The sequence below is a fragment of the Rutidosis leptorrhynchoides genome, chromosome 2 (assembly GCF_046630445.1).
Source record: "Rutidosis leptorrhynchoides isolate AG116_Rl617_1_P2 chromosome 2, CSIRO_AGI_Rlap_v1, whole genome shotgun sequence".
In the NCBI taxonomy this organism is placed as follows: domain Eukaryota; kingdom Viridiplantae; phylum Streptophyta; class Magnoliopsida; order Asterales; family Asteraceae; genus Rutidosis; species Rutidosis leptorrhynchoides.
In genome coordinates, this window is record NC_092334.1 from 432,280,458 (window position 1) to 432,352,546 (window position 72,089).

Here is a 72,089-nt window from a genome sequence, read left to right on the forward strand (position 1 = left end):
CAACTCGTTGATGGGTTTACATCATCTTTGCCAAGTTTTGACCATCATAACCCAAGTGCAAGTCTAAGACATGAAGCACAACTCAATCAAGTGTTGCAAGTGTTTTGATGAACCAAAGTTACATCAAAGTCTTAGATTTAACACATACATGAATATAAAAGAAATGTAAAACTTCAAACTTGAAAATAAACTAACTAATCAAGATCTTAAGATGTAGAACATAGTTCTTAGTTTGATCTTGAAGATCCAAGACTCAAAAGTCTAGATCTAACATAAGTGTACAAAGTTATAATTAAAGAAAGCTTACTTACATGTTCTTGAACTCTTAAAGTTAACTTTAGTTCAAGATTAATGAGATCAAAGTTAGCTAGTAACATTTGACCAATATTAACTAACAAAAATGAATTTAAAGTGCATAATATGAAGTAATAAACTAAGTAAACAAGTAACTAGTTCATGAGTTGTTCATACTTTAAAGATTTAAACCAAAGTTTGATCTTTAAGAAAGTAAACTTGAAGTTTACAACATGAATCACAAGTATTCTTTTCAACACATGAACTTACAATCTTTTGAAACAAGTATTAAGTGTAGATCATAAACTAGAAAGTTTATGTCTTGTATGTCTTGTAAGAACAAGATGATATGAAAAATCAAACTAACAAGTTTGATTCTTGAAACATGTAAGTAATTAGCAACAACAAAGTTCAAGTAACTAATCAACAATAAGAACAAGTAATTTAAACAAACAAAGAATGATGATGATGAAGGGTATATGTTACGGTTTTACAAGGAGAAGAAGAGAAGAAAATGTTCATAATACTTACAAGTATTTGAGAGAAAAAGAGAGAAAACGTAGAGAGAAAATGTAAGTAATTTGTGTGTGTGTTTTGGAATGAGAGAAATGTAAGTAAGAAGTGATACAAAAATTGAAACCAAAAACACTCCCATGATGCTTATGGCCAACGGCCATCAAGGGAAAGGGAGGAAGGGAAAGAACCACTAGATCATGCATGTTAAAGCCTTAAAAGTTGGTTACAAGGTGGTTGTTTATGGGAATGGTGTGTAACTAGATTCTTTGTGCACAAAACTAACTTAAGTCATCTAGTTATGTTTGAAAGTATTACTTGCATAAAGAAATGGGCTAAATAGTCCATTAAAGAAGTAGGGTGGGCTCCTTAAGTCCATTAACACTAATAAAGGCCCAAGTTCAAGTACTTAACAAGTTAATCTAATAAAAGCCCAAGTAATTAACTAATAACCTTAGTTAATTAAAAATGATTAATAAAACTTAATCATGAATGTAAATAATATTCTTAAAAATATTATTCATGTTATGTACGTGTTACAAAGACGTTTCGGGCATTCAAAGTTAATCACGGTAACAAGTAAATGTATGTAAACAATACATTAATTAAAACACAAGTATTAATAAAAATAATTATTAATTAAACGTTGGAAAATCCAGGTTCGTTACATTACCCACCTGTTAAAGAAAATTTTGTCCCGAAATTTTAAGGAGTGACCAAACAATGGTACCGTATTCAAATAAGAAGGGCGTATCAAAGTTCCGTGAGACTCGTGGGCTCAGAAGTAAGTTATCTACCTTTGAAGGTACTTCGGCATATGAAAGTGAGAATAGGTATATGCCGTTAATTAAGCCTCTTGTCCTAAGAGGTCAATAAATTGATTTCGTTTCTGATTAACATGAGTATGTCATCTGAATGTAAATCCACAAAGGAAAGATGGTGTGTTTAGCCTTACAGGCATCTTCAGTGAGCTGGATGCATGAAATGCATCATGAATGTTTCCTAACTCATTTAAAACATCGAGCGTTTATGTCGTAATATAAAGCTGATAGGTAGAATGGAAAACATGGTGATCACAACCATGCGCTTTGATGTCTGGATAGTCTTACAAAACTCCTTGATTTCGGAAGGAGGCCATAGGCATAAGGAACCCGATATTTAAGAACGTTTTATTTGAACAAATGAGTTGAAATTTTAGCTGAAAGTGACCAATCGGACTTGCGAGCCATAACTATTTATAGTGTCTTTAGGACGGTCTGAACGAAAAATGAAAGGTATCACCCATCTTACCACACTGTAGGTGAACTTATCCTTAGATGAAATGAAAGCACAGTTATGTAATGTAACTTCATCCTTTCAGTTACATGCTGAAGTTAGGGTTGACGTTAGCTAAAGCAACATGAAAGGAATGTGTAGAGTAACCACATCAGTGTCGTAGATGTTTTAAGCAGTCCCCTTCCAAGAGGATAATAAGTTTTCATAGGTTTTCAAAGTATCTTATATTACATTTCTGAAAGAGAGTCGCACGAAAGGTGTGGTCTTTGAACGAGAGTGAACTCTTCGAGCGGTTCGTTCTGAATTTATTCGTGTACTTAAGGGGATGAGCGGATGAGAAGATACGTGAACTCTTGTGAAATGTCCCGTTCTTATTGATTAAAAACGTTCCATATTAATTGATTTCGTTGCGAGGTTTTGACCTCTATATGAGACGTGTTTCAAAGACTGCATTCATTTTTAAAACAAACCATAACCTTTATGTCATAAATAAAGGTTTAAAAAGCTTTACGTAGATTATCAAATAATGATAATCTAAAATATCCTGTTTACACACGACCAATACATAATGGTTTACAATACAAATATGTTACATCGAAATCAGTTTCTTGAATGCAGTTTTTACACAATATCATACAAACATGGACTCCAAATCTTGTCCTTATTTTAGTATGAAACAGCGGAAGCTCTTAATATTCACCTGAGAATAAACATGCTTTAAACGTCAACAAAAATGTTGGTGAGTTATAGGTTTAACCTATATATATCAAATCGTAACAATAGACCACAAGATTTCATATTTCAATACACATCTCATACATAGAGATAAAAATCATTCATATGGTGAACACCTGGTAACCGACAATAACAAGATGCATATATAAGAATATCCCCATCATTCCGGGACACCCTTCGGATATGATATAAATTTCGAAGTACTAAAGCATCCGGTACTTTGGATGGGGTTTGTTAGGCCCAATAGATCTATCTTTAGGATTCGCGTCAATTAGGGTGTCTGTTCCCTAATTCTTAGATTACCAGACTTAATAAAAAGGGGAATATTCGATTTCGATAATTCAACCATAGAATGTAGTTTCACATACTTGTGTCTATTTTGTAAATCATTTATAAAACCTGCATGTATTCTCATCCCAAAAATATTAGATTTTAAAAGTGGGACTATAACTCACTTTCACAGATTTTTACTTCGTCGGGAAGTAAGACTTGGCCACTGGTTGATTCACGAACCTATAACAATATATACATATATATCAAAGTATGTTCAAAATATATTTACAACACTTTTAATATATTTTGATGTTTTAAGTTTATTAAGTCAGCTGTCCTCGTTAGTAACCTACAACTAGTTGTCCACAATTAGATGTACAGAAATAAATCGATAAATATTATCTTGAATCAATCCACGACCCAGTGTATACGTATCTCAGTATTGATCACAACTCAAACTATATATATTTTGGAATCAACCTCAACCCTGTATAGCTAACTCCAACATTCACATATAGAGTGTCTATGGTTGTTCCGAAATATATATAGATGTGTCGACATGATAGGTCGAAACATTGTATACGTGTCTATGGTATCTCAAGATTACATAATATACAATACAAGTTGATTAAGTTATGGTTGGAATAGATTTGTTACCAATTTTCACGTAGCTAAAATGAGAAAAATTATCCAATCTTGTTTTACCCATAACTTCTTCATTTTAAATCCGTTTTGAGTGAATCAAATTGCTATGGTTTCATATTGAACTCTATTTTATGAATCTAAACAGAAAAAGTATAGGTTTATAGTCGGAAAAATAAGTTACAAGTCGTTTTTGTAAAGGTAGTCATTTCAGTCGAAAGAACGACGTCTAGATGACCATTTTAGAAAACATACTTCCACTTTGAGTTTAACCATAATTTTTGGATATAGTTTCATGCTCATAATAAAAATCATTTTCTCAGAATAACAACTTTTAAATCAAAGTTTATCATAGTTTTTAATTAACTAACCCAAAACAGCCCGCGGTGTTACTACGACGGCGTAAATCCGGTTTTACGGTGTTTTTCGTGTTTCCGGGTTTTAAATCATTAAGTTAGCATATCATATAGATATAGAACATGTGTTTAGTTGATTTTAAAAGTCAAGTTAGAAGGATTAACTTTTGTTTGCGAACAAGTTTAGAATTAACTAAACTATGTTCTAATGATTACAAGTTTAAACCTTCGAATAAGATAGCTTTATATGTATGAATCGAATGATGTTATGAACATCATTACTACCTTAAGTTCCTTGGATAAACCTACTGGAAAATAGAAAAATGGATCTAGCTTCAATGGATCCTTGGATGGCTCGAAGTTCTTGAAGCAGAATCATGACACGAAAACAAGTTCAAGTAAGATCATCACTTGAAATAAGATTGTTATAGTTATAGAAATTGAACCAAAGTTTGAATATGATTATTACCTTGTATTAGAATGATAACCTACTGTAAGAAACAAAGATTTCTTGAGGTTGGATGATCACCTTACAAGATTGGAAGTGAGCTAGCAAACTTGAAAGTATTCTTGATTTTATGAAACTAGAACTTTTGGAATTTATGAAGAACACTTAGAACTTGAAGATAGAACTTGAGAGAGATCAATTAGATGAAGAAAATTGAAGAATGAAAGTGTTTGTAGGTGTTTTTGGTCGTTGGTGTATGGATTAGATATAAAGGATATGTAATTTTGTTTTCATGTAAATAAGTCATGAATGATTACTCATATTTTTGTAATTTTATGAGATATTTCATGCTAGTTGCCAAATGATGGTTCCCACATGTGTTAGGTGACTCACATGGGCTGCTAAGAGCTGATCATTGGAGTGTATATACCAATAGTACATACATCTAAAAGCTGTGTATTGTACGAGTACGAATACGGGTGCATACGAGTAGAATTGTTGATGAAACTGAACGAGGATGTAATTGTAAGCATTTTTGTTAAGTAGAAGTATTTTGATAAGTGTATTGAAGTCTTTCAAAAGTGTATAAATACATATTAAAACACTACATGTATATACATTTTAACTGAGTCGTTAAGTCATCGTTAGTCGTTACATGTAAGTGTTGTTTTGAAACCTTTAGGTTAACGATCTTGTTAAATGTTGTTAACCCAATGTTTATAATATCAAATGAGATTTTAAATTATTATATTATCATGATATTATCATGTATGAATATCTCTTAATATGATATATATACATTAAATGTCTTTACAACGATAATCGTTACATATATGTCTCGTTTAAAAATCATTAAGTTAGTAGTCTTGTTTTTACATATGTAGTTCATTGTTAATATACTTAATGATATGTTTACTTATCATAGTATCATGTTAACTATATATATATCCATATATATGTCATCATATAGTTTTTACAAGTTTTAACGTTCGTGAATCACCGGTCAACTTGGGTGGTCAATTGTCTATATGAAACATATTTCAATTAATCAAGTCTTAACAAGTTTGATTGCTTAACATGTTGGAAACATTTAATCATGTAAATATCAATCTCAATTAATATATATAAACATGGAAAAGTTCGGGTCACTACATCTTGGTCCTAAAGAATGGTTTATTCCGAGTGAAAAGAATCTCCAAAATGATTCTTGTATCTCAACATACTGATTTATAGAGATGATGTTTACGAGGGTGTTGCGTTTAGCCGTGAAATTTTGAGAGTAGGAACTCACCTAGTGCCTGTCCTACGATGGGGTGACTACTGAGTGTACCCTGGAAAACTGATTTATCGGCCCGCGTTTTTATCATGTCTAACTTTAAAAAGAACATTTTATGGGTGCAGAGATTTTTCTAACAAATTTTATAAAACCGCCATCCAAAGTGGCTCAAGAGTTTTTAACAAAGATGTTAATAGTAAGTTTCATCTCTAACAGGGGGCGAGAAAAGTGTGATCCATACATGGTGTAGTCTAATACAAAAACCTTTAATAAAATCAACCAAGGGAGTGTTGAAAATCAAACCTTTGAACGCTTGTTGTGATAACGTAAACGGAACAAAGTTCCTAGTAACTTTAGAAGTAGGTACAACGTGTACCATTTTGCTCAAAACTATTTGACTTAAGTTGAATAACTCGGTAAAGGAGCGGTTTTTAAATAATTTGAAGATATAACTTAGTATCAAAATAAGTAAGTATAAATTTATACATATATGATTTTATAAATCGTTTAACTGACCGAAAAGTTTCTAGTACTTTCATTGTCTGTAAATCTTGTGAGGACTGCACAAATAAACAACGTGTAATTTTTTTTTGATAAACATAGTTTTTCGTATTTCAAAGGTTACGAGTTGAAAAGATTGAGTAAAAAAGCTTGGAATCCTTGGGTGACCAGTTACTAGGTAATGAAAACTAATGACATAAATGCAGTTTTGGTAATTATCGGGACACAAGTCTTTAGGCCAAAAATATTTACGTGCGAAGCCGTTGCTAAAAGTGGGGTACGAAGGATAAAGCACGAGGATGAGAAGTTAATTGCTTCTTGAATTTGCAAAGTGCCAAACAGGTTATGACTAGTATTAAAGTCGGAATAATGATGGTATTAATACCACTAAATGAGGATCCCTTGAAATAAGTCAGGACTTAGAGTTATGTAAGAAAGAGCATTGTTCCAACAGGCGTGGCAAATAAGGTTCTTGGGGGTAACGCAATGATTTTTAAATGGTTTAAGTGTCAGTGGATACCCAAAGGCTCTGAATGACATGGTAGAAGTGTCTTCGACACATACACACATGAATCTCTCGATTTTGACGGTTGTAAAGTCTTCACGATGACTTAGATACGAATAACATGAAAAGTTTTATATAATAAGCAATGAAAGTTTTATAGAAATTGTTTATGGTGACAATGTAAGAGAAGAAACGAAGTTCTTAGTAAATTAGGGTTATGTACAACACGTACCGTTCAAAGTATAATATCTTTTGAATGAAAAATTTGATTTGTAAAAGTGAAAGTAAAATTTTACATGTATTTGTCAAAGATAAGTAATCATTTACTTTTTTTATATAACGTATATGATTTCAAAATTTGCGCGAATGGCGAACAAAATATATTTATTTTTATAAAGCTTTGAGAGGATATCACAGTAAAATAATGTGTGTAAGATTTTGGCAAACAAAATTTTCATATTTCGGAGGTTACAAGTTGGAAAAGATTGATGAGAATCGAGTAAAAGACTTTTGAAAATTTCGAGTGATATTTGAGGTAATAAAAACCATTAAATTTATATGTGATTGACGACTATTAGTAGGGCATAAGTCCTTTGACCAAAAACGCTTAAGTGTGAAGTTGTTGCTTATAAGTGAGATACGAATGGGAGAGTATGAGGATGAGAATGAACCACCCATTGATTTTTGGAAAATTTCGAACTGTTATGACTAATATTGAAGTAAAAAAAAGGATGGTGGTGTGGTTATCATCGAATAAGAAATTCCTCGTAATAAGTTAGGATTTAGAGTTGCGTAAGAATGAGTATCAAATGAGATTCTTGGGTAATCCTCAATATAGAATTTGAATTGCTGAAGTGACGGGATACAATTTCCTTTAAGTATCGTTGTGCAAGTTTGTCCATTGTATCGGTTTCTTTCATGGCTAGAAAGTGAGCAGTTTTGGCGAGATTGTCAATAATAACCCAGATGATGCAAGTTGTTGAGGTAACTCTAGTCGGTAAGCTACTGGTCCGACACGATCAATAATCTTGAATGGTCCAATATACCTTGGATTTAATTTCCCTCGTTTACCAAATCGAACAACGCCTTTCCAAGGTGCAACTTTAAGCATGACCATCTCTCCAATTTCAAATTCTATATCTTTTCTTTTAATGTCAGCGTAGCTCTTTTGTCGACTTTGGGCGGTTTTCAACCGTTGTTGAATTTGGATGATCTTCTCGGTAGTTTCTTGTATAATCTCCGGACCCGTAATCTGTCTATCCCCCACTTCACTCCAACAAATCGGAGACCTGCACTTTCTACCATAAAGTGCTTCAAACGGCGCCATCTCAATGCTTGAATGGTAGCTGTTGTTGTAGGAAAATTCTGCTAACGGTAGATGTCGATCCCAACTGTTTCCGAAATCAATAACACATGCTCGTAGCATGTCTTCAAGCGTTTGTATCGTCCTTTCGCTCTGCCCATCAGTTTGTGGATGATAGGCAGTACTCATGTCTAGACGAGTTCCTAATGCTTGCTGTAATGTCTGCCAGAATCTTGAAATAAATCTGCCATCCCTATCAGAGATATAGAGATTGGTATTCCATGTCTGGAGACGACTTCCTTCAAATACAGTCGTGCTAACTTCTCCATCTTGTCATCTTCTCTTATTGGTAGGAAGTGTGCCGATTTGGTGAGACGATCAACTATTACCCAAATAGTATCAAAACCACTTGCAGTCCTTGGCAATTTAGTGATGAAATCCATGGTAATGTTTTCCCATTTCCATTCCGGGATTTCGGGTTGTTGAAGTAGACCTGATGGTTTCTGATGCTCAGCTTTGACCTTAGAACACGTCAAACATTCTCCTACGTATTTAGCAACATCGGCTTTCATACCCGGCCACCAAAAATGTTTCTTGAGATCCTTGTACATCTTCCCCGTTCCAGGATGTATTGAGTATCTGGTTTTATGAGCTTCTCTAAGTACCATTTCTCTCATATCTCCAAATTTTGGTACCCAAATCCTTTCAGCCCTATACCGGGTTCCGTCTTCCCGAATATTAAGATGCTTCTCTGATCCTTTGGGTATTTCATCCTTTAAATTTCCCTCTTTTAAAACTCCTTGTTGCGCCTCCTTTATTTGAGTAGTAATGTTATTATGAATCATTATATTCATAGATTTTACTCGAATGGGTTCTCTGTCCTTCCTGCTCAAGGCATCGGCTACCACATTTGCCTTCCCCGGGTGGTAACGAATCTCAAAGTCGTAATCATTCAATAATTCAATCCACCTACGCTGCCTCATATTCAGTTGTTTCTGATTAAATATGTGTTGAAGACTTTTGTGGTCGGTATATATAATACTTTTGACCCCATATAAGTAGTGCCTCCAAGTCTTTAATGCAAAAACAACCGCGCCTAATTCCAAATCATGCGTCGTATAATTTTGTTCGTGAATCTTCAATTGTCTAGACGCATAAGCAATCACCTTCGTTCGTTGCATTAATACACAACCGAGACCTTGCTTTGATGCATCACAATAAATCACAAAATCATCATTCCCTTCAGGCAATGACAATATAGGTGCCGTAGTTAGCTTTTTCTTCAATAACTGAAACGCTTTCTCTTGTTCATCATTCCATTCAAATTTCTTCCCTTTATGCGTTAATGCAGTCAAGGGTTTTGCTATTCTGGAAAAGTCTTGGATGAACCTTCTGTAGTAACCAGCTAGTCCTAAAAACTGGCGTATGTGTTTCGGAGTTTTCGGGGTTTCCCACTTTTCAACAGTTTCTATCTTTGCCGGATCCACCTTAATACCTTCTTTGTTCACTATGTGACCGAGGAATTGAACTTCTTCCAACCAAAATGCACACTTTGAAAACTTAGCGTACAATTCTTCCTACCTCAATACTTCTAACACCTTTCTCAAATGTTCACCGTGTTCTTGGTCATTCTTTGAGTAAATAAGTATGTCATCAATGAAAACAATGACAAACTTGTCAAGGTATGGTCCACACACTCGGTTCATAAGGTCCATGAACACAGCTGGTGCATTAGTTAAACCAAACGGCATGACCATAAACTCGTAATGACCGTAACGTGTTCTGAAAGCAGTCTTTGGAATATCATCTTCTTTCACCCGCATTTGATGATACCCGGAACGTAAGTCAATCTTTGAATAAACAGACGAGCCTTGTAGTTGATCAAATAAGTCGTCGATTCTCGGTAGTGGGTAGCGGTTCTTGATGGTAAGTTTGTTCAACTCTCGGTAGTCGATACACAACCTGAATGTACCATCTTTCTTCTTGACAAACAAAACAGGAGCTCCCCACGGTGATGTGCTTGGTCGAATGAAACCACGCTCTAAAAGTTCTTGTAATTGGCTTTGCAGTTCTTTCATCTCGCTGGGTGTGAGTCTGTAAGGAGCACGAGCTATTGGTGCAGCTCCTGGTACAAGATCTATTTGAAATTCAACGGATCGATGTGGGGGTAATCCCGGTAATTCTTTCGGAAATACATCGGGAAATTCTTTTGCAATGGGAACATCATTGATACTCTTTTCTTCAGTTTGTACTTTCTCGACGTGTGCTAGAACAGCATAGCAACCTTTTCTTATTAGTTTTTGTGCCTTCAAATTACTAATAAGATGTAGCTTCGTGTTGCCCTTTTCTCCGTACACCATTAAGGGTTTTTCTTTTTCTCGTATAATGCGAATTGCATTTTTGTAACAAACGATCTCCGCTTTCACTTCTTTCAACCAGTCCATACCGATTATCACATCAAAACTCCCTAACTCTACTGGTATCAAATCAATCTTAAATATTTCGCTAACCAGTTTAATTTCTCGATTCCGACATATATTATCTGCTGAAATTAATTTACCATTTGCTAATTCGAGTAAAAATTTACTATCCAAAGGCGTCAATGGACAACTTAATTTAGCACAAAAATCTCTACTCATATAGCTTCTATCCGCACCCGAATCAAATAAAACGTAAGCAGATTTATTGTCAATAAGAAACGTACCCGTAACAAGCTCCGGGTCTTCCTGTGCCTCTACCGCATTAATATTGAAAACTCTTCCACGGCCTTGTCCATTCGTGTTCTCCTGGTTCGGGCAATTTCTAATAATGTGGCCTGGTTTTCCACATTTATAACAAACTACATTGGCATAACTTGCTCCGACACTACTTGCTCCGCCATTACTCGTTCCGACACCATTTGTTCCTTTCGTTCTATTAACCCCTGGTCCGTAGACCTCACACTTCGCCGCGCTATGACCATTTCTTTTACACTTGTTGCAAAATTTGGTGCAGAACCCCGAGTGATTCTTTTCACACCTTTGGCATAGCTGCTTCTGATTGTTGTTGTTGTTGCGGTTATTATTGTTGTTGGGATAATTGTTGTAGTTGCTGTTGTTGTTGTTGTTGTTGTTGTTGGGCCGTTTGTTGTAGTTGCGATTGATGTTGCGATTGTTGGGATAATTGTTGCGATTATTGTTGTAATTGCTGTTGTTGTTGTATTGGTGATTCTTATCACCGTTTTCCTCCCACTTTCTTTTGACTTGCTTCACATTGGCCTCTTCAGCAGTCTGTTCTTTAATTCTTTCTTCAATCTGGTTCACTAGTTTGTGAGCCATTCTACATGCCTGTTGTATGGAGGCGGGCTCGTGTGAACTTATATCTTCTTGGATTCTTTCAGGTAATCCTTTCACAAACGCGTCGATCTTCTCTTCCTCATCTTCGAATGCTCCCGGACACAATAGGCACAATTCTGTGAATCGTCTTTCGTACGTGGTAATATCAAATCCTTGGGTTCGTAACCCTCTAAGTTCTGTCTTGAGCTTATTGACCTCGGTTCTGGGACGGTACTTCTCGTTCATCAAGTGCTTGAATGCTGACCACGGTAGTGCGTACGCATCATCTTGTCCCACTTGCTCTAGATAGGTATTCCACCATGTTAACGCAGAACCTGTGAAGGTATGCGTAGCGTACTTCACTTTGTCCTCTTCAGTACACTTACTTATGGCAAACACCGATTCAACCTTCTCGGTCCACTGTTTCAATCCGATCGGTCCTTCGGTTCCATCAAATTCCAAAGGTTTGCAGGCAGTGAATTCTTTGTAGGTGCATCCTACACGATTTCCTGTACTGCTAGATCCAAGGTTATTGTTGGTATGTAGCGCAGCCTGTACTGCGGCTATGTTTGAAGCTAGAAAAGTACGGAATTCCTCTTCATTCATATTCACGGTGTGTCGAGTAGTCGGTGCCATTTCCTTCAAAATAGTTAAATGGAACAAGTTAATCATACAGAATATTAAGAGTAGTTAATAGTATTTCGTAGCATAATATGAACTCATTTATAAAAGCTTTTTCTTCATATTAGCATTTTATAAGTTTAAATTCGGGTAGTACCTACCCGTTAAGTTCATACTTAGTAGCTAATATACAATTCAACTACTACAATTCTATATGAAAAACTGATTGTAATAATATTTCGCGTTCAAACTTTTATACAATATTTTACAAACTTACAATACCGCTTATTTTACATAAAGCATGAAATATAGCACACAATAACTTTGATACAAGATAGTGGTGAAGACAATTCTAGCTAGTACACAAGTCGTTCGGCAAAGGCAATAAAGACACGTAATTCATACGTCCAGAAACAAGTCATGCATTCTGGTTTTACTAGGACTACTTCCCATCCTTGGTCTTGTGCAACATAACCGTTATGGCCGTTGATAAGACAGCGTGTTGTAACGTCATCAAAGGGACGAGGGTTACGTAATGTCCAACAGTCCCGTAATAATCTAAAAACCTCATTTCTTACCCCAATTACCGACTCCGTCACTTGTGGAAACGTTTTGTTTAATAGTTGTAGCCCGATGTTCTTGTTCTCACTTTGGTGAGAAGCGAACATTACTAATCCGTAAGCATAACATGCTTCTTTATGTTGCATGTTAGCCGCTTTTTCTAAATCACGAAGTCCAATATTCGGATATATTGAGTCAAAATAATTTCTTAACCCGTTGCGTAAAATAGCATTTGGGTTCCTCGCAATATATGCGTCAAAGTAAACACATCGTAACTTATGGGTTTCCCAATGTGATATCCCCCATCTTTCAAACGAAAGTCTCTTATAAACCAAGACATTCTTGGAACGTTCTTCGAATGTCTTACAAACTGATCTCGCCTTAAATAGTTGTGCCGAAGAATTCTGGCCGACTCTAGACAAGATTTCATCAATCATGTCTCCGGGTAGGTCTCTTAAAATATTGGGTTGTCTATCCATTTTGTGTTTTTAAACAGTAAAATAGACAAGAGTTAGTTTCATAAAAAAAATACTTATTAATACAAGCAATTTTTACATATATCATAAAGCATAAGAACACTATATTACATATATTACACCACACGAATACAACTATCTTATTCCGACTCGCTCGTTTCTTCTTCTTCGGTTTTGGTTCATTTTGCCAAGTTTCTAGGGATATATGATGTTCCCCTAATATGAGCCGTCGTTGTCCACATTGGTTTAGAAAAACCTGGTGGTTTAGAGGTTCCCGGGTCATTGTTACAACTTAAGGACTTCGGGGGTTGACGATACATATAAAGTTCATCGGGGTTGGAATTAGATTTCTCTATTTTTATGCCCTTTCCCTTATTATTTTCTTTTGCCTTTTTAAATTCAGTTGGGGTAATTTCTATAACATCATCGGAATTCTCGTCGGAATCCGATTCATCGGAGAATTGGTAATCCTCCCAATATTTTGCTTCCTTGGCGGAAACACCATTGACCATAATTAACTTTGGTCGGTTGGTTGAGGATTTTCTTTTACTTAACCGTTTTATTATTTCCCCCACCGGTTCTATTTCTTCATCCGGTTCCGATTCTTCTTCCGGTTCCGATTCTTCTTCCGGTTCCGACTCTTCTTCCGGTTCCTCTTCGGGAACTTGTGAATCAGTCCACAAATCATTCCAATTTACATTTGACTCTTCATTATTATTAGGTGAGTCAATGGGACTTGTTCTAGAGGTAGACATCTATCACATAATATCAAACACGTTAAGAGATTAATATATCACATAATATTCATATGTTAAAAATATATAGTTTCCAACAAAAATGTTAAGCAATCATTTTTAAAGAAAACACGGTCGAAGTCCAGACTCAATAATGCATCCTAACAAACTCGATAAGACACACTAATGCAAATTTTCTGGTTCTCTAAGACCAACGCTCGGATACCAACTGAAATGTCCCGTTCTTATTGATTAAAAACGTTCCATATTAATTGATTTGGTTGCGAGGTTTTGACCTCTATATGAGACGTTTTTCAAAGACTGCATTCATTTTTAAAACAAACCATAACCTTTATGTCATAAATAAAGGTTTAAAAAGCTTTACGTAGATTATCAAATAATGATAATCTAAAATATCCTGTTTACACACGACCATTACATAATGGTTTACAATACAAATATGTTACATCGAAATCAGTTTCTTGAATGCAGTTTTTACACAATATCATACAAACATGGACTCCAAATCTTGTCCTTATTTTAGTATGAAACAGCGGAAGCTCTTAATATTCACCTGAGAATAAACATGCTTTAAACGTCAACAAAAATGTTGGTGAGTTATAGGTTTAACCTATATATATCAAATCGTAACAATAGACCACAAGATTTCATATTTCAATACACATCTCATACATAGAGATAAAAATCATTCATATGGTGAACACCTGGTAACCGACAATAACAAGATGCATATATAAGAATATCCCCATCATTCCGGGACACCCTTCGGATATGATATAAATTTCGAAGTACTAAAGCATCCGGTACTTTGGATGGGGTTTGTTAGGCCCAATAGATCTATCTTTAGGATTCGCGTCAATTAGGGTGTCTGTTCCCTAATTCTTAGATTACCAGACTTAATAAAAAGGGGTATATTCGATTTCGATAATTCAACCATAGAATGTAGTTTCACATACTTGTGTCTATTTTGTAAATCATTTATAAAACCTGCATGTATTCTCATCCCAAAAATATTAGATTTTAAAAGTGGGACTATAACTCACTTTCACAGATTTTTACTTCGTCGGGAAGTAAGACTTGGCCACTGGTTGATTCACGAACCTATAACAATATATACATATATATCAAAGTATGTTCAAAATATATTTACAACACTTTTAATATATTTTGATTTTTTAAGTTTATTAAGTCAGCTGTCCTCGTTAGTAACCTACAACTAGTTGTCCACAATTAGATGTACAGAAATAAATCGATAAATATTATCTTGAATCAATCCACGACCCAGTGTATACGTATCTCAGTATTGATCACAACTCAAACTATATATATTTTGGAATCAACCTCAACCCTGTATAGCTAACTCCAACATTCACATATAGAGTGTCTATGGTTGTTCCGAAATATATATAGATGTGTCGACATGATAGGTCAAAACATTGTATACGTGTCTATGGTATCTCAAGATTACATAATATACAATACAAGTTGATTAAGTTATGGTTGGAATAGATTTGTTACCAATTTTCACGTAGCTAAAATGAGAAAAATTATCCAATCTTGTTTTACCCATAACTTCTTCATTTTAAATCCGTTTTGAGTGAATCAAATTGCTATGGTTTCATATTGAACTCTATTTTATGAATCTAAACATAAAAAGTATAGGTTTATAGTCGGAAAAATAAGTTACAAGTCGTTTTTGTAAAGGTAGTCATTTCAGTCGAAAGAACGACGTCTAGATGACCATTTTAGAAAACATACTTCCACTTTGAGTTTAACCATAATTTTTGGATATAGTTTCATGCTCATAATAAAAATCATTTTCTCAGAATAACAACTTTTAAATCAAAGTTTATCATAGTTTTTAATTAACTAACCCAAAACAGCCCGCGGTGTTACTACGACGGCGTAAATCCGGTTTTACGGTGTTTTTCGTGTTTCCAGGTTTTAAATCATTAAGTTAGCATATCATATAGATATAGAACATGTGTTTAGTTGATTTTAAAAGTCAAGTTAGAAGGATTAACTTTTGTTTGCAAACAAGTTTAGAATTAACTAAACTATGTTCTAATGATTACAAGTTTAAACCTTCGAATAAGATAGCTTTATATGTATGAATAGAATGATGTTATGAACATCATTACTACCTTAAGTTCCTTGGATAAACCTACTGGAAAAGAGAAAAATGGATCTAGCTTCAATGGATCCTTGGATGGCTCGAAGTTCTTGAAGCAGAATCATGACACGAAAACAAGTTCAAGTAAGATCATCACTTGAAATAAGATTGTTATAGTTATAGAAATTGAACCAAAGTTTGAATATGATTATTACCTTGTATTAGAATGATAACCTACTGTAAGAAACAAAGATTTCTTGAGGTTGGATGATCACCTTACAAGATTGGAAGTGAGCTAGCAAACTTGAAAGTATTCTTGATTTTATGAAACTAGAACTTTTGGAATTTATGAAGAACACTTAGAACTTGAAGATAGAACTTGAGAGAGATCAATTAGATGAAGAAAATTGAAGAATGAAAGTGTTTGTAGGTGTTTTTGGTCGTTGGTGTATGGATTAGATATAAAGGATATGTAATTTTGTTTTCATGTAAATAAGTCATGAATGATTACTCATATTTTTGTAATTTTATGAGATATTTCATGCTAGTTGCCAAATGATGGTTCCCACATGTGTTAGGTGACTCACATGGGCTGCTAAGAGCTGATCATTGGAGTGTATATACCAATAGTACATACATCTAAAAGCTGTGTATTGTACGAGTACGAATACGGGTGCATACGAGTAGAATTGTTGATGAAACTGAACGAGGATGTAATTGTAAGCATTTTTGTTAAGTAGAAGTATTTTGATAAGTGTATTGAAGTCTTTCAAAAGTGTATAAATACATATTAAAACACTACATGTATATACATTTTAACTGAGTCGTTAAGTCATCGTTAGTCGTTACATGTAAGTGTTGTTTTGAAACCTTTAGGTTAACGATCTTGTTAAATGTTGTTAACCCAATGTTTATAATATCAAATGAGATTTTAAATTATTATATTATCATGATATTATCATGTATGAATATCTCTTAATATGATATATATACATTAAATGTCTTTACAACGATAATCGTTACATATATGTCTCGTTTAAAAATCATTAAGTTAGTAGTCTTGTTTTTACATATGTAGTTCATTGTTAATATACTTAATGATATGTTTACTTATCATAGTATCATGTTAACTATATATATATCCATATATATGTCATCATATAGTTTTTACAAGTTTTAACGTTCGTGAATTACCGGTCAACTTGGGTGGTCAATTGTCTATATGAAACATATTTCAATTAATCAAGTCTTAACAAGTTTGATTGCTTAACATGTTGGAAACATTTAATCATGTAAATATCAATCTCAATTAATATATATAAACATGGAAAAGTTCGGGTCACTACATCTTGGTCCTAAAGAATGGTTTATTCCGAGTGAAAAGAATCTCCAAAATGATTCTTGTATCTCAACATACTGATTTATAGAGATGATGTTTACGAGGGTGTTGCGTTTAGCCGTGAAATTTTGAGAGTAGGAACTCACCTAGTGCCTGTCCTACGATGGGGTGACTACTGAGTGTACCCTGGAAAACTGATTTATCGGCCCGCGTTTTTATCATGTCTAACTTTAAAAAGAACATTTTATGGGTGCAGAGATTTTTCTAACAAATTTTATAAAACCGCCATCCAAAGTGGCTCAAGAGTTTTTAACAAAGATGTTAATAGTAAGTTTCATCTCTAACAGGGGGCGAGAAAAGTGTGATCCATACATGGTGTAGTCTAATACAAAAACCTTTAATAAAATCAACCAAGGGAGTGTTGAAAATCAAACCTTTGAACGCTTGTTGTGATAACGTAAACGGAACAAAGTTCCTAGTAACTTTAGAAGTAGGTACAACGTGTACCATTTTGCTCAAAACTATTTGACTTAAGTTGAATAACTCGGTAAAGGAGCGGTTTTTAAATAATTTGAAGATATAACTTAGTATCAAAATAAGTAAGTATAAATTTATACATATATGATTTTATAAATCGTTTAACTGACCGAAAAGTTTCTAGTACTTTCATTGTCTGTAAATCTTGTGAGGACTGCACAAATAAACAACGTGTAATTTTTTTTTGATAAACATAGTTTTTCGTATTTCAAAGGTTACGAGTTGAAAAGATTGAGTAAAAAAGCTTGGAATCCTTGGGTGACCAGTTACTAGGTAATGAAAACTAATGACATAAATGCAGTTTTGGTAATTATCGGGACACAAGTCTTTAGGCCAAAAATATTTACGTGCGAAGCCGTTGCTAAAAGTGGGGTACGAAGGATAAAGCACGAGGATGAGAAGTTAATTGCTTCTTGAATTTGCAAAGTGCCAAACAGGTTATGACTAGTATTAAAGTCGGAATAATGATGGTATTAATACCACTAAATGAGGATCCCTTGAAATAAGTCAGGACTTAGAGTTATGTAAGAAAGAGCATTGTTCCAACAGGCGTGGCAAATAAGGTTCTTGGGGGTAACGCAATGATTTTTAAATGGTTTAAGTGTCAGTGGATACCCAAAGGCTCTGAATGACATGGTAGAAGTGTCTTCGACACATACACACATGAATCTCTCGATTTCGACGGTTGTAAAGTCTTCACGATGACTTAGATACGAATAACATGAAAAGTTTTATATAATAAGCAATGAAAGTTTTATAGAAATTGTTTATGGTGACAATGTAAGAGAAGAAACGAAGTTCTTAGTAAATTAGGGTTATGTACAACACGTACCATTCAAAGTATAATATCTTTTGAATGAAAAATTTGATTTGTAAAAGTGAAAGTAAAATTTTACATGTATTTGTCAAAGATAAGTAATCATTTACTTTTTTTATATAACGTATATGATTTCAAAATTTGCGCGAATGGCGAACAAAATATATTTATTTTTATAAAGCTTTGAGAGGATATCACAGTAAAATAATGTGTGTAAGATTTTGGCAAACAAAATTTTCATATTTCGGAGGTTACAAGTAGGAAAAGATTGATGAGAATCGAGTAAAAGACTTTTGAAAATTTCGAGTGATATTTGAGGTAATAAAAACCATTAAATTTATATGTGATTGACGACTATTAGTAGGGCATAAGTCCTTTGACCAAAAACGCTTAAGTGTGAAGTTGTTGCTTATAAGTGAGATACGAATGGGAGAGTATGAGGATGAGAATGAACCACCCATTGATTTTTGGAAAATTTCGAACTGTTATGACTAATATTGAAGTAAAAAAAAAAGGATGGTGGTGTGGTTATCATCGAATAAGAAATTCCTCGTAATAAGTTAGGATTTAGAGTTGCGTAAGAATGAGTATCAAATGAGATTCTTGGGTAATCCTCAATATAGAATTTGAATTGCTGAAGTGACGGGATACAATTTCCTTTAAGTATCGTTGTGCAAGTTTGTCCATTGTATCGGTTTCTTTCATGGCTAGAAAGTGAGCAGTTTTGGCGAGATGGTCAATAATAACCCAGATGATGTCCTAACCGCCTACCGTCTCTGGTAGTTAATGATGAATTTCTTCCCATTTCCATTGTGAGATTTTGGGTTGTTGTCATGTAACTAATAAGGTTCAGTTTTCGGGCTACATCTCTCCCCATAATAGTTTCACCATTCTTGCGAGGTATACAAATTAATTTTTACCATTATAAATAAATTCTGCTTTCATCCTTGAAAGTCAGTTCATTCCAACTATTTCATCAAAACTTCCTAGCTCGATGAGTATTACGTTAATCTTAAAGTTCATCCCAAATCAAATCTTACTGCACTACTGTGAAAATTTTATCAATCTTCTCAAATAACATATGCCTGTACGTAGGTAACTAATCCTCTTCAACTACTACATAAAAACTCCCAAGTTTGGTTAATATGAGGTCATCTCCAAATGACCCACTTGTTAATCTTAAAGTACTACCTTAAATTATTCCTCTATCTTCCTCAGTTTACCATTTGCTTGTGTCATATAGAATACTTAATTCCCATGGTTGTTGATGGTTTATTATTCATGGTAATGCTAAGGTTCTTAGATGTAAGGTTTCTATCATTCTAGTATTAAACAACTCCAAAACAATAAAACGTTGTGCCGAAACGTACCCTAACAAGAATCAGGATCCATGCAAGTTTCCATAATGATTTCTTTACCGCAGGTAAGTTTAAAGTTTTTCCTATATGGGAACTTTTTCCTTAAAAGTCCAGGGTGTCGATATCTATAGCAATTTCGAGTTATCAATCCTGCAATCAAGGCCCTTCTTGTACAGTAGTTGGGCTACGTGGTTATTCCTTCCCTACCTTTAAAAGACTATAATGCGTATGCTCAAGTGATCCCTGCCAAAATTTTCCCTGGATCACCTCATATTCCTCATGTAGTAACATTGGAACTTCTGCATGATTTACTTCAATATAATCATGCTGGCCTGGCGTCATTATATTGTACTAAATCGTACGTTCATTCCAATATCATTCCATATGGTCAATGCAATGTGATCACTTCCAATTATACACAATTTCATCTAACGGTGCTTCATCTATGCCATCTCAAACCAGAATCTACATAACTAATCTCACAATTTCTCGATGTGGGTGCGTGGGTTCCGTAGATCATGCATTAATGCCTAAATGTCCCGAAGTTTCTTCAAAGGTTCGGATTCAGGTAACGTTGTTGGGTTCCTTCTAGATATTCAATCCGGGTCTCGCGTCGGGTTGTACGTGTAGCAAGTAGTAATACGATGTGTTTGAGCATCAGTAGAAGATACTATGACCTTGTGAAAGGAGATGTCCTCCCGACTTATCCAATGTCTAGGAGTGTTAGGGACTTAAGTCCAGAAGTGTCATCAGATCGTCGAGTAGTGGTGAAGAATGAAAGAGATAAGTGACGGTCATGCAAGCGTACCGGATATGTGTCAACTGAACAGTCTTCTAGATTGCGTGAAGTAATGTTTCGATCTCTGGAACGGTGGAGCAGTAGTAACAGGTGGATTACACTACTAGTTCTTAGGGTTAGACGAGCGGGTAAGTGGTTCAGGAAAACATCCGAACTGGGAAGGATAAGTTCTCCACGTCGGTATAGCGAATAGTAGGCATGTAGCAAGAGTGAAATCAGGCATAACAACTACAGCAGCCTAGATCGTTTACAACAGCACGTAGCATGGCAATAGTAACAGTATCATACCGAAGTAACATACTAGAAGCAGATAGTAGCACGCAGTAGTGAAAATAAGCAAATGCATACAGTGAGTTTACATAGCAGTAAAAGGAAACGGTAGCATGTAGTAAGTTCATACAGCAGTAGAAGTGAGCAGTGGCATGCAGTAGTAGTAAGCAGTATCATGCAGTAATATAACACAGTAGCATGCAGCAGGTTCCGCAGAAACAAGCAAACTAGCAAGTTGTAGATTAGTCCTATTAGTGAATCCTACTCGGGTCGGTCTTAGACTCACTAATGCAACCTAATTCCCTACAACCAATGCTCTGATACCAAATGTGATGCCCCGTACTAAATCATCATGTATGGACCATCAACAACAGGATCATTACAAGGTTAAGTACTATATGCGATTTCAAAAAGAGTTTGCATTCATAATAAAAGTGATGTTTTAACCAACATCGAATGTTTTACAACCAAAAGTATGCTTAATGAACAAAATCAAGGATAATAGTATGTGACCCACAGGTCGTTACAAATCATAGTTCTAAAGGTAATAATGTTTGAATGCAAGTAAACGTTCATGCATTGACATCTCTAAAGCAGCGGGTGTCTACAGCAAGACTAGTACAACAGCGGAAGCAACCTTAAGCACCTGAGAAAAAAACATGCTTAAAAATGTCAACACAAAGGTTGGTGAGCTATAGTTTAAGTATAACAGTAATGTAAGGTAGGCCACGAGATTTCAGTGCTACAAAGAGCGTTTCAAAATAGTAATCCAAATTCGTATGTTTAAGTATATGCTCAACCGTGGGCACTCGGTAACTAACTTAACGTTTATACCCCCTGAAAGTACACTTGGCAAGTGCGTATGTTTACGAAGTATTAAACACTCGTTAAATGCTAGCGCGACTAGCCCGAGTGGGGATGTCAAACCCTATGGATCCATATCTAAGATTCGCGTTCACCGGTTCAAAAACCAATGACTAAACGTTACCGAGCTAAAGGGAATGTTTATGCCGTTGTATAACCCACACATATATAAAGTTTAAGTACTCGTGCCTAGTATGTAAAATGTAAAAATCCGCATGTATTCTTAGTTCCCAAAATAAGTTAAAGTAAAAAGGGAATGCTATAACTCACAAATGATCAAGTAGCGGTAAAGTATGACTCTGGAAAAATAAGCAAGTATGTAGGTTGTCCAAACGGGTCCTCAACCTAAGTCAAATATCACTAAGTCAGTAAATCATCCCAATAGGTTTGTAAGTATGTAAATAAGGTCCTAAAGGTCATCATCATTCATCATCAAGCGAAAGGTATAAAGTAAGTTTTGTTCAAGGAAAGAGTTTAAAACAAGGGCTGACTTCGGTCAGTCACCACGGTCTCTACACACACTGAAAAGAGGTGAGAATAGTGGCCATGGCTCCGTCTATGAGTCCTTTAAATGTGGTAAAATTTACAGAAGCAAACTCGTCTTCGTTTGACCGTGGTGATGGTCTAAGTGCGAGTAGGTCAGAAATTTCTGCACAACGTTAAAAGGACATAGTGACGATCGGAGGGCCATAAATCCTAAACCGTAACTCGGATTAAGATGAGACCTATATGAAAAGTTATTTAATCAAACAGATTTATCTGAAAATCATAGTTACAGCAGCCCAGGTCTTACTGATCAGACCCAGAAACAGCAAAACCGTAGGTTCCGGTGGGTTTTGGTGCTTGATGTTCATCACGGTTCTCATCCTTGATGCATATAGCTTCAAGTGTACAACTAGTTGATGGGTTTACATCAACTTTACCAAATTTTGACCATCATAACCCAAGTGCAAGTCTAAGACATGAAGCACAACTCAATCAAGTGTTGCAAGTGTTTTGATGAACCAAAGTTACATCAAAGTCTTAGATTTAACACATACATGAATATAAAAGAAATGTAAAACTTCAAACTTGAAAATAAACTAACTAATCAAGATCTTAAGATGTAGAACATAGTTCTTAGTTTGATCTTGAAGATCCAAGACTCAAAAGTCTAGATCTAACATAAGTGTACAAAGTTATAATTAAAGAAAGCTTACTTACATGTTCTTGAACTCTTAAAGTTAACTTTAGTTCAAGATTAATGAGATCAAAGTTAACTAGTAACATTTGACCAATATTAACTAACAAAAATGAATTTAAAGTGCATAATATGAAGTAATAAACTAAGTAAACAAGTAACTAGTTCATGAGTTGTTCATACTTTAAAGATTCAAACCAAAGTTTGATCTTTAAGAAAGTAAACTTGAAGTTTACAACATGAATTACAAGTATGCTTTTCAACACATGAACTTACAATCTTTTGAAACAAGTATTAAGTGTTGATCATAAACTAGAAAGTTTATGTCTTGTATGTCTTGTAAGAACAAGATGATATGAAAAATCAAACTAACAAGTTTGATTCTTGAAACATGTAATTAATTAGCAACAACAAAGTTCAAGTAACTAATCAACAATAAGAAAAAGTAATTTAAACAAACAAAGAATGATGATGATGAAGGGTATATGTTACGGTTTTGCAAGGAGAAGAAGAGAAGAAAATGTTCATAATACTTACAAGTATTTGAGAGAAAAAGAGAGGAAAAGTAGAGAGAAAATGTAAGTAATTTGTGTGTGTGTTTTGGAATGAGAGAAATGTAAGTAAGGAGTGATACAAAAATTGAAACCAAAAACACTCCCATGATGCTTATGGCCAACGGCCATCAAGGGAAAGGGAGGAAGGGAAAGAACCACTAGATCATGCATGTTAAAGCCTTAAAAGTTGGTTACAAGGTGGTTGTTTATGGGAATGGTGTGTAACTAGATTCTTTGTGCACAAAACTAACTTAAGTCATCTAGTTATGTTTGAAAGTATTACTTGCATAAAGAAATGGGCTAACTAGTCCATTAAAGAAGTAGGGTGGGCTCCTTAAGTCCATTAACACTAATAAAGGCCCAAGTTCAAGTACTTAACAAGTTAATCCAATAAAAGCCCAAGTAATTAACTAATAACTTTAGTTAATTAAAAATGATTAATAAAACTTAATCATGAATGTAAATAATATTCTTAAAAATATTATTCGTGTTATGTACGTGTCACAAAGACGTTTCGGGCATTCAAAGTTAATCGCGGTAACAAGTAAATGTATGTAAACAATACATTCATTAAAACACAAGTATTAATAATAATAATTATTAATTAAACGTTGGAAAATCCAGGGTCGTTACAATTAGTAATTCACTTAAATTATAATTTTATTCATAGTTTTTAAATCTATACATTTATATATATACTTATGATCTTAATAATAATATCTTTAAAACTTTTATTGTCATAATTATAATACTTTTAATAATAATAATATAGATATTACTGAAAATTTTGATGTTAACATTTATACAATTGATAGTGATGATAATAAGTTTTATAATACTAATAATAATAAGAATAATAATATTGATAGTAACAATAGTAATTGATATTCATACTACTTAATAATAATAATACTAATAATAATATTATTATTACTTAATACTAGTACTAATATTCATATTAACAATATTACTAATATTACTCATAATAATAATACTTGAAAATGTTAATAAGTGGTAACTTTTAGGAATACACCTATATTAGTAATAATAATTATAATTATGATACTTGTAATGATAACAACTAGAAAAAATTCGACCGCGCGTTGCTGCGGTTGTATTCGACGCGCGGTCGAATTTGGATATACGTTGTTTGGTACCTAATATATCTAGTAGGTTGGGTTGTTTGTTGGACGTGTATGTATATGTATGTAAAGCTTTTTTAACGATGTCCGTTTCGCGTATAGTTAGTCGCGTTGTGTTCGTAAAATTATTTTGAGTTGAACGGTGGTCTCGGAAAAATTTAACTCGCACCGAGCGAGAATATAGGGCCCGTTATTTAGCGTTTTTTAACGATGTCCGTTTCGCGTGTAGTTAGTCCCGTTGGGTTCTTGAGATTTTTTAGAGCTGAACGGTGTTCTCGGAAAAATTTAACTCGCACCGAGCGGGAAGATATTTCTCTCTGAAAAACCGGGTGGAGTTTGTTAATTAAAATAAGAATTTGACATTTTGTACCCCTGTTTTGGGGGGTGAAGTTGCACCCTGTTAAAACTTGGGGGTTAAAAGTTATTTTTTGCCATTTGTTTTTTTTTTTTTGTCGTTTGTATTTGTTTCTTGGTCCAAAACGACCAAATTCATGGTGGCTATTAGTATATGTTGAAATAATTTATATCATCAATAACAATAATAATAACTATAATAATGATGATTAATAATAAAAATAACAAAATTAAAATAAAAGTCTATACCCTCTAGGAAGCTTTTCTAAAAAGAATACCCCAGACGAGGATCGAACCTCCGACCTCTCGTTACCCGACACCACCCTCTAACCATCCTTCCACCACTGCCTTTCTGAAATTATCCGTATATTTATTTTATTTAAACTGTAATATGTTTACCCTTACCACATCTTCTTCTTCACCCAGCTCGTCGACCACAGTCCATTCTATGTATTAACACTTTTCTTTATTCGCTTAGGGATTTATAAATAACCAGAGACGGTTAGAGATTGAATTGAATTAAGTAGAACATATAAGAAAAAAAATATCGCTGGACAGAAGTAACATACGTTCGTGAACTCAATATTGATTTTCGATTTTTAGACAGTTTCAGCTCACAATTACAACATAAAAAAGTTTGTATTTAACACCTAGAAACTTTCTGGACACCTAATTTGAATTGACACATCAAAACGAATTCGAATTTTGCTATGAACACTTTGTTTGACTTTTTCTTTTTAAACCTTGACTTCAAAAATTGGAACTCGATACGATGAATTTGGACTTTGATAATTTACAGAAGGTTTGAAGAAAGGATTCCTAACAATCCTGCATCAATGGATTTTAAAATTTGATTCGTTTTCTATTTCTTTTGATTTGAACGTGACCAGATGGATATCGAGCTGTTTATAAAAAGAAAAGAAACTTTAACAGATATCCAATCTCACAGACTGTTGCAATTTGATATTGAGGGTAGAATTTCGATTTAGTTGTTGTAAATGTGAAAGTAATTGTTTTGTTTATATCTGAGAAATGATCGACAAGATATAGAGTAGGTGGCGAATTTTATAAAAAAAAAAATCAAAAGAGGAAAAGGATTGTAAACAGATTTTGTTGGTATCTGTTATTTACCTTGCAACCTTTAAATCACTTGGAGACAAGATAGAGAATATAGAACAGTTTGATGATGGATACAGCTAATTAAATTGTACGATATTCAAGTTTAATTATATAGTTAATATTAATAATATAAAAAAAAATATTAGTAATAACTATATTGATAATAATTATAAATAAAAATGATAATTTATATTATTATTGATAATATTAATAGTTTGTATTATTTCCTAACATAACTAATGATATTAATAATAATAATAATAATAATAATAATAATAATAATAATAATAATAATAATAATAATAATAATAATAATAATAATAATAATAATAATAATAATAATAATAATAATAATAATAATATTGATAAGGATAATCATAAGAATGATAATAGAGATAATAATAATAATGCTAATACTTATAATAATCATAATATTAAAAATTATAATTTTTATAATAGTAATGATATTAACATTGATAATTATATTGTTAATAATAATAATGACATAATAAATCAAATGTGTCAATAATAATATATCAGTTACATTTAACTTTTAATTACATTTGATATTACAATTTATTAATTTTGTAATATCTAATAATTATATCATATATTATACAAATACATCTATTGAATATTTAACATTTACATATTTTGGATATATGTTTCAGCATAATAATTGCTCATAGAATCATTTATATATTTTTATCTTATATAAGTTCATACTAATATTATATATTCATTTTATTACTAATCTAATTACTCTGTTCATTAATTTACATTTTAAATTTCAAATTGATTAAGGTATATTTTATTGATTCAAAATATTATATATTTACTTATATTGATATATATTTATATATATATATATATATATATACATTTACATATTTATTTACAACTACTGTTCGTGAATCGTCAGGAATGGTCACAGGTGTAAATGAATCTATGTAAACAGTTCCAAGATTTTTGAGACTCCGCATTGCAGACTTTGCTTATCGCATCGGAATCATATAAAGACTAAGTTTAAATTTGGTCGGAAATTCCCAGGTCATTACAGAGGGGACCAGGGAACAGTACTTGTTACTTTTATGTTGTATGTACCTTCCACTTTGTTGCAGGGTTCGTGGGTTTTATAGGACTCGTTGGCTCCTTATTGCGCGTTTTGGCTGTACCTAGCGCACATTTACTTGCGCCAGGCATGCCTTAGCTAATCGGGTATGCGTATCATTAATTAGCTTTTTAATAATTTAATAAACAAGAAGCTTTAACAATTACACTGTCAGCTCTACCCGAAGTGATCTCGATACTATAAAACTGTTTAGAACTGCAGCTGCTATTTGTTTCCTTATTGTGCCTACTATATGCAGCATAGCCCTTGCATTAAAGGGATATTTTCACAAAATACTCAGATTTGGTTTAGTATTGACCATTACACTTTTATGCAAAGGAAATCTATGTTGATCGTTTAGGACTTTAGGTAGTCTTTTTTTTTTTTTTTTTTTTTTTTTTTAAATAAAGGACTTTAGGTAGTCTCGAATTTGCTTAGTTTAGGTCCTTTGTTATTTTTCCATACTTGTTAGTCTCAAATTTGCTTGGTTTCTCGATACAGTAACTATACGAGACTAAAGTGGGCTGCTAAATGAAGGGTTTCGTCATTGTAATTATAACATACAGCAATCGGTATCAAAACTAACATTTTTGAATACTATTTTAGAAATCTGTCGTGCAACTCACGAGCTCATAAATCTAATGGACATTTATGTTCTTTGATAGGTGAGGTGGGTTTTGCTTAACTTTGATTTTACCATGTTTCGTTAGTTAAATGAAAGATCGAATGATTCGTTAGCCAATGATAGGATGACATGGAGTTTCTTACTTCATTTATACATAAATTATTATCAATTTAGTATGAAATTAACTGTTGGTGTTACTTACGGTCAACAACATGGGCTCATTTTATGTGATTTAAGTGTTAATATTAATATCTAAGGTTTATGCTTGTGAAGTTCATTTGTGTGGTAATTGTTTACATGTCCTCGAATTATATACGAAGACTAATAGTTACGTTTATGAATCACGAATATAATATTGTCCCGATAAATTGTTTGAATAATTGGAAGGGCTTTGATTGTAGAGCTGTTGTGCAACGTACGAGCTAAAGTGTTTCGTCATTAACCTACTATCAACAGCAAACATTGATGTACAAGTAGTAACGATTACCAAAACTACTTTTTAGAGCTGTTGTGCAACGCACAAGCTATTAAACTGAGATTAGAGTTTAGTATATAACCCCTTGATCCAGTTAAGCAGTTCACCCACAACAATACTTGTGATACTCTGTCTTTATCATATTGTTAATTGATATAATATTTTACAATTCAAGTTTGTTTGTTGAAGAGTCCCCGTGCAACGGATGTCACAGTATCAAAACACAAGACATGCATATATTATAACAAAATTCCATTCGGAATCAGAACAATGCAATTTCATTAATAATTACTTTCGTCATTGTTATTGTGTAATTCAGGAAATCAGTACTAAGAGTAACGCATTCAAATACGTTTTTTAGAGCCGCCGTGCAACGAACGAGCTCTTAAATCTCATCCTGAATCCTTAATTAAATTTCAACATTTCAGGTGATGTTTTATTCAACTTATGTTTGTATTGAAATAACATAGAACACTTTTACAGTTACATTATCTTACACATTTAGACGTTACAACCCATTTGACATATTTGTTGGTAAAACGACATGAAGTTCTTCAAACAAAAATACTTAAGCAGATTATGTTTATTTCATGCACAAAATTACTTGTGATACAATACCGTTAATTAATATAACATTTTATGTTTCGAGTTTGTTTAATGAAGAATCGTCGTGCAACGCACGGGCTCATAAATCTAAGTATAAATATAAATAATAAAATACCGAGTATATATGAAACGATGTCCGAAACGCCAACCAAGAGTGGTAGAACACCATCCAACGACATTCCGTTGACATTCTGGTAGCAAAGTAGTGCCCAATTAGCATACTTACTATTAGTAATTATGGTAAGGAAAAACAATTATCGAGAAGGGAATCTGCAATCTAATGTATAACTTGACAGAACATATTTATTGACCAATTACCATCCATAAAACATCTAAACATTTGTTACATACAGAGAGACAATTCAATCCAATGGGGTCATTTGTTACATACAGGAGGAACACAATTTTTAATGGGTCACAACTAAACATTTGTTACAGAGAAAGTGAGAAACACAGCTTCATATATATTCTAAACGTCGAAATCAAACATCAAAATTACATATAGTCTTAGTCTTCTATCATCAAATTAATTAAACCAAAAATTGATCAACCTTACCACGACATGAACATGCATGTAATGTTATTGATATTCCATAATGTAAGTTTTGGACCGAACATATTGAGAACTAGGCAGGTCCAGACCTATTTTGAGCCGTCCAATTTGTGAACATATTTTGTAGAGTATGATGGTAACAGACTAACAGTGCCAACCAATTATGTCGTTCATGGTTGTCACATCTTGTCTACTTGTTACAAACCTTCTTTCAAAGACTTTGGTGTCACCCTGGACCTTTGCATTAATTTATCGTCCCCGGCCCATCGATATCGATCTCCTTCGTGCACGCGTTACGTATATGCAGGTGTTAATTTGCCGACACATATTGTATATTGAGAAATATCTTGATTGTATATATTTGTTGTGTATACGTTAAATATTCATTGTCACGGAATGTCACCCAGGACCTTAATTTGGTGTCTTCGATCTGTTTGTCATATACTCGTATGTGAGTTTATCATTGGACCTTGATTGTTTTAAAAAATTAATACATAGATTTAAAAATGGGAGGTGATTCTTACGGACCACTTTTTGATTCATGTACATTTTTGTGTTATAATATCATAGTTATGCCCTAGGAAGTTGAACTTATATTATTATTACAAGTATAATTAAGGGCAAAATAGGTAATTAGGTGTACATGAATCAAAAAGTGGTGTATCAATAAAATTACGACTGATATGATAGATCCCATTGGAACACATATTTCTAAAACCATTTAGGAGAATAATAGTGGAAAAAAAGTATTCCTTTTTTTTCTTTCAAAAATACGATAATATAAATAAACGTATTCGAAAATGATATAATTATGCCGAAATTTATGCAACATTTAACGGCTTTAACTTTAAAGATAAATTCTACGTCTAAAACTAAGATAAAATTGACTAAACAAATTATGAATGTAGTAATTATCTATATATTCTTTTAAAGAATGAATGAACAGTAGCTTTTCAATTCAATTTCAATTTGGAAAATCGATATTTTTAAACGTTATATAATAAATGTGGATAATATAGAACAAAGGCATTAATGGAGTAGTGGTTATGTGTCTACCTCCTACCCAAAGGGTTACGAGTTCAATTCTGGCATCTCCTTTTTTAACCCATTAATCTCCCTTTTATAAAAATTTTCATATTGCACCCATTAATGTTTATTATTTTAAATTTAGTCCTCCCACTCCAATTTTTTTATTTTCAAATTCTTTTTTAACCTTTAATGTTTATATGACTTTTTTATTTATTTTTCTTTACCAACTTTTTTATACTTTTATTATTTTATTTAAAATCTTTTATTATATTCCTTTTTTTCTTTTATAATTATTTTTCCTACTCCGACACTTTACTATTAAATAACAAGAATATTCAAATTATGTTGATTTTAACTATTTTAGTGATTTGAAACATACTTTCTCTTTGATTTTGTTAAGGTTATTAACGTTTAAGTATTTGATTTAAAACATAAATTGTGTACAACGAAAAACTGGCTAACTATATTATAAAAAATAAGGGGTCCGTCGTCGCAGCGCGCGACTGACCCTAAAACTTGTTAGGATAAATTAAAGAATTTAATAACATTTAATAGTTATTTTTCGACTTTTTTGCTCCGTTGGTCCTTCAATTATACACGAAATTGCAATCCGAGTCCATCAAGTTTTATTTTTTTTGGATTTTCGAGTCCTTAAAATTGCAAAATTTTGCAATCCGAGTTCCTCCATCAGTTTTCCGTCTAAATTAGCCGTTAACCATTGACATGTGCCATGCATGTGAGGGTAAAATCGTCTTTTTACTCTTTTCTTCGATTTTTTTGCTCCGTTGGTCCTTCGTTTATTGACAAAATTGCAATACGAGTCCCTCAAGTTTTTTTTTTTAAAGGCCAAGCATAATATATTATGTATATGAATTAAAGGTACAAAGAGGACTCATACTTGAGAATAGTATGAGTCGAAATAAACACAAAGGTTACAAAGTACACGAGAACATTAAGCATATACAACAACTAAATCACGTGTGAGCGTCGTAGTAACTTGGAGACGAAAACCATCGTAGACATTCAAGTGTTTTGTTTTTCGAGCGACTGAAAACCCATTCGAAGGTGCGGATTTGTATCTCTTGGATAGCTAGTGGACCCGTCAATTGTGAGTTACGGAATAATTTACGATTTCGGTTTTACCATATGACATAGGCGCTAACCCAAATACATGCTTGCGAATATAAGTTTGGACCCGGCGAGCTGTTGAAACTTTGGGACTTTAGTAACTCGACTAATGAAGGTGTGTTTGGTGTTTGAATATGCAACCATTTAGCTAATAAAGATAAATTTTTTGCTTTCAAAGACCCAATGCCCAACCCGCCCTTATCGTAAGGGTTGCGTGAAAACTTTGTACTTAATGTTCCCGTGTACTTTGTAACCTTTGTGTTTATTTCGACTCATACTATTCTCAAGTATGAGTCCTCTTTTTACCTTTAATTCATATATATAATATATTATGCTTGGCCTTTCAAAAAGAAAAAAAAGAAAAAAAAACTTGAGGGACTCGTATTGCGATTTTGTCTTTAAACGAAGGACCAACGGAGAAAAAAAGACAAAAAAATAGTAAAAAGACAATTTTACCCTCACGTGCATGGCACATGTCAAGGGTTAACAGCTAATTTAGACGACAAACTGACGGAGAGACCCGGATTGCAAAATTTTGCAATTTTAAGGACACGAAAATCCAAAAAAAAACTTGAGGGACTCGGATTGCAATTTCGTGTATAATTGAAGGACCAATGGAGCAAAAAAGTCTTATTTTTCAGATAAACAGTTATATTCAGAAAAAAATTACACGGTTGGTCCATGTAGTTTACCTCATTTTATGTGGGTGTTCCCAGTACCTTTTTGACTTGGTTGGTCAGTGTGGTTCGCAAAAATTACGTCGGCGGTACGTGTCACTACATGAGGGACAACTAAATTCGTCAATAAAAGAAAAGTATGAAATTGCCTGCATATCTCATTATCATACTTGACGGGTTTAATTTACGATTGTTAGTGGCAGGGACTACTCACGTAATTTTTACAAATCACAGTGGCCAACCGCGTCAATAAAAAAATACTATGGACCACCCACGTAATTTGAGGTAAACCACATCTACCAAACACATAATTTTTTCTTATTTTTGGACTTTTCTGCTCCGTTGGTCCTTAATTTATACACGAAATTGCAATTCAAGTCCTTCACGTTTTTATTGGATTTTCGAATCCTTTTAATTGCATAATATGGCAATCCCAGTCCCTCCATATACTCGCCGTCTAAATTGGCCGTTAACTGTTGACATGTGCATTGCATGTGAAGGTAAATTCGCCTTTTTACTCTTTTCTTCATTAAAAACAAGGGATCACCGGCGTAAAAAAAATTATAAATTATAAATTATAAATTTATAAAAATAAAAACTTAATAGACTTACTTAGTGGATGATTTTAATTGCATATATATATATATATATATATATATATATATATATATATATATATATATATATATAAAATTATAAATAAAAAATGTATAATTTTTTGCGCCGGTGGTCCCTCATTTTTAATGAAGAAATGAGTAAGAATTTACCCTCACATGCAATGCACATGTCAACAGTTAACGGTCAATTTAGACGGCAGGTAGACAGAGGAACTAGGATTGCAAAATTATGCAATTAAAATGATTCGAAAATCTAATTAAAAATTTGAGGGACTCGAATTGCAATTTCGTGTATAACTTAAGGACCAACGAAGAAAAAAGCCTTATTTTTATATAGATTTTTTTTAAAAAAAAAGTCAATTTATTAATATCAACAATTATACAATAACATGAGACTCACGAAGCATCACTACTCACTCACTGGTAACAAGACAAGGAGCTCACTTGGTCATCAAGCTGGGACAACATGAACCTCAGTGTCGACAAGCAATCACAAAGAAGCCCATACTGACCCATTTATATAGATATAAAGAGTAAAGTAGCTAGACTTCTTTTAGAACGGGGCAACGTTTACTCTTTTTTCAATTAACTAGTGAAATGACCTGTGAAATCACGTGGTTGTTTAAACGAAATAGTTTAATTATATGTTTTAGGTATTAAGTGAATGTAGATGTTGAAGGTATTTACTTTAATGACGCGTGGAACCACGAATTTCGACTAAGGGTGCGTTTGATAAATCAGAACGATTAAGCACTAAATGATTCATAATCTGAATGATTCAGAGGTTCTGAATAAATTTAGTTTTGAATGACAATAAGCTGTTTGATAATCATTTTGATTAATCAATATGAATGAATTAAATCAACTTGTTATCGTTTAACATTAACAAAAAAACTTCAATATACTTATTTGATAAGTGTTCTGGATACGATTTAAAAAGAATATTACATACAATTTAGCCTCTTAATGGTTAAGAATAGTGTTTCATCTCTCAATGGTTCAACACTGAATGCTGAACCATTCAGCACCATATGTCATTCAGAGGTCAGAAACAAACGCACTGAATGCTGAATGATTCAGCATTCAGTGCTGAACCATTCCATTAAGAGGTAAACAAACGCATCCTAAGAAACTTCTCGTTGTTTTTACAAACATATTGATGTACTTAATTTGGTCAGGATAAATGAACTACATTTATTCTCCACCACTCTCTTCCAATTTTCATTACAATTATTATTTTCTTTGTCATAAAAGCCCACGTTACAACTTTTTATTGAGACATGTATTTTGCATAAATATGTAACGTAATTAATCCCGTAAAGAGACCCTTTATTTGAATAATAATAATATAATAGTTATAGTTATAATTATAATAATAAAGTTTGCTTAAAAATGAAGTATTTATATTTTTAATAATAATTATTAGTAATAACAAATGGCTCTTGAAATTTATTTAAAAAATTAAATTATAATTATTATATAAATGTTGCACAATATGTTTCAAAGTTTGTATATATGTTTATAAGGTGTTTTGTATAAGATGGTACAATTTTTTACAAAGTTTGTACATATGATCATAAGAGTGCATTATCATAAGGTTGTACATAATGCTTCAAATATTGTACATATGTTCATGAGGTGTTTTACTATAAGAGTGTAAATAATGCTTTAAATATTGTACATATGGTTATGGAGGTGTTTTATTATAAGGTTGTACATAATATTTCATGTATTATACAATTGACATGTTAATATTATTACTAAATACAATTAGGTATTTTAATAACATCATCATGTGAGTCTTAAAATTTTTCTATTTATTTTTAATTTGTGTTTAAGCTTGAATAATCCTTATTTATGACATCATCATTGTAGAGATTTATTAGAAGCTATAGATAGAAAGATTTTTAGTAAATAATTATATTTTAATTCTAAATTAATTAAGATTAATGACATCATCCATATTTTTATAAATGACAAGTTTTAGCAAAATTAAGAGTTAAATTGTGAAATGATGACATCATCATTTTAGAAATTTAATAGAAGTTATAGATTTCTTTTCTTTCTCACTTTCTGCCGCCATTCAAAGAAAAAAAAAGTGGTATTTTTTCTATATAATTAAACTTTGGAACACAATGAAAGTTTAATTAAAAAAACTGCAAGATCTAGGTAATAATGTATTTAGATGACTATTTTTTTAAACGATAACTTGATACGATATGATTACATTTAAAGCCATCTCTATTGTAATAAACAAGTTTTGAATCAGATCTCTTTGAAGGGAGCAAGTTAGGGTTTATGCATATGAATGTGGTGTGAATGAATCAGATAATCGGGAACCCCTATTTTTGTTAAATTGTTCAGTGTTTAATGTTAAAGATCGGGGTTTAGCGGTAATTTAGGGAGATTAATGTTAAGAATGTATTTATTACCTAATAGTATTAGAGGATGATTTTTAGCCACTGGATTAAAGGGTAGTAGGAGGTAATTTTTTTATCTAAGGGTGTTGAAAGGGGTTTCTTAAACATTTATTATTTAATAAACTATACGGATTACATTCATGATGTAAATCGTATGTATCACACAAAGATAGACTTACATTTACTACAATATAACATGTCCTATGATAAATAATCCAAAAAACAGGCACAAAATATATTTGAGAACCCAATATTTCTCCGTGTGCACATTTGCTTTAGTGAGTTCTTTGCAAGAATTGATGAGAGCTAGTTTGACTTTTTCCATACAGAAAGCTGAAACTTTGACTAAAAATTACAATAACTTGTCTCTTTATCTATTCTGTAGCATTACATCCCCAAATCCAAATGCCTTACTAAGACAATCTTTCCTAACTGATTAACTGAAAGATATTATGAAAAAATAGCTAGATTGGATTGACCAACTTAACAGTATTAGTTTAAAGATTTTAATTCACAAGTCAATCTACTAAATAAACCCATAAAGGGGTTAAATTCAGGTCAACAAACATGATAAAATCTAACAAAAATTAAATCTTTCAAGCATACCCACGACTGCATTGAGATCTTGAAGTGTTAGCATCACAACTACTATCAGAAATATATGAACACGAAGTAAATCCAATCTCTTTGGTCAACTCAAAAGTATGACGTTCATCTTTTAGCCCAGCCATCGCGTCTATTGAAATCTTTTGACCTAAAATCAATTTCATAGAAGCAACAAATCAAAATAGACAAAATTGAATGTTGATCGAATATATACTAACATAATCAAAACTACAATCAGCATAATCTTTAGGATAACGCAAAAGCTTTACTAATTGAATACACGTATCTTAGGGATGCACTAATCGACTTCAGGTTCATTAAATATACCATCGAAAAACATGTAGATGCAACCCTAATTAGTAATTTTGATTTGTCTCGATGATTTGGGGGAGAATTTGGGATTTTTTTTTTCCTTGAATGAATGTACTTGAACCCTAATTTATTAATTTGCTCCCGTGTGTTTTTAGGATTGAAGGGGCATTTTAGAGAGTTTGAGAATTAAAATTGATTTATTAGCTAATAGAGTTAGAAAATCATTTTAGATCATTAGATCAAAGGGCATGTGAGAGTTTTTTTTAATCTAAGGGTTAGAAAGGGATTTTTAGAAATAATTATTAGTTAATAAAAACTCTTTTTTAAGGTATAGAGTGATATGATCGCGGAATATGATTTCGATCTATACCTTAGCATTGTTTCACTAGTAGGGATATAATGCGCATTGCGGCTTGAAATTATTTTGCACCAATACATGTTTCTGCTATATACATGAAACAATATTTCAGTAGTTTATAATTACAATACCCATATCGAGAATTGGTACCATCTTTGATAAAATAAATAAGCTCAAAAAAGATTTAAAAAGAGGAGAAATGGTCTGTGCATTGCCGTGAAAAATAATTCCGTTTTATGACTTAAATATTATTTTAGTAGTGAAGATAATCTTTGACAGAGAAATCGTTTACAACAATACATAATTCCGGTATATATTATTAATATTTATAATATTCATATTGAAATTTGATATATACATTTTATAAAATAAATATTGTTAAGACAGTTTTTAAGTTTTTTAAATATAAATAAGAGTGATTGTCTTATAAAAAAAGAAGGAAGTAAGCAAACTAAAAAGAAAAGAATATTGTTTCTAAAAAAAGGAAAGAAAAAGAATGCAAAATGGGAATGATGTAGTTAAATATCAAAACGACAATTCTTAAAGTTTAAAACTATGCATTTTTAGATGCCTGTTACTAGGTAGTACAATACAATACAATACAATTGAAAACGTTTAGATTGTATATTTGTTCAAGTAGCGTATATATTCAACGGTAGCTAAAGTCTGGCCAATGGGAACTAATACTATTTGGACCATTTGTTTGTTGTTTCTGCCCAGTTGTACATATCAGGGTGGTTTTGGAATTTGTAAACGGATTCGAAATTTGTAAATTCCAAATAGGAAAATATGATAATACAAATAAACGGATTCAAAAATCATTTGTAAACCTCTATATCACATGCATTTTAAGTCGTAATATGTCTATTGCATTTGATACTAGCGAGGTTGGGTGAAAGTCGCACGTTACCGTGAGAGTTTTATTGCGTTTGTTATGTTGTTTTCGTAATGTTGATTTAGTTTTATATCATACGTATATGTAATGTATTTTTATAGTCCTAAATAGACATATCGATAATGATTATAAAGAAAGAACAAAAGTTAAAAGAAAAAAAATACGAAATAAAAATCAATAAACACAAAAGAGAATACGTATATAAATGCATATAGTATAAAACTTAATGTGTGCTATTAGTTACATCATTTAAATATGTGTCTATAAACATTTGTTAATATGAATTTTCATTTGGATAATAAAAAAACATGACAATTATATAAAAGAACATAATATAGAAGTTAAGAAATTATTTTAAGAGTCGTGTAGTATTCAAACCAATAAAATCTAATCAAAAGTAAAATAATTATGAAAATAATATTAATTATAAATTAAAAAAGTTATAAATACTAAAAAAATTAAAAGGAAAAAAGGAAAAAAGGAAAAGAATAATGAAAATAAAATTGATAAACCTTTGTTGACGTCAACCACGAGATTATAAAATACTTAAAAAAAAACTCAGCCAACAGTAGTTGAACCCGCGACTTGTTAACATTAAGGTGGAGTTTCGTTCGAGTATTTGAAATTCCGGATTTGAATTCTCGAGGGTTTTGAAATCCCAAAGGATTTCAAATCTTGTTAGATGTTTGGTTGACAATTTTTGTTCTAAAGATTTCAGAATCAATGACAAATTACTCTTTAATAATAAAATGTACTACATCATTAATATTAGTGAAACTTGCAGGATTTTATACCATAACACCATTACAAATACATAAAAGGCAGCCAAAATTAACATTAACCCTAGTAAAACTTAACATTAACACTAGTAAAACTTACAGCCCTTCACCATACAAGTGTGATGTTACTATTTTAGTCAAAATTACAAACTACACTTGTTGATTCATAAGTTACACCAGGTTACATCTGTTGATCCATTTACATACCAGCCTTCAACTTACATAAACACAAAATACATCATGATATCAAAATAGACTTTGTACCAAACTAGACTTTGTAGTTGAGTATATTTAAACATAGATAATGCTAAATTATCTCTAAATGAAGTCGAGTCGTTTGAAGTCCTAATAGAAGTGATATTATTTTTGTGGCCAACTCCAAGGTCTTTGGTACCCGGGGCCGTTATAAGGAAGTTCTCGAATGGATCACTTACCATTTCGTATCTTATGTAGTTATGTAAAAGACACTAAACAATCTATATATGTTCTCCTAAGAAGCCCTGTAAACAAAATTACAAAGTCACCATGCCACATATTTATGTATAATATATGCTTCCAACAAATAAAGAGAAGTCAAAGAAAGTCAATCCTTGTACATAAATAATTACTTACTGTTCATCACTATAGGATCATGTAAACAGGATTAAACGATCTTAGATTCAATAACGAGTGCATAAAATCTCGTTATTGGGTTTTATACTCTAAATCCAATGTAAACCTTTGATCTTAATGACAAAATCGACTTAGATATGTTAAAAATAGACTATATTGAATGCTAGAACACCTGGGAATCGAATTGTACGTGTAGGATAGGTTAGGATTCGTAACCCTAACAATGAACCCTTAATGCTCATTAAATACACACAGCACGTTGCAACCGTGCGGTTGCACCTTGCAACCGTACGGTTACCTGTCTAACCGTACGATTGCATTCCTGCAACCGTGCGGTTGCATACCAGCATAGAAAGTTAAACAATAAAGCACTTTAACTTGATTATAATGAACTCGGGGACTAATTATGCACCAACCAACTCCCCCTAGGACCCAGTTCATTATCTAAAACCACAAACTGTACTTTCCCTGCAAAACAACTAATTACACAGTCAAACACATTCAATAATATGAATATTAAGACGTTAAAATCAAGTAATCACAACCAAATCGAAATAAAATTTGAAAATGAAACATTCAAATTCAAGTTCACAGTTCATGAAAACAGAAACACAAGATAAACATTAAGCATGGATATCATAAGCATAACAAGTACGAACAACACGATTAAACTGAATTGCCTGATCAGTATTTGGAAACTCATGGAAGATTGGGTGTTTCCTTAACACCTTGATATCATTCTTGCACAAATTTCGAATCCACCTTGGATCAATAATCCTGATCTGATCCAAAGTACCATCAGGATTATCCAACACAATCACCGCTTCTTCTATTCTTCCATCATAATACCACCATTTGAAACAATCACCAAAATTCTGTGGTATTTTACGAACCGGTGCAAACCTCATAGTCTTTGTATGTTTATATCTAACCACTCTAACAATGTTCCCAGTTGATTGATCGGTACGATAAGAAACTTTTGGAAACTGCGGTTCTAACAAAGACCAGCCGTACTTGAATTCCTTTCTAATCTTAAACTGCATCCACTGCCCCCATCCATCGAATTCATGATAAAGTAGTGTCAATCTCGCAAGTTCCATCATCTCAAAGTATGGAAGTGTTTTCATATCAACAGCATGCTTGAAATAATCTACCCCATTCTCTCTACGTATAACAAAGCAATTTAAATCTTTCAAATATGCCCAACTTAGAATCTTTCCTCCTGTAACTTTTCCCGTTCGATCGTAATATAACTTGTATTTTAGTTCCAACGGTACTTTCTTAAACCATGTTTTGGAGCAGGATCTCTGATACTCCCTCCATTCCTTGTTTTTCTGTTTGTTTATTGTATCAAGATTCCCACCCTCCTTCTTCACACCAGATGACTCACCTTCCTCAGCCGTTCTCTTCTCATTCACTTTCCTATTCAGAACATCATCACTTTGTTGATTAAAAAGATCAGCAAACTCTGGCAAGTCATCTTCATTAGCACTATCAGCAACATTCTCATCATCCGAAGCATCCTCAATAATAACTTCCTCAACACTGTCATCACTTGAATGCCTCTTTTCACGTGTACCAGCAGTATTGGGAGCTTTTTCAGCAGCAATCAACTTATCTACCTCTATACCAAACATTCTAGCTATTTCTTCATCTGTCATTGTATGTACAATTTCCCCCTCTGTCATAATCCCAAATAGGGCCGGGGTAAATATGACTTCACAATATCACAACACAAGTATATAAGCGAGAACGACTCTACATGAGACGTTTTAACAAAATTTCATTTTGCAGCGGAAACGTAATAATGTTTACATAATGAAATTCGTATGTAAATAACAAATGATAAGTTCTAAACATGTGGACTCCAATGCATCAGCTAGCTAACCATCATAGGGCAGCACATAAGCTAATCTTCACTTGAGACAAACATGCTTAAAATGTCAACACAATGGTTGAGTGAGCATCATAGGTTTAGCAATCATAATAAGTTTTAGACCACAAGATTTAGTTCAAAACATCAAAATATTCAATATGCAATGAGTTATAATATCGAACTAAACATTAACCCCTGACACTGTACGGGTGTCGGCAATCATTATTATGTACCCCCTTGACGATCACGCCAATGGGTAGAGACGTCACTCTCAATAGGCCTACTCACAAAAATTAAGCTTGCAATATTTCAATTCCAGCAATTAACGATATTATGGCGGGGATTTGCATGTAAAGATATAATCAATACAAGTTAACAAAAGTCTCATGAAGTTGCATATCAAATAGTTTAGGTACTTGTGTCTAAATTGTAAATCATTTAAAATCAAGCATGTGTCTCACCCCAAAGTTTAAAATATGTAATAGAGAAAGTTAAAAAGTGGGGCTATGAAGTTCACCTTAGTAGCAAGTAAGATATTCCACGTAAGAAGTATGTACGGAGTATGAAATTGGAGATCTCAACATAGAGATATAACGTTTAATTAGTTAATGTTTAATAGACAAAAAGTTTGTTTATTAATATAGCAAATATATTAACAGTGACGGTTTTCAAGAAAAGTTCCTATTTCTTAAAAATTCTATTTTTGGAAACCTACTATTTATGGAAAACTTTCACTTATAGTAAGCTGCTAGTTTAAGAAGTTCGGGTTATAATTCTTAACAAAGATGTTGTACAATCTCGCCCAAACTTCGTTGCTAACATGGAAGTCACTCGAATGATCTGTTGTTACCGGGCACCCAGGATTCTTGACCAGAATCTAAGTCATGGCATTCGAAATCCACAAGCGGTTCCCATAAGGCAACAAGGACCACCCTAGGCCACAAGTAGCGGTGATGTTTGTAGTCTTTGTACGTTATCTTTAATTATAACCTTCACCTTATAGATGTATACACATAACTATTTATTGATGTACTTATTAATTATTTATATAGGTGATAATATACTTTGTGTAATTAATGTGTTACTATATAAATAAGTTCATAGGTTATAATAATAATATTATTATTCTTTAATTAATCAATTGTTAAGTAATCTCATTAATACATGTGTTATATATATATATATATATATATATATATATATATATATATATATATATATATATATATATATATATATATATCAATACCTACATGTTACATATACATATAGTCTTTATTATTATATTATGTGTATGTTTATAGCTATACTATATATATACATATTTTATGTATGTGTTACATATACATTTGTGTAAAGGTGGTACATACATATACATATAACTACTTATCAACCTTTTATAACTTCTTATAATATTTACATGATACATATACACACTCATACATATACACACACGTACATATACATACATATATACATATACATACATATACATATACATATACATATACACGTATGTATATATTTGCATATACACACACACCTATATCTACAATGTATACATGTACTACGTATGCATGCATGTATATCATTATCACTATACTTTACTAATCCATAAAATCATAACTTAATAACATTAATCATCATCACATAAAATCATAACCTTTTTAATCACAATTCATTCAAGTTTATAACCATAATATTCAATCAACTTAACAATCTTATCACTAATAATCATAATCTTTTATAATACTTTTACGTTATTCAATAATAATTAACAAATTATTACTACTTCATAATCATACTTAACCACAATACTTTCATTAATAAGTATTCATGTTCAAAATCTTTAACTTATTAACTAGTTTCTTATCAATCATAATCTTTTATCTTTTAATCATGTTCATCATACTTATAATACTTTTAACTATTATTATTATTATTATTATTATTATTATTATTATTATTATTATTATTATTATTATTATTATTATTATTATTATTATTATTATTATTATTATTATTATTATTATTATTATTATTATTATTATTATCTAGTTTTATAATCATACTCAATCTTATTATTAGTTCATAGTTTTATAATTATTCCTACTTCAAGATTATAGTTAAACATAATAACTAAAACATAAATTAATAAGTAACATTAGGTTAAGGTTCTAGGTATACCTCAACAAGATTAGAATCAAGAAGAGGTGACGAATATGGACCGAAATAAACACAGAATCCAATCAGCAAAACACGACCCAAATAGGAGGTTAATGGGTTTGTTTTGTCACGCAAACAAGTGTAAAGGCCCGTCCTAATCCACCTGGACGAACACTTCAACAGCTGGTCCCATTGCGAGGTACTGTCCTAAATATGTGAAACAACCCAACCCGTACTCCGTACGATAAATTTTTTTTTTTAAAATATAATACACATTTACGCGCCAATTAAATATGTAACCCATTCCACACGATTCGTCAAAACACACTACGAGTTTAATGTCTACAAAAAGGCACAAAGGCCATTAACGAATGTGATACTAGTTTGACCAACAACAAATGATAGTTTATAATCCAAACGACACTCGAGCATGGTTTGGGGCTAAACTACCCAAAACGTTCGGCCACTTCAAAAGCTATCCCAAAAGCATCCCCTGTCAACACAAACGGGAAACTAATCCAACCGTATGCCCTTACCCTTGTCCAAGCCGGAACCTATAAAATGGTAAACAACGAGAGGGTAAGCAATGCTTAGTGAGTGCAACAATTATACATACATATATATAACCTATCCATTTGCAATCACAATACACATACCTCATACGAACTTGTAACTCAAATAGAATGTCAACATACCCGTAACACTAACAAGTCGTACATTATCACACCACTTCATTAGCATATACTCAACTCAATATAATTTATATGCTAAACAAACAACAATCTCAATATGGTTAACCAATAACGCTATGTGCTACCGGCTCGTGGTTCACACCATACGCATTTGAATCATACTCATTTATAGTGCTACCGGCTCGTGGTTCACACTCGATGCTACCAGCTCGTGGTTCACATCTTAGTTTATAGTGCTACCGGCTCGTGGTTCACACTCGATGCTACCGGCTCGTGGTTCACATCTTAGTTTATAGTGCTACCGGCTCGTGGTTCACACTCGATGCTACCGGCTCGTGGTTCACATCCCGTCCTACACATGTTATGGCACTACCGGCACGTGGTTCATACCATAACATTCACAAATAAACACGCCATATACATGAACGCATAATTATTCCACACACCTTGTCACAAGGATGATGATTTAGCACTTCCGAGCTTCAACGCAACGTACCTAAATCATTAAGTTCGCATTCAATTTCACAACTAGTGGGATTAACCACAATACTCACACTTGAGCATTTAATGTCCCAATTTGCATTACATGACTCCACTACTCACAACCGCCCATAAATGGCCAAGACTCGACTTTAATCACTAAGACTAGTGAATTAAAGTCTATTAATCTTCAATTAACACAAAACTTAGGGTAATCCATACCCATTTCATCCCATTAGGCCAACTAGTACATTTTGACCCATTTTAACTCACTTAAACTCACAATCAAGTCAAACTTACCCATTAACTCTTCTTTCATAAATCTTAAAGTGCATTAGTGACTAACAACACCAATTGACACTTACAACCTCAAATCACAAGGCCAAAACCCTAGATTATGGCTATTAGGGTTTAATTACAACAACATAACCCAAACTCACCCATTTTACCCTCAAACGGGTCATACAAATCACTAGTACCCAAAACCCTAGTCATTAACCAATAAAAACTCAAACTTAGAGTTAGAACTTACCGATACTATCAACGCGTAACTAGAGACAAGGAGAACAACTTTAAATCTCGCTCCTAGGTTTGATTCATAAATCTCCAACTTCAAATCTCAAGATCAAGCTAGGTAGGTTTTGTGTTTTGGGAGAGAAATAGGAAAGAAAATGGAAATAAAAATGAAATAAATGGATGTGTGGTGGAGAGTTAATGCTCCCATCAGATTTACATGTCAAATTACCATTTTGTCCCTCAAAGTCATTTAATTTAAGCTAAAACAGGAATCAGAACTGCAGAACTGTCGCGGCGCGACACATAAAGGGAAAATATACCTTTCTTAAGCCAACTTCTGATCCCAATTTGCTTGTTATGCCGCCGCGCGGACCCAATTGTCACGGTGCGGCCTAAGGCTAGAACTAGACAGCTCAGCCAACTTATACACTTTTCGATTTTATTTACATTGCACAATCCAAACCCGCTTCCTATGTTCACCTAGCCTTCCACAAGAGTCTCACAAGACTTAACGCTAACTAAACCCATGATTAAACTTATACATGCACACATTATCAAGTGCACATATATGTATATATATATATATATATATATATATTCATACATTTACGCATAAGCTAACGAGTTATAAACGTACAAATGATTAAGTAGGTACCTTTCGATACGTACGGGAAAAACGGGATGTTACAACTCTCCCCCACTTGAATCGGAGCGCGTCCTCGCAATCCAAGCTGCATGACAAGAAGGGAGATAAACCAACACAAACTCTTCGGGCTCCCAAGTAAACTCGGAACCCTTACTACGGCGCCATTGAACTTTAAAAGTCCTAACCTCTTTATGTCTCAACCTTTTGGCCTTCTCATCAAGTATGGCAATCGGTTCCTCGATATACTCTAACTTATTATTTAGCTCAATCTCGTCTAATGGCACCCAAGACGAATCATCCGCAAGACACTTCCAGAGATGGGAAACATGAAATGTATTATGGATCCCCGCAAGCTCTTCGGGTAATTCCAAATGATACGCGACTTCACCAACACGAGCTAAAACCTTAAATGGTCCAATAAACCGAGGATCTAACTTTCCTCGTTTCCGAAATCGAATAATACCCTTCCATGGCGAAACCTTAAGCATCAATATGTCACCTTCTTGAAATTCGATCGTTCGTCTACGTTTGTCGGCATACGAATTTTGCCTATCTTGAGCCTTCTTCAAATGATCTCGAATCACATCAATCTTGCTATTCGTCTCTAAAACCAAATCGGTACTCCCGATTTCCTTTTATCCCACTTCACCCCAACAAATCGGGGTTCGACATCTACGCCCATAAAGCATCTCATAAGGTGGCATTCCGATACTAGTATGATAACTATTATTGTACGAGAATTCCACCAAAGGTAAGTGCTCGTCCCAACTACCATCAAAATCGATAATGCACGCACGTAACATATCTTCCAAAGTTTGATTCGTACGTTCGGTTTGACCGTCCGTTTGGGGATGATACGCCGTGCTCAATTTCAATTGTGTACCCATAGTAATGAACTCCGATTGTCCCACAATTCGCTGCGCATGCTTGTTGTGAACGTAAGCCTCTATTTGAATCACTCCGAGTTTTTCAAGAAAATCATTAGTAATAATCATACGTAACAATCCCAATCGTAACGCCGGGTGATGACTCTTTCGACTTAACGCATCCGCGACCACATTCGCCTTGCCCGGATGATAAATTATCTCACAATCATAGTCTTTTACCACATCCATCCACCTACGTTGACGATAATTCAAATCTCATTGATTAAAGAGATGTTTCAAACTCTTATGATCCGAATAAATCGTACACTTGACACCATACAAGTAATGGGGCCAAATTTTCAACGCATGCACAATCGCCGCCAACTCAAGATCATGAGTCGGATATCTCGTCTCGTGTTCCTTTAATTGTTGAGAGGCATAAGCTATGACTTTACCTCCTTGCATTAGAACACACCCGACTCCATTTAACGAAGCATCACAATAAACAGTCATGTCTTCCACCCCTTCCGGTAAAACTAACACCGGAGCTTGACACAACTTCTCCTTTAACACTTGAAAAGCAATTTCTTGCTCGTTCTCCCAAACAAACCTCACGTTCTTCCTTGTCAATTTCGTCAATGAAGAAGCGATCTTATAAAAGTCTTGGATAAACCGACGATAATAACCGGCCAATCCGAGAAAACTTCGGACTTCCGTAGGCGTAGTCGGTTGTCTCCAACTCTTCACCGTCTCTATCTTCTCCGGATCCACTTGGATACCGTCCTTGTTCACAATGTGGCCAAGGAATTGAACCTCCCTTAGCCAAAATTCACATTTGGAGAACTTAGCATACAACTTCTCCTTTCGTAACGTCTTCAATACTTCACGCAAATGACGTTCATGCTCGTTCATACTTTTCGAGTAGACTAGTATGTCGTCAATGAACATAATCACCGACTTGTCCAACATGGGTTGGCACACCCGGTTCATAAGATCCATGAATGCCGCCGGTGCATTCGTAAGACCAAAAGGCATAACTACGAACTCAAAATGCCCATAACGCGTTTGAAAAGCCGTTTTCTCGATATCTTCCTCACGGACCCGCATTTGGTGATAGCCGGACCGTAGGTCGATCTTAGAGAAATACGTCGCACCTTGGAGTTGGTCAAACAAATCGTCAATCCGAGGCAACGGATAACGATTCTTGATCGTCACTTTATTCAACTCCCGGTAATCGATGCACATCCGCATACTACCATCCTTCTTTTTCACGAATAAAACCGGAGCGCCCCACGGCGAAGCACTCGGTCGAATAAAACCCTTCTCAAGCAACTCTTGGGTTTGATTTAACAACTCCTGCATTTTCGTCGGTGCTAAACGATAAGGAATTTTAGCAATGGGAGTAGCTCCCGGAACCAACTCAATGCGAAATTCAACTTGTCTTTCCGCCAGAACACCCGGTAACTCATCCGGAAAAACGTCTTCGAATTCACTAACCACCTGAATTTCACGAATGGGTGGTGGCTCGTCACGAGTATCAACAACATGGGTAAGAAAAGCCATGCCACCACTAACAAGAAAACGACGTGCCCGTGCGAAAGAACATATCGGCACAAGTCTTCTTCGCTTATCGCCGTGAATAATTAGCTCTCCCCCACTTGGGGTCTTCACGCGGATAAACTTTTCATGGCATGCAATATCGGCTCTATTTCGATCGAGCCAATCCATACCAACAACGATATCAAAGTCACCCAAGGTCATCGGAATGAGATCTATCTTAAAGTTTTCGGCACCAAACACAACATCACAATGTTTGCACACATCGACCACTAGCACCATCTTGTCATCCGCTATTTCGACTTCTACCGGATGACTTAACTTAGCTAACGGTCTATTAAGTTTAGGCACAAATTTTGGAGACACAAACGACAAATTTGCACCGCTATCAAATAAAATCCTTGCCGGATTAGAGTTAACCATAAAAGTACCTGAGACAACTTCGTTGGATTGCTTGGCTTCGTCTTTAGTCATCAAATAGTTTCGACCCCTAGCCGTACCCGCCACTTTCTCTAACCGCTTAACGTTATCATTATTCAAATCGGGGCATTCCTGCCTCTTGTGCCCCTCTTTACCACAATTAAAGCAAGTGACTTTGGTTGACGCCTTGGTGCAATCACGGGCCATGTGTCCTCTTTGATTACAATTATAACACGTGGGCCCGAAACCCCCGGAAGCACCCTTCTTCACACTATTAACGTTTTCGAAGCCTTTCTTGTTCTTTTTATTGGAAAAGTTCGAATGACTCGAACCTTCAAACTTTCTTTTAGAAAAAGTGAAATCACTCTTCCTTGGAACCTCCGGCTCAAAACCCCGAGCCAACTCGAATAGCTCTTCAAAAGTCTTAGCCATTCCCCGACTAATCTTACCCTTTAACTCATCGTTCAAGGTACGGTAGAAATCTTTCATTAGCTTGTGGTCGTCGCCAACATATTCCGGGCAAAAACGAGTCTTTGCCAAAAAGGTAGACTTGAGAGTAACCAAGTCCATCGAACCTTGTTGCAAATGATGCAACTCGTCCCGAATTCTATCAAGGTCGGAAGAAGTTCGGTATTCTTGGAAGAATTCCTTCTTAAACTCCTCCCATGTCAAGCTGATGCATTGCTCTTCACCATATAAATTGATTTTATCGTCCCACCACAACTTGCCTTCTTCACGTAATATGCTAAACCCATATCTCGTCTTCTTCTCGGGAGGACACTCCGCGGTACGGAAAGCTCCCTCGATATCGGAAATCCAACAAGTGCTTTTCAATGGATCCCTCACCCCATTAAACATCGGAGGTTGAGTATCCTTGAAATTCTTGTAGTGGAAGTCCCGCCTTCCTTCACCTCCTTCACCGCGAGGATAAATGTTTCTAGCATCAAGGGCCTCTTCGATAGTGGCCTTCATTCATTCATTTATCAAATCGGTCACTTGCCCATCGACCGAATCTTGGAAGACCTTTCGGACGTCCGTAAGAAAATCCGCTTTTAACATTTTAAAGACGGCCTCAACCTTAGCCGAAAACTCGACGTCCTCGCTTGTACTTCCGTTATCATGATCGGGTCCGTTTCTCGTCTTCATTCTATAAAACGAAGTAGGTTAAACCATGTAACGAAAGACATAACACGTAAGTATATACATGTACACCACACTACCCAATCTTGCTCAACAATCGTCGTACATTACTCGTTTGACACGATTTGCACTCGTAACAATGGTAGCTAATCGTTGTTACGCGAGCAAGTCGCATTAACTCGCTAGTACAACGTCCGTCTTGCTTGATGATTGCTAAACACAATACAAAACAATTAGCACAAGGTTAGTTCATATAAACCAAGGCACTAACAATTCCCGATTAGACCCAAAGTCCTACAAGTCCCGCATAAAGCGCTCACACAATAAAGTCCAAGTCTAGGCACCTATCTCAAGTTGCCTAAATCCCTTAGACCATGCTCTGATACCACTTAAAACAACCCAACCCGTACTCCGTACGGTAATTTTTTTTTTATAAATATAATACACATTTACGCGCCAATTAAATATGTAACCCATTCCACACGATTCGTCAAAACACACTACGAGTTTAATGTCTACAAAAAGGCACAAAGGCCATTAACGAATGTGATACTAGTTTGACCAACAACAAATGATAGTTTATAATCCAAACGACAAACGACACTCGAGCACGGTTTGGGGCTAAACTACCCAAAACGTTCGGCCACTTCAAAAGCTATCCCAAAAGCATCCCCTGTCAACACAAACGGGAGACAACTAATCCAACCGTATGCCCTTACCCTTGTCCAAGCCGAAACCTATAAAATGGTAAACAACGAGAAGGTAAGCAATGCTTAGTGAGTGCAACAATTATACATACATATATATAACCTATCCATTTGCAATCACAATACCAAATACCTTATACGAACTTGTAACTCAAATAGCATGTCAACATACCCGTAATACTAACAAGTCGTACATTATCACACCACTTCATTAGCATATAATCAACTCAATATAATTTATATGCTAAACAAACAACAATCTCAATATAGTTAACCAATAACGCTATGTGCTACCGGCTCGTGGTTCACACCATACGCATTTGAGTCATACTCGTTTATAGTGCTACCGGCTCGTGGTTCACACTCGATGCTACCGGCTCGTGGTTCACATCTTAGTTTATAGTGCTACCGGCTCGTGGTTCACATCTTAGTTTATAGTGCTACCGGCTCGTGGTTCACACTCGATGCTACCGGCTCGTGGTTCACATCCCGTCCCACACATGTTATGGCACTACCGGCACATGGTTCATACCATAACATTCACAAATAAACATGCCATATACATGAACGCATAATTATTCCACTCATCTTGTCACAAGGATGATGATTTAGCACTTCCGAGCTTCAACGCAATGTACCTAAATCATTAAGTGCGCATTCAATTTCACAACTAGTGGGATTAACCACAATATTCCCACTTGAGCATTTAATGTCCCAATTTGCATTACATGACTCCACTACTCACAACCGCCCATAAATGGCCAAGACTTGACTTTAATCACTAAGACTAGTGAATTAAAGTCTATTAATCTTCAATTAACACAAAACTTAGGGTAATCCATACCCATTTCATCCCATTAGGCCAACTAGTACATTTTGACCCATTTTAACTCACTTAAACTCACAATCAAGTCAAACTTACCCATTAACTCTTCTTTCATAAATCTTAAAGTGCATTAGTGACTAACAACACCAATTGACACTTACAACCTCAAATCACAAGGCCAAAACCCTAGATTATGGCTATTAGGGTTTAATTACAACAACATAACCCAAACTCACCCATTTTACCCTCAAATGGGTCATACAAATCACTAGTACTCAAAACCCTAGTCATTAACCAATAAAAACTCAAACTTAGAGTTAGAACTTACCGAGACTATCAACGCGTAGCTAGAGACAAGGAGAACAACTTTAAATCTCGCTCCTAAGTTTGATTCACAAATCTCCAACTTCAAATCTCAAGATCAAGCTAGGTGGGTTTTGTGTTTTGGGAGAGAAATAGGAAAGAAAATGGAAATAAAAATGAAATAAATGGATGTGTGGTGGAGAGTTAATGCTCCCATCAGATTTACATGTCAAATTACCATTTTGTCCCTCAAAGTCATTTAATTTAAGCTAAAACCGGAATCAGAACTGCAGAACTGTCGCGGCGCGACCTTAATCGTCGCGGCGTGACACATAAAGGGAAAATATACCCTTCTTAAGCCAACTTCTGATCCCAATTTGCTTGTTATGCCGCGGCGCGGACCCAATTGTCGCGGCGCTGCCTAAGGCTAGAACTGGACAGCTCGGCCAACTTATACACTTTTCGATTTTATTTACATTGCACAATCCAAACCCGCTTCCTATGTTCACCTAGCCTTCCACAAGAGTCTCACAAGACTTAACGCTAACCAAACCCATGATTAAACTTATACATGCACACATTATCAAGTGCACATATATGTATATAGATATATATATATATATATATATATATATATATATATATATATATATATATATATATATATATATATATATATATATATATATATATATATATATATTCATACATTTACGCATAAGCTAACGAGTTATAAACGTACAAATGATTAAGTAGGTACCTTTCGATACGTACGGGAAAAACGGGATGTTACAATATGCCATGAACGAATCCATGTAATATCCTTAAAATGAGCAAATGCACTGAAAGGACCCGTTCATATACATTATAAACGATTCACAATAGTTGATTTCATCGCGAGGTATTTGACCTCTATATGATACATTTTACAAACATTGCATTCGTTTTTATAAGACAAACTTTCATTTACATTAAAAGTTGACGGCATGCATACCATTTCATAATATATCCAACTATAATTGACTTAATAATAATCTTGATGAACTCAACGAATCGAATGCAATGAAATATGTCATGAATGACTCCAAGTAATATCTTTAAAATGAGCAAATGCACAGCGGAAGATTTCTTTCATACATGAGAATAAACATGCTTTAAAGTGTCAACCAAAAGGTTGGTGAATTCATAAGTTTATCATAAACAATAAAAATTCATCATTTTGATAGACCACAAGATTTAAATGCTACATGGTACAAATGGGCCCGAATCCTATACCCACCTGTAATGTACATACGATATCTTTTAAATACAGTACACCTTTCTTGTGTACGAAACTATTTTTCATAAATCTTAGTAACCGTACACATATCTCGTGTACAAAATCTCTTACACATAACTTGTGTATAAAATCATTCTCTCGATACATAACATTCACATTTCTTTCATAGCTTGGCTTGGTAACCGACCTTAACATATAATGCGCACAAATAATATCCCCAAAACAGAATATCTCGTCTGTATAATATATAAACTTTTAAGTACTAAACACCACGTCCACTAGCCCTTTCATCTAGTAAACATTCTGGGTGGGGGTGTTAAACCCGGTAGCTACCTTTAGGATTCGCGTCAATTAGGCGTGCACTAATTCTCAAAATTAGTGATGTTCCCTAATTCTTAGGTTACCAAGCAATAATAATCAGGGGAAATATTCACAACAATTAGTGGTAATTATAACGTCCAACTAATTCAATAATAAACCACAGAACTTCTGTCTGCATAATAATTCATTCGAGGAATGTTTTGCATGTATCTATCTCGTCAAACATTTATAAAAGTATTTCATGTATTCGCAGTTCAAAAATATATTTCAAAAGCATTTAATAAATCAGTTGTAAAAACAGCGCATGTATTCTCAGTCCCAAAAATGTAAAGAGTAAAAGGGAATCAAATGAACTCACCTAATGTATTTTGTAGTAAAAATACATATGACTATATTGAACAATGCAGGGTTAGCCTCGGATTCACGAACCTATATCATTTGTATAATTATTAATATACATAGTTGTACTTGAACAAATATATATATAAATTTATTAGTTATATCCTTTTTATATTAATAATATTTATATGTTTTATATATTCATTTTGTATATAAATATATTAATTGTTGTTATGTCATATATATTAAACATATCATTTGTATATCAATAATAGTAGTTATATTAATACCAGAATAATCTTAATAGTGGTAAAAAGATAATAATTATGATACTTAGTATTATTAATAAGATAATAATGTTAATAGTTCTATTAATGATAATATGTGTAAAAATATTAATTTTTATTGTTAATGACAGTTTTGATAATAATGATTTATTGATAATAATAATAATAATTCTAATCATAATCATAATATTGATAATACTACTAAAATGGTAAGTTTAATAATTTTAGTAATACTTATAATAGTACTAATGATAATATTAATAATAATATTACTTACTAATAATACTAGTAATGAATATGATGTTAGTAATAACGATAATAATATTATTAGTCATAATTGTGATTTTTAATTGTGTTAGTAATAAATGATAACTTTTATTAATAATAATGATAATAGTAATAATAACAATCTAATTACTAATGAAAATATTAATAATAATATTACTTAGTAATATTACTAGTAAGGGTAATAATATTGGTTATACAATAATAATAATAATAATAATAATAATAATAATAATAATAATAATAATCCTAATCGTAATTATAATACTTATACCAATACTATTAATGACATTAACAATATCTACTAATGTTACTTAATTAACAAAAGGGATAATAATATTAACTATAGTATTTATGTTACCATAATAATAATAACAATAATAATAATAATAATAATAATAATAATAATAATAATAATAATAATAATAATAATAATAATAATAATAATAATAATAATAATAATAATAATAATAATAAATATGATTTTTGGAAATTAATTACTACCTCAAAATGCCTTTAAAAAAAATAGATGCCACAAGTCGGGCTCGAACCCGAGACCTCTCGTATAACGCAAACACCCTCTACCATCCGTCTGTTCCAATATTTCTGTTTTAAATCTCAGAACATATTTATTTATCCTTGTATTCTGCTTCTTATCCCTTTCTTCTTCTTCTCAAATTGAACAGAATCAATCCCAACCAAATTAGAAGCAGGTAATTACTTAATCTTATTTGTGACTTGAATTAGAACAACAAGGATCGATTGCTATTGATTTGTTTAAAAAGAAAAAAAAATAACAGATACTAGTATGAATTTATGAACCTTAACATCAAAGTCGATTGTTTTGAATGTTTTGAACCACGATCATAACATAATATATGTTAGAAATCCTCCTTAGAAACTGACCGGATCGTTAATTTACTGTAATACATCAAACGGAACTCTAATTTTCACAAGAACAAAACATTTAACTTTTCAAAATTAACTTCGACTCTCAAAATTCGAACACGATACGAAAAATTAGCTTTTGAAACTTTACAGGAAGTTTAGACGAAAAGTTACCTTTAACTGATTTTGGTGTTATCCTGTGATTTGATTCTATATGTAATTCAGTTTAGGGACAGGTAATACATCATCTACAGATTGTTTGCGAGATGCAACTGATTCCAGCTTTTTCCTTTCTGTTTTTATATATATATATACTATATTTAATTAATATTAGTAATTAATAATTATATTAATATTAATAATACAAATAATAATAAAAATACTAATAATAATAATATTGATAATATATATTAATAATAATACATAATAATTATGTTATTTATAATAATAATTATAGTAGTATTAATCTTAATATCTAATAATATTTAGATTACAACTAAATAATAAATTTAATCATATTTATTATTTTAAGTATTTATTGTGGATTTGTGATAATCATAATTTTAAATTTATAAAATTTTAATATTTAATATTGCTAATATTTATTGATATTAATATTTATAATAATGAAAGTAGTAATGATATCAATAACATTATTAATTAATTGTATCCAATTATATACATAATATTGATAATACTGATATATAATAAGTAATAGCAATTATCTTTTAACTTGTAAATATAAATATATTAATATATAATATTTAATAATTATATACATATAATGTTTATACCTTTTATATATATATATATATATATATATATATATATATATATATATATATATATATATATATATATTCCATTATACATATCGTAATGATTCTTTTATAGAAATCCTATATATATAGAGCTTTATGTTTGAATAACAACTTAATCATTTTATATATATTTTTACGTTTTCAATTCTAATGGTTTAAAGTGTGTTTTATTAGTTCAGATATTATTTATATACACTTGTATTTATATATGTATATATATTTACATATTTATTTACACACAACTGTTCGTGAATCATCGGGAATAGTCAAAGGTATAAATGAATCTATGTAATTAGTTCAAAAATTTGTCGACTCAGTTTAACAGACTTTGCTTATCGTGTCGAAATCCTATAAATACTAGGTTTAAATTTGGTCAGAAATTTCCGGGTCGTCACATGCACAGCGGAAGATTTTTTTCATACCTGAGAATAATCATTCTTTAAAGTGTCAACCAAAAGGTTGGTGAGTTCATAGGTTTATCATAATCATTCATTTCCATAATTTTAATAGACCACAAGATTTTTATTTTATAAATATAATTCCTATAGCAGAATCCTCTCGTCAGCATAAAGGTAAAATCATTCATATGGTGAACATCTGGTAACCGACATTAACAAGATGCATAAAGAATATTCCCAAAACAGAATCCTCTCGTCTGTATGATAATAAGTCGAAGTACTAAAGCATCCATACCTCGGATGGGGTTTGTTAGGCCCATAGATCTATCTTTAGGATTCATGTCAATTAGGAGTACTGTTCCATAATTCTTAGGTTACCAAGCTAAAGGGGTGATATTCGGTCTAATAATCCAACCATAGAATGTAGTTTTGAGTACTTGTGTCTATTTCGTCAAACATCTATAAAAACAGCGCATGTATTCTCAGCCCCAAAAATATATATTGCAAAATCATTTAAAAAGGGAGCAAATGAAACTCACAATAAGATATTTTGTAGTAAAAATATGCATACGACGGAACTAAACAATGCAAGGTTGGCCTCGGATTCACGAACCTATATCATTTGTATATATATATATATATATATATATATATATATATATATATATATATATATATATATATTAAAACATATACTTGTAATTGAACAAATATACATATATTCTTAATGATATAAATTTTTATATCATTAACTTATATTTTTTCATTATATATTTATTTTATATATTTTAAATATATTTTTATATAGATAATCTTTTGTTTGCAAGATAATAGTTATAATAATATTTAGAATATGTATAATGATAGAAATAATAATTTTAATGCTAATACTAATAATAATGATAGTAATAATAATAATAGTTTTTAATAAAAATTTTAGTAATCATAATATTAATATTAATGTTTAAATGATTATTCTAATAATGATACTTTTAGTAATAATAATAATAACAATAAGAATAAGAATAATAATAATAATACTAATGTTATTAATAATAATGATAATATTACTAATAATTATAAAGTAATATAAATGCTAATTTTTAATGAAAATAATAATAATAATAATAACAATTAAAATAATAACAATTAAAATAATAACAATACTTATATTAATATTTGTAATAATAATAACATTAATGCTAAATGATAATACTTGTTAATGGTAGTCATTTTAATAATAAAATATTAATAATAATTATACATACATAATCGTAAAAGAAATGATAATAAGTGATAAATATTAATTATAATAATTATAATACTAATAACAATAACAATATTAATATTGATAATATTAGTAATAAATGATATTCATAATACTTAATAATAATAATAATAATACTAATAATAACACTAACACTTAATAACAATACTAATAATAACAATAGTAACAATAATAACAATAACAACAATAATAATAATGTATAATGTATAATAATAATAATAATAATAATAATAATAATAATAATAATAATAATAATAATAATACTAATAATAATAATATGACTAAAAATAAAAGAGTATACCCCTTTTAAAAGCTTCTAAAAAAGAATTGCCCTAGACCTGGCTCGAACCCGAGACCTCTCGCTCACCCGACTACATTCTTAACCATGGCTCCTTTTAATATTCCTGATTAAAATGCATCCCACATATATATGCATAACCGTATTTGTATATCCTTTCTTCTTCAAGACATTACACCAATCGACCAAAATCAAATCCTAAATTCAAATAAGCGTTTGTTTTAGCTTTGACACACAATTATACACAACCTATGATTGAAATTAACAGTTATCATTTACGAATTAAGGAAATTAGCTGTAACAGTGTTCTAAGAATAACACTAGCAGCTTAAATCGTGAGTTTCAATTCTAAATTGTTTTACCTTGTAATTACAACATGAAATGTGTTCTAAATCGTTCCTATAAACCTTTGAAATCATCAGTTAAACTTAAATTATAACAGAAAATCCGAATTTAATCGATGAACAATCAGTTAACTTTTAATACCAAAGTTTTGACTCTTAAATTCGAAATCGTTAATAGAAATTGGAAGCTGAAACTTTCTAGATAGTTTGACTAGAGAATTACTAGTCTAACTGCAATATTAGATTTTGAAATTTGGTTAGAATTTAATCTATTGATCATCACGGTTAGGAAAGCTAAGAACTCCAAATCAAATCTTGAATTTAAAACTGTTATAGATTATAATTTTAACATGAATTGTGTTGTAAATCATTCATAGAATCTTTCTGGACCATCAATTGATCCATAAACATCAATATGAGTTCGAATTTTAAGATGAACGATTCAGTTGACTTTTTAAATTTAACATTTGACTTCAAAATTCGAAATCAATACAAAGAATTGGAACACAAAAACTTACAGATAGTTTAATTTGATCTTTCCTAACATCTCTGCATTATTAGATTTTGTGAATTTACTCAAAATTGAGCTTTTGATAAAATCCAACCAAGAACAGGGTGTCGAGCTGTATACTTAAATTTTTCAGATAAAATGAATCGATTAAAAATAGAAGAATATTATAATTGAGGATGAGAATGTGATATTGATTGAATATGTCCATATACTTGTTTAAAGTCTTCAATTTATTGCAAATTGGTAGACAAGGTTATACAGGAAACAAGGAAATTGCAGAAAAAAATAAAAAGCCGATTGTTATGGGTAACTGAATAAAATAATTCAGATTTTATGAATTTACATAATTAATATACATAATAATAATAATACAGATAATATTACCAATAAAATACTAATAAGTAATAATATAATTACTAATAATAATAATAATAATAATAATAATATCAACTAATAAAATTATGATATTAATAATAATATTAATGATAACTTTAATAATAATTAATATTAATGATAAAAATAATATTAATATTAATAATAATAATAATAATAATAATAATAATAATAATAATAAAAATAATAATAATAATAATAATATAACAATTTATACATATCAAATTTCATATTTATATCATAATGTTATTAATACTGATATTAATATTAATATTAATATTTATGTTAATAATAATAATGAAGGTAATAATATTATATCAACTATATTTTAACTTGTAGTTACATTTAATATATTGATATTACATATTATTAATTATGAAATTATTATTTTGTATAATAACTTTTATTGACTATTTATTATTTATACAATTTATATATATATGTTACAATATATTAATAATTACTAATAGAAATCATATATAGATTCATAATACTATCATATATATATATATATATATATATATATATATATATATATATATATATATATATATATATATATATATATATATACATATATATATATATATACATGTATATATATATATACATACATGTATATATATATATATACATACATGTATATATATATACACATATATATATATATATATATATATATATATATACATTCATTTTAAAATAATTTTATTATTCTAATTATTATTTTACATTTTTAATTTCAATTGATTAAGTGTACTTTATTAATTTAAAATATTATCTATACACTTATATTTATATTTATTTATATATATAACTATATTTACATATTTATTTACACACCGATGTTCGTAAATCGTCGAGCATAGTCAAAGGTCAAATGGTTTCATGAAACAACTTCAAAAATTTTGAAATTCAACATAACAGACTTTGCTTATCATGTCGAAATCATATAAAGATTAAGTTTAAATTTGGTCGGAAATTTCCGAGTCGTCACAACAAGCAGGAAAAACAAGCAGCAACATGCAGCAAAATAAGTCTATCTTGGGCTGTCTTTTGATCACGAAAACTTGCAGGAAAAACAGGAGGAACAACAGGAAAAAATGCAGCAATTTCAGCAGCAAGAAACAACCCAAACGAATGGGTTTTTGGGCTGTTTTGGGTCACGAGATACAGCAGAAAAATAGCAGAGTAGGAAAGTGACTTTAAGGGCTATTTGAGTGTCGATTACAACAGGAAAAAGGGGCTGTTTGAGTGGCAGTTTGACATTAGAAAAAGGGTTGTAGGTGGCGGTGGTGATTTCTACAAAAACGCAGTTGCAGATGGCTGTTTTGGACTGAAAAAAGGTGGCGACAGGAGGCCGTAATGGGTGATGGTTTGGAGCTGTTTTGGTGGGTGATTTGGAGCTGTTTTTGGGTCAAATAAAAGGATGGTGATGGGATGCAAAACTGCCGACAGAAAACAAGGAAAAAGGGAGGGATTTGTGGTTTAATGTGTGATGCAATTGTGAATGAGAAAAGATCAAACTAATGGGTCTTTTTATAGGAGATTAAGAAGTGTTGTAATCACATTAGGATTGTTATGAAATAACTTGGTGATCAAGGACTACTTAGAGAGAAAGGATTAAGAGTTAGGATTAGGAGATGATTAGTTTACTTAGTGATCAAGTTAGTCTTTTTTTTAAACACCTTGGCCGATTTTTTTTTACATTTATATTATTTTTATTATTTTTTATATAATTCGACACTTATATATATATATATATATATATATATATATATATATATATATATATATATATATATATATATATATATATACTACTTGATAAGTGTCATTAATTTATCATTTTTGTTCTACAAGTTTAATTAATTTTATTTGTTTCTTCATTGTTTTAAAAGTTTAATAAAAATGACACATTTTATTAGTTACAACGCTACATACATACATACATACATATATATATATATATATATATATATATATATATATATATATATATATATATATATATATATATATATATATAATTTGATTAGAGTAGAGTTTATAATAATAGGGTTTATATTATTAATAATTAAATATTAGGGTTAGGGTTTAAGGTCTTAAGTTACTAGCATTAATTTACAGGACGCTTAATTAGTCGAGCACTTATTATATCTGAATAACAACCCTAACGATAATACATGGAACAAGATAATGAATCCTAAGGCAATTTAGTATATTCAGAATGGAAAAATGAGGGTTGTTATAGTACCTCCCTGTTAATTTAAACTTCATCCCGAAGTTTCAGGAAGACTTCTCGAATGCATCAACGGTTGAGAATAGATGTGGATATTTCCGCTTTATCTGGTCTTCACGTTCCCAGGTATACTCGGGCCTCTTCGTGAATTCCAACGGATCTTAACATTTTATCCTCAATGCGGATATCATCCAATGGAATAACAAGTGTGTCATCAGCAAGACACTTTTTAAAATTCGAGATGTGAAATGTGTGAACTTTAATTAACATGAACTGTTGACTAAAAATTATCATTCGGTCAAAGTTTTGTTAAGGCAAAGTTTACACTTAATTACAGCGGGGTTCTACATTTCTGTTCATATGAGGCCTCAAATGATGCAGCCTTAATACTTGAGTGATAGTTGATATTGTAAGATAATTCAGCCAAAAGAGCCTGGGTGAATAGAGCATTTAGTCTGATGTACTTCATCCAAGACTAGTTCTTGAAAATTTCAGAATAACGATGATTTTTATAGGATCGACATGTATTCCTTCACTATCAATTACATGCCCAAGAAATTGTACGATTCGCAGCCAAAATTCACACTTGGAAAAACTTGGCATACAGTTGTTCCTTCTTTAAAACAAATGTTGCTCATGCTCCTTCTCGCTCTTGGAATAGATTAACATGTCATCGATCACGAATTAGTCAAGATAAGGTTTGCATACATGGTTCATAAGATCCATGAATATAGCAGGAGCATTGGTTAAACCAAAAGGCATGACAAGAAACTCATAATGTCCATAACGAGTTAGGAAACTAGTCTTAGAAACATCAGCTTCTTTGACTCTCAATTGATGATAACCCGACCTAAGATCAATCTTCGAATAGATTCTTGATCCTTGCAGTTGGTCAAACAGGTCATCAATGCGCGAGAGTAGATAACGATTCTTGATGGTTATCTTGTTGAGTTCTCGGTAATCAATACACCTTCTCAACGTGCCATCTTCTTAACGAATAGAACGGGTGCACCCCACAGAGACGAGCTAGGACGAATGAAACCTTTCTCCAAAAGTTCTTGGAGTTGGTTGGATAATTCCTTAATCTCAGGTGGAGCTAAGCGGTATGGTGCCTTTGCAATAGGTGCAACACTAGGGGTCAAATCGATCTGAAAATCAACCTGTCGTTGGGGAGAGAGACCAGGGAGTTCTTCAGGAAACACTTCGGGAAAGTCTCTAACCACCGGTACATCTTCAATGCATTTCTCTTCCGGTTCAACTTCCTTAACATGACCCAAGATAGCTTGATATCCCTTCATTAGATACTTACGGGTTTTGATACATGAAATGATATTGAGTTTGGAACCACTCTTTTCACCTTGAATGACTAGAGTTTCACCATTCTCTAGAGGAATGCTAACGGTTTTATCAAAGCATAGGATTCTCGCTCTCAATGGGGCTAAACAATCCATCGAAACTTCATAACTTGATCGGCAATAAGTCAATGTACTCATAAGTATGAGGTAGTTTGGTTAAAACAAATTCTTCATATATCTTCAAATCAGATGATGATTATCCTTCATGTAATCACATTGAGATTTTCGAATAAGTGGTTTGGAAATTTTTCTTTGATTCACTTTCTATTCTATATATCATGATATTGGAATTTCCATGTGAATTACCGTAACATAATCACGCTGATCAGGCATCATTATATTTCACTAATTCACACTTCCATTCCAAAGTCACTCCATAGGGTCAGGATATGTGATCAAACTACAGAATTTTTATTAGAAAACTTTCTAAGGACTTAAAGCTCAATTGCTGTTTAAAGAGTTCATAACCTAAAGCGTTTCCTAACGCACTAAAGATTGCACGGAGAGAATCTTCATGTGTCTAGAAAGACATTTTCTGTTTCACAAGCCAAGGCATCACGGTACGTATTATAACAACAATGTTATGTACATGACCGTAATAAATGACATGGAAAATGTTGGGAAATTCAGAAGTCATAAATGACATCCTTAGGAAAGGAAGCAGGGTATCGAAAGGGATGCTAAGGAAAGATATAAGGGCAAGATAAAAAGAAACGTATAGTAAGGAAACACTAAAAACTATGGCATGAATATGAACAAGTAAAGGCACTTAAGCTAAGCCAAGAAACGTTATAGTCTTATAGATTGCTAAGGCACCTAACTAACATATAAGGCACACATAAAATGCAATTCTGGTTCCCTATAACAACCTAGCTCTGATACTACTCTGTCATACCCCCAAATAGGGCCGGGGTAAATATGACTTCACAATATCACAACACAAGTATATAAGCGAGAACGACTCTACATGAGACGTTTTAATAAAATTTCATTTTGCAGCGGAAACGTAATAATGTTTACATAATGAAATTTGTATATAAATAACAAATGATAAGTTCTAAACATGTGGACTCCAATGCATCAGCTAGCTAAACATCATAGGGCAGCACATAAGCTAATCTTCACTTGAGACAAACATGCTTAAAATGTCAACACAATGGTTGAGTGAACATCATAGGTTTATCAATCATAATAAGTTTTAGACCACAAGATTTAGTTCAAAACATCAAAATATTCAATATGCCATGAGTTATAATATCGAACTAAACACTAACCCCTGACACTGTACGGGTGTCGGCAATCATTATTATGTACCCCCTTGACGATCACGCCAATGGGTAGAGACATCACTCTCAATAGGCCTACTCACAATAATTAAGCTTGCAATATTTCAATTCCAGCAATTAACGATATTATAGCGGGGATTTGCATGTAAAGATATAATCAATACAAGTTAACAAAAGTCTCACGAAGTTGCATATCAAATAGTTTAGGTACTTTTGTCTAAATTGTAAATCATTTAAAAGCAAGCATGCGTCTCATCCCAAAGTTCAAAATAAGTAATAGAGAAATTTAAAAAGTGGGGCTATGAAGTTCACCTTAGTAGCAAGTAAGATATTCCACGCAAGAAGTATGTACTGAGTATGAAATCGGAGATCGCAACCTAGAGATATAACGCTTAATTAATTAATGTATAATAGACATAAAGTTTGTTTATTAATATAGCAAACTATATTAACAGTGACGGTTTTCGAGATAAGTTCCTATTTCTCAAAAATTCTATTTTTGGAAACCTACTATTTATGGAAAGCTTCCACTTATAGTAAGCTGCTAGTTTAAGAAGTTCGGGTTATAATTCTTAACAAAGATGTTGTACAATCTCGCTCAAACTTCGTTGCTAACATGCAAGTCACTCGAATGATCCGTTGTTACCGGGCGCCCAGGATTCTTGACCAGAATCTAAGTCATGGCATTCGAAATCCACAAGCGGTTCCCATAAGGCAATAAGGACCACCCTAGGCCACAAGTAGCGGTGATGTTTGTAGTCTTTGTACGCTATCTTTAATTATAACCTTCACCTTATAGATGTATACACATAACTATTTATTGATGTACTTATTAATTATTTATATAGGTGATAATATACTTACTGTAATTAAAGTGTTACTATATAAATAAGTTCATAGGTTATAATAATAAATTTATTATTCTTTAATTAATCAATTGTTAAGTAATCTCATTAATACATGTGTTATATATAAATATATATATATATATATATATATATATATATATATATATATATATATATATATATATATATATATATATATATATATATATATATATATATATATATCCATACCTACATGTTACATATACATATAGTCTTTATTATTATATTATGTGTATGTTTATAGCTATACTATATATATATATATACATATTTTATGTATGTGTTACATATACATTAGTGTAAAGGTGGTACATACATATACATATAACTACTTATCAACCTTTTATAACTTCTTATAATATTTACATGATACATATACACACTCATACATATACATACACGTACATATACATACATATACACGTATGTATATATTTGCATATACACACACACCCCTATATCTACAATGTATACATGTACATACGTACATATGCATGCATGCATGCATGTATATCATTATCACTATACTTTACTAATCCATAAAATCATAACTTAATAACATTAATCATCATCACATAAAATCATAACCTTTTTAATCACAATTCATTCAAGTTTATAACCATAATATTCAATCAACTTAACAATCTTATCACTAATAATCATAATATTTTATAATACTTTTACCTTATTCAATAATCATTAACAAATTATTACTACTTCATAATCATACTTAACTACAATACTTTCATTAATAAGTATTCATGTTCAAAATCTTTAACTTATTAACTAGTTTCTTATCAATCATAATCTTTTATCTTTTAATCATGTTCACATACTTATAATACTTTTAACTATTATTATTATTATTATTATTATTATTATTATTATTATTATTATTATTATTATTATTATTATTATTATTATTATTATTATTATTATTATTATTATTATTATTATTATCTAGTTTTATAATCATACTCAATCTTATTATTAGTTCATAGTTTTATAATTATTCCTACTTCAAGGTAATAGTTAAACATAATAACTAAAACATAAATTAATAAGTAACATTAGGTTAGGGTTCTAGGTATACCTCAACAAGATTAGAATCAAGAAGAGGTGATGAATATGGACCGAAACAAACACAGAATCCAATCAGCAAAACACGACCCAAACAGGAGGTTAATGGGTCTATTTTGTCACGCAAACAAGCAGGAAAAACAGGCAGCAACACGCAACAAAATAAGTCAATCTTGGGCTGTCTTTTGATCACGAAAACTTGCAGGAAAAACAGGAGGAACAGCAGGAAAAAACGCAGCAATTTCAGCAGCAAGAAACAACCCAAACGAATGGGTTTTTGGGCTGTTTTGGGTTACGAGATACATCAGAAAAATAGTAGAGCAGGAAAGCTACATTAAGGGCTGTTTGGGTGTCGATTACAGCAGGAAAAAGGGGCTATTTGAGTGGCAGTTTGACATTAGAAAAAGGGCTGTAGGTGGCGATGGTGATGGCTGCAAAAATGCAGGTGCAGAAGGCTATTTTGGACTGAAAAAAGGTGGCAACAGGAGGCCGTAATGGGTGACGGTTTGGAGCTGTTTTGGTGGGTGATTTGGATCTATTTTTGGGTCAAATAAAAGGATGGTGATGGGATGCAAAACTGCCGACAGAAAACAAGGAAAAAGGGAGGGATTTGTGGTTTAATGTGTGATGCAATTGTGAATGAGAAAAGATCAAGCTAATGGGTCTTTTTATAGGAGATTAAGAAGTGTTGTAATCACATTAGGATTGTTAGGAAATAACTTGGTGATCAAGGACTACTTGGAGAGAAAGGATTAAGAGTTAGGATTAGGATAGGATTAGTTTACTTAGTGATCAAGTTATTCTTTTTTTTTAAACACCTTGGTCGATTTTTTTTTACATTTATATATTTTTTATATAATTCAGCACTTATATATATATATATATATATATATATATATATATATATATATATATATATATATATATATATATATATATATATATATATATATATATATATATATATATATATGTTCTTACTACTTGATAAGTGTCATTAATTTATCATTTTTTTCTACAAGTTTAATTAATTTTATTTGTTTCCTCATTGTTTTAAAAGTTTAATAAAAATGACACATTTTATTAGTTACAACGCTATATATATATATATATATATATATATATATATATATATATATATATATATATATATATATAATTTGATTAGAGTAGAGTTTATAATAATAGGGTTTATATTATTATTAATTAAATATTAGGGTTAGGGTTTAAGGTCTTAAGTTACTAGCATTAATTTACCGGACGCTTAATTAGTCGAGCACTTATTATATCTGAATAACAACCCTAACGATAATACACAGAACAAGATAATGAATCCTAAGGCAATTTAGTATATTCAGAATGGAAAAATGAGGGTTGTTTTACCCTCCTCCACATCATAGTCTAGCGAGCTAATCACTGTACCTTGATGGTCCAAAAAATATGTTAACTTATGAATATCAACAGACAGATGTTTAGAAAAATGTACCTCCCGTATCTGACTTACGTTCTCAGTCCCCTCAGGTGAAGAGTCTGAAGAGAATTCGCTTTCTGTAGACAAGAGATCATCATCTTTGTGCTCTAACTTCAAACAAATTGACCCATCTTGAGGATTAGCCTCTAACTTATCCTTGAACCTCCTATCACGACGATCCAATCTTCTGATTCTCTTTGCCTATTTTTCTGTCAACTGTTTCAGGTCAGCAGCTACCTTCTGAGATTTCTCAAGTTCAGAGGTCAATGAGTTCACTTGAGCTTGCAACTCATTCACATTCTTCTTTCTGTCTTTATCCTTCTTAATCACATCATCAACCATATTAACCAGATTGAGCACTGTAGCTTGGAGAGAAACAAATGAAGGATTAGCATTTGTAAGAGCCAATGAGCTATCCCCCTGAGTAGAAGCAGCTTGAGGTGTTGTGACTTGTTGAGTAGGTTGAACAGGTGGTATCGGAGGTGCCTGAACACGCTGAGTAGACGGTTCCTCAGCTCTTTGAGTAGCAGAGGCCCCACCTGAAGGATTTACAGCCCTTCTCACATGACCTCTCTTTCTTTTCGGTCTTCTCAGAGGTTCATCCACTTGAATTTCTTTCCTTTTTAATGACATCAATAACTCACCACCTTCAGTCACCTCATCTTCCAAACTGAAGTTCTCCAGATCATCAGCTGTTCGACCCGATTGAGTCTCAACCTCGACAGCCTCATCTTCATCCTCCGTTTCAGCAAGATCAGGAACAATATCCTCTTTGTCGGAATCACTATCTTCATTTCTCCACATTCTAGGGTTCCTTGCCACATAATCAGCCTTTTTCAAATGCCCAAACAAAGGACGGTTTGGTGGTGCTACTTTACCCTTGTAGTAAATCATACGCCTTACCAAATCATTTGTCATAACGTTTAGCATAATGAGGTCCTTATCCCCCCTGATAAGCTCGGTATGTTGAGAATTAACAACAAGCTAGAGAAATTGAGGATATAACAGATAAGGATCAGACTTAAACTTGCTGTTCTCGATCAAGTAATCAAAAATAACCCCAGAGAAGTTAAACGAAAGATTCAGAATTAAAGCCACCATCATAGATTGCATCACGAAATTCAAATAATCATGACCTTCCCTTCTCGAGCTCAGACAATGAACGATAACATGGGCAAAGTATTTAAAAGTTAGACAGATGCCTGACTTCAACACCTTTGACTTTGTCAAATCTCCAGAATACTTGCATCTCTGGAAATAGCCTTTGACAAGTCCCAAATTCAGCCTAGTTTTCATATCCGCTGCATCATGAAAGTTCAACAGCCTCCTGATATGCCCTTCAGTAACAACAATTGGTTTACCCTGAACCACACTGTTTAGCACATCAACCCTCTGTTCACAATCCATAGCCTTAGACAAAGTACTCCCTCCGTCCCATCTTAAGTGTCCACATTTCTATTTTGGGATGTTCCATTTCAAGTGTCCACTTGAAATTTCAACCAATCAAAATGGGTTATTCTTGAGAGAGAAAATTTCTTATTAGTTGAGAATGGAGTTAGTGGGATTTTTTAAAAATGTGTGCAAAAAGTAAGTAAACACTTATAGTGGGACAGAGGGAGTAACATTCTTCCAAAATTCACGTTGATGAGAAACATAAGCTGGCACATCAATAGTGATAGCCGTGTAGATCCGAGAACACTCAAGAAACTCCATAATCCCATGATAATCAGCCAAAGTATCAATCTTATTCAAGTTTGCAAGCATGTTGTTGTTGGGTCCAACCTGCAACTCATTGTTATGCTCAGCAGCCTTCTTAGATCGAGACTTTATTACCCTTCTTGGTTTAGACTTCTTTTCAGCACGTGGCTGACCAGAACCTGAACCGGTATCCCTGGCAGTAGGAACATTTGAAATGGGAGTTCCAGACATATCTGAAATACACATCCACAATATCGCGAACACAAAAATTATTAGCTAAAAATCAAAATTAGTGTTTCAGATATGTACCCGTACGGTTGTAATGGAAACAGAAATGGTTGCAAGTGTAACCGTACGGGTATGCTTTATATTATATGGATGCACCAATGCCTATTTAAATTTTTGAATCTGCTGTGCAACTGTGCGGATACACAAAATAGTACTCGGTTGCAAGCACAACCGTGCGGTTGCAGGGTGCAACTGTGCAGTTGTATTCATCCGAATAGTTAGGGTTTTCAAAACCCAAATCCACCAAACCAAGTGTTAATCATCAAATAAATCATTGTAATAGCATCTAATACCTCCGATTAGCATGTTTAAAATAACAATTTCAGTTTAAACACATTAACACTCCCTATATTGATCTTAAGTTCACAAAAAATAAAAACTAATTAAAACAAGAGATTTAATGGATGAAATAGAACCTGTTGTAGATGAAATTGATGAGAAACTTGAGTAGAACCAGAAAAACGAGATCAAAATCTCCCCTTAGCACTTTGCAATATTTGAAGAATTTTACACTTAACCAATTTTGAGCACAAACAACTCACGGTTCTGAGTTGGGGTATTTATACCCATCCTGCAACCGTGCGGTTGCAGTGTTGTATCCGGCCCAAAAATTATGCAACCGTGCGGGTGCAAATTGTATCCGTATGGTTGTAACTGAAGTTCAAAAACTCTTTAATTACACGTAACCGGGCGGTTACATGGTGTAACCGTGCGGTTGCATTGTGTAACTGTCCGGTAGCAATTTAACCATTAAAATTTAATTTTCAATTCTCGTCTTTTCTAGCTTTAAATCTCAACCAATTCATCTCACTTATTTAATCTAGACCATAAAATCTCAACTTTTTCCCATCATTACCAGATCCAAAAGTATTTTAACCTAAGTCAAATAAATTAATACCCGACTTAATGAACTTTTCGTTTTACGGATCTCTTTCACTAACACTTTCACACTTGCTTACTCCCTCTGGTCCACTCATACAGAGTTTATGAAGTAACCACCAAAATGCAGATGCAAAATATACAGTATGAAACAAGCACAAATATTAAGAACACGCTAAATCTTTTTGTCTTTTTCATTTTATAATGCAAACTATGGAAAAGTAAAATAATGCATGCATATACATAATGATGAATTAAATCAATAAACTAACCATATAGAGAATATCACAAGCACAAAAACAGATTAAACTATCAAAAATAAACTATACTGCTAACACAACATTACCTCATATTTTTGTGAGAAGATGAATTAATCAACATTTTTCTTGGGATCAGAACTGAACTATATTTTGCAGTATTTAACCTTGTTAAATTTATTCAGAACTTTTTGTTCCATTTTGATTTTCAAGTACATACACTTTCAATCTTTGAAAATCAATAAACCTATCAGACTTTCCTCCCAGACTTTTTGAAAATCACTTGCGCACATGGGTAAATAATCTTAAACTTAGTCCTCACTTGAGATCGCACAAATTTTTTAGGTAGTCAATTGAGCACAATATATTGACGCTGTCCGCTATCACCTCGATGTACTTTCAATTTGATTGAACAGGAACATCTCATGATGTTTCTAGCAACCCTGTCAGCCATGAGCTTCTACCTTAAACTTATACCTTTCGATTCAGAAGGCTTTGTTTATCTCAATTTTATTGCATACTCCGTAAGAACACAGTTACCAGTCGCTATAAACCCCATGCTTGAGCGAAAAGCTAATAATGATAGAATGATATGATGATTTTGGGGGTGATGGAATTCTAAATCAGAATACCCTCTAGAAGATGTCCCCAGCTATCTAAATCAATCGGCACAACCCATATCAAAGACAATAGTCGTAATGTCCCTTTCAATGATAAGCAAATACCTGCTAGAATTAAGATTTCTAGGACAGACAGAATGATTTGAGTTTTCTAGATGTGAAACTCTGGCACTTCTCCCCCTCAGATATAGATAACTTAAATTGTTCTGATCAGCATAGCGTTTGATCATCTTTCACATGTAGACATTTAAATTCTGATAGACACGAAGTCTGAACTTTCATAGCACTAATTATTTGTAGTTGATGTGGTGCACCATCTTTATTTCTTCTTAAACATATATATATATATATATATATATATATATATATATATATATATATATATATATATATATATATATATATATATATATATATATATATATATATATATATATATATATATATATATATATATGAACAAATAACTAAAAACATAATTCACACAATATTTTTTTTGTTTTTGATGTTGCTCTTTTGCCTTTGCAAATTGAAACATAAATGAAAACAACTCGAAATAAAAGAATAAATACAACTTGGATGATGTGCACCACACTTAGAGATGAACCACACTGCAACATTAATCTTTGGTGTTGAAGCAGTCTCCTTCAATAACTTTCTCAAACCGATGAAATGTCCGTGATATAGAATTGCACTTTCTGACCCGTTCATAGTGAGAACAACCCCTTTGGATACCTGACTAACCTAAGGCATTTCGGCCCAAGCAATAAAGGTAAATAGAAACTGGTATAGGTTCAAACAGAGTAAACTCACGTTGTGGACTTACTTGGTAATCCTTCACTAGAGCATAAAACATAGTAGGGGAAACCTCAACCGTCCGTTGAGTTCCTGAACAATCATTTCTCAATACATTCTCAATGATAGATAGGTGACTACCGTCAACCGCTGTAAACCTTTCCGCGATTTCCTTACCAAGATTATTTACTTTATGCACAAGTGATCCTCTCATTCCAAAATTCAATCCTCAAAATTTATCAACATTCATTAACTAATCATGTACTACTATTTTTTTCACAGAACGTTTAACATGCAAGTCCAGTAATACAATCATTTCCCATTTTCACATGGCAACTTCTCATTTTCTGATTTTTCTGATTTTTATGGCTTTTTTATTTTTCAATGTTTTTGTATTTTCTGATGAAGCAATTTTATCATCTATTCTACTCAACAGAAAGCAAATAAACACAATCTTTTTGGTTTTTCAATTTAAAAATGCATA